Genomic DNA, 72,089 nt, shown 5'->3' on the forward strand with positions numbered 1-72,089 from the left:
TCTGTCCTCTCGCGTGCTATCTTGCATCCAGCTGTTTACGGCGAAAAACAATATGGCGCCAAACAAGGGAGTGCTCATTAAACTAAACGTCTCAGGGAGAAATCATTGTCAATTTTTTCTCTTAAATGATCAACCTTTAATATATAAATGAAAAAAGAAGACCAACTATTATCACCAAAAAAGACCAAACATTATCACAAATATTCAAAACAGGTGGTAATGAAAGAGCATTATCATCTTTCTCTTAAACTTTGTGGTGGATATATCACTGGAAACAAGTGAAATGTTAAAAACGTGTTACCTTAGCCTTGCTCTATTATGTGATCCACAAAATTGCTGCCACCCAGTCTTCGAAGATGAGATTTCTGCAAATTCCCATAAAATAATCTTATTTCATAATTAAATGTTCCTTACATTAAAATTACTTCTTTTGTATGTAAGATTTTAACCTTTAAGAGACATGAATTATCATATCCCTTCCAAACAAGTGTAAGAATGAAAGTCTGTGGGTGCAGTTTTGTTTATTGTCCCATCAAAGAATCGTTAGTGAAGTTACACTTTTTGTAAATAAATAAAAGTTCAAATAAATTATATACAATTTCATCCTTACCACAAAGACTTTCACAAGACATTTTAATGTGAAAACTTTCGTTGCATTTCCTTACGCCATTCTTCCCCCCCCAATAATATACATATGTTGACAGGGTTCAGGGCGTGCTCAATGCATCATTTACTGATAGATCTATTCAAACGACCAAATGTTCATAATAATGGGATGCAATATAAAATGTTGATTAACACTATCCGATTTTGTGTAGCTGCCCTTAGGGACCGTTCATAATGTATGGCTTTGGGGTGATGTTGATTTTTATGTACAATGTGAATTACACTCCTCCCCTAAAGTGTATGAGTATGTACAGAATAAGAGACGGCCCACCCTGCATGTCATGAACATTATCTATGACGCCCTCTTCCCTTCCCATAATTTCTAAACATAGTGCGTGTGTACAAAATGCTGACCCCTTAGCTCCCTGAACAAAATGGGTGACACCCCACCCCACCCTCCAACCCTTACAATCAACACCCCCACCCGCAGCCATATATTTAAATATGAACGGTTCCTTATATTGATGTACTTCATTGATTATTTGAAAATGTATATTTGCAAAATTCAAATCAGGTGATGGGTACGAAAGGAAATCTTATTCGATTATATAATAAAATGCCAAATATATGCATGCAAATATCTTGAAAAATAACAAAACAAGTTCATGGAAAACACGGGCTTCCACTAAATTTTGAGAAACATGTACTGTGACATACCGGTAACCTTGTGAGATAAAACATGAGCCCTAATTCGGAGTTTCTTGCTACTGCTAGATTTAAACGGCATTCCTACGTTTTCATTATACATGAAGGACATACTTACCAAATAAACACCAGCATGCCGTGAAGATGGTGAAAATAGAACGATAACGATATTGCGTTGAACTTCGCCAAAGTGAACTGACAACGATCAGCTGCGTTTGCGCGCGCGATAATTGTGCGCATGTCCGGATATGGCCAAACGAGGCGATCGAAAGGTCAACATCCGGCTTGTGTTTGAAAGCAAATTGTCGGGAATTATACAATTTTCACAGTTTTGTGGGAAAATATCAAATGTAATGCAATTTGGATAACTGATGACTTTATACCTAAAACTGCGATTTACGTAATATTTCCGTCCGTTGATCGATGCACAATCAAATAATATATAAGATTATATCTGTCACTAGCTCGATCTTGATCTTTTATGAAAATAATGTTCCGAAATGATAGTTGCTAAGTTGGATACCTATTACCAATATGAATTATGTATCAAATTTGCCAAGGAAACAATTAGTTGACATTTTGTTGGTTCCTTACGTTGAAACAACGTTGACAACTAAACGAATCTCGACTAACTTTCTTTGGTCGCATGATAAACGTTGAATCAACGTTTATGAAAGGTTGATCAACCAAACAACCAAAATTCAACGTTGATTCAACGTTGTGTGCCCGCTGGGCAATAACACGCTGATTGATTAGTTGTTTTTATCCTGCACAGCGGGTTTGTTTATTTGTTAAGGTAGTGTTTATGTATATGTAAATTTACTAGTCTATACTGAATACACCCTGTCGTAAAATCGTTTTGTAAAAAAAACGTCCTTCCTTCAAAGGATTAACCGCCAATACATTGATTGATTGCTCATTATTGGCTAACTAAATTACTTTTTAAAGATTGGCGGACATCGTGCAATTAGTTGCCAGGTGGGCTATCTTGGGTGACCAATGGGACTACACACCAATGTGAAAAACCTGAAACGATAGATCACGTTTTCGCATATTAGACTGTTAAAAGACACATGACATGGAACAGGATACTTTGTCAGCTGCAGATGAATGGCATCTCATTCCTTTATGTGGATATTGATGGATACATTCCCCGAACAAGGTAATAGCCTAATATTTTGCTATAACTTAGTCTGTTTTAATTTAATATTTGCATTTTGTTTTTATTTATTCGTTATGGCAATCAACAGGAAAAATTGTTTTGCCTAGAAGTGTAATGAGACAGACAACATACACTAGGTCGCATTCAGGGCATGTGTGTTAGCAATGTATAAAATGTCTAGATATTACAATCATGTTATACATTCACTAAGTATAAGCAGATCGTGTTTATGTTATTAAGTTTCAAAATGCATACAAATATGATAATAAACTAAATTAGGATTATAAGACAAAACATAAAGATGTACATTGACTTCGTTATTTCAGTCCTAACATTTTTACCACTGGCAGATGTTTAAACTTTACATGTTTTCATTTGTTATCAAAATAATGCCATTTAATACAACATTCAGATTTGACTAGTAGTGAACCCAAGCTCACCACTCCCCATGTACTTAGTTAACCTTACTTTTAAAACAATGCTATTATATCAGGCTTCTCGCCAAATTCAAGGTCAAACTATTTCTTAAATTAAATTCTACATCCATTTACGTTAACATTTTTATAAAGTCAACATCACTATGAAATCAAAATTTTACATCAAAACCAGCATTCATATCAAAGTGAATATTTTTTTTATATAAAACCAAATTATTCATCTGTTATGAAATGACAAGGCGTCAAATTTCATAGGTTTATTGTAAAGAAACAAATTACATTCAAACGATTGCGTCTGCTCGAACGATGATGCTCTGCGCATGCGCGTCTCAGGGAGTGCTTATTTTCCATTGTCATTTGGAAGTAATCATTGCACGATACTGTAACATCATCAAAGTCTACATAATTTTACAACAAAATCAACATAAGATTATCGATTAAAAAAAGATCTCATCTTTGTTGATCAGTCTTTACTTATACTATCAATTGCGCATAAGGGTGGCGCAGCAGAGGTAACGAACCAGTCATGAATTCTGGGATATCATCCCGGTACTCACTGGAGAAAAATAATAACTGCTTGACAACGTTATAAGAAGCTATACCGAAACGTCGCATCATACGAAATAAAGAAGTTGTTATCCATAAAGCATTATACTTTTCTTTTTCCCGTTTATATTCTACTTGATGACGTGTATGCCCAACACTGACGTGGAGCCTAACTTAAAGTCTATTGTCATCCATTAGCAGATATATTTTTAAATGCTGACTCGAACTGCACTCACTCACTTACCATGAGTGCCATCTGCCTTTTCTCGGAGGCTGTTTGTGGAGGATCCTCACCGAGCTCATGCAACATCCGCTCTGTCTCAAGGAGTTTGCGACGCACGTCCTCCTTCAGTTCCGGTAACAGTTTCTACAACATTGTTCATGAGCAGTGTTTATCGTAACACGATTTGTAACTAGTCATAGATTCAACAAATTCCATATCTTCTTGCCTGATATATCTGGTTTCAAACACACTTCTTCTACAACACAATTTCAAATCAATTTTATATCAAGGCCTCCACCTAGCCTTCTTGAAGACAAGTCCGTTTTCGAAACATAATATACATGTATATCTCTTGATACCTCATATAATATGGGTGGGGGTGGGGTGTGGGGGTGGGGTGTGTGTATGGGTGTGTGTGTTAAAACACCAAATTGATATGCATTTTAGCAGAAATTGGATGTTAGTTTGTGCTAGTATTTGCTTTAGTGCTTAAAGTGGCAGAAACAGGCTAAGAATGAAGGACACTCCAAACCTGAACCTCAATGTCCTACACTTTTCATATAGCAAAACAAGCATCTTCTTCCATCGGCATATCCAAATATGCTAAAGAACGTGTTCCGAAATCCACAGTTATGCTGGAGATCAAAATATCATTTGCATTCCATCAGAGTATAAAATCTTTGCAGACACATCATACACAGTTTCTGAGGTATCGAAGATGTCGAAAAGGAAGTAACACATGGAAAACGGGAGATCTTATACGTCAGAGTTAGTAACTGGATAAAAGAATAATGAAATGCCAAAACGCCACGACATATGGTATTCCGAAAACTGCTGATTAAAATTTCATGGTCGGCCGCAAAGGGTTACAACTGGATTAGGATTTATGAAAGCACTTTGCCACGGTACCACAGCCAGGATTATCTAATCCAAATTTCAGCTTCGCAGACTTTGCAGAAGGTTGTTCTGAGAAGATTTCGAAAATGCGAACGTGACCGACAACCAGCAGGACGAAAGACAACGTACCACGGGGAAATGGGATATGACGAGTAAAAGCGTAATAAGCGGTCTGGGCACAGTAATTGTATTGCACACACCTTGATGTGTCTTTTCAGTTCTCGTGACAGTCTCGATGATAAGTCGGGGATTCCCCACTGAGATGGTCGCAAGGAGCTTGAACATATAAAAAATGCAATAGCAATATATCTCAAATAAATTCTCACATACGTCTTGTTTCTCAAACTCATATATTTGTGTATTATATTTCATTTCTTCCCCTTCCCAGTTACGCCGAAGTCAAAATTGAAGTCACACCAAGCGTGGTACAGGTGTACTGGTCTGGCGTCTTATCCTCAGATTCGAGGACATTCCAAATGTACAAAGTTCGGTTCATAGTGATTTGTAAACTACCTGAAATGTCTGTGACTTTTGAAGAAATCTTCTTCTATATCCAATGCCTGTTTCAAGGACTGGCCTTCCGATATAGCCTCCTGACCTCGACACTTGACAATGATGTAGCCCTTGGACAGTGTGAACTCCATGTTGTTCAGGATCCTAATCACACCGGTCTCGGCTCCCTTGTCCATCAAGTCCGGCTTTGTTAAAACCCCTGTGTAGATTCATTGTACCCGTTAGATATAAACATATTATCACTGCATATACATAAAAGAATTAACAAAAACTTTGACATCAATATGATTTCAAACATTATATTTACTGATGGCATTTTTAAAATATCAACCATATTGGATGACGTACCCAGAGTTCTTCCACCTTCGCCATCAAATTCTTTTGCCATTTTGAGCGCTTCGCACGTGGCAATATCCACATTACACTGTAGAACAGCAAGAATGATGGTCTCCTGGCGTTTAATGTATTTACGGATCATATTTTTAATCTGAAAAGCAATAATAACTGGTTTAGTGTTTCTGTAATTGATTGTTGATAGTATAGTTACTTTAGCAAATATTCCTGCATTGTTTTCTATTACTATGAGGATACAGATGTTAGTCCAGATGTTAAATACCCTGGGGTCTGTGTATTGAGCAACTATTCTTTCAACGTTTGACTCGAGTTAGGTTATTAGTTACAGGTTTTACATGGCAAAACTACATGTAATTATACGTTTCGTGAAGGATCTGCATTCCTGGATTCTATTATTGCCAAATCCACATAGATTGCGTCATACACTTCCATGTTTTATGTATCCTTTAATTAATATGGAATCAATCTTATTTCGACAAGAATGTTGATCGAAATTGGTACAGTTCAAAACTATGTGTAAACCGTAATTTGTTCTGAGGGAATGACATGTTTTGAAAAGCATTGCTGTGATGATTTCTTACCCTCGCTTCGATATCAAACGGCTGACCCTCGACAGCGTTTCTTGTGATACCTGGTAGGTCTATGACGGTAAGGTCAGGGACATCTGATGACGTCACTTCAAGCGTAATGAGTTCATCACTAATTCCCTTGGCACCATCTGTCATTTCCTTTTGAGCTGCATGCATGGGACATAATTAAAAGAAGCCTCTACACACTGTGAAGATTTTCATTTAAACAGACTCAAAGCCAGAAAAACGCAGTTACATAAGTGTTATGTGAAAAATAATGACATCGTGAGTTCAGTCTTAGCTTTTGTTACTGCATTTAATAAATTTAATTTCAATATATTCAATTACTTTTCAATAAATGCTGTTAAAAACACACTCAGAACAATATATTTATCTGTTATACAACCTTTCCGCACAAGGTCTCCAACACTCTCTCTGTTCAGGATGACTTCCTCCTGACGCATATCATGCTTGTCCTTATACATTATCTTTCCCTCCCACTTGTCCTCATCCTCTGAGTGCTTCATCCGCATCTCCAACGGGCACCTTGTCACAATACCTACAAACACAAATGGTTTTTTTTGTACTTAAAGTTCTTTAATTTTCAGATGAACATAACCTAACTAGTCAATACAGGTCGCGAAATCCAAGATATTTGTAAACAACATTGTGTGATTTTTAACGTTCCTCATACTGACCGAATTATTTGCAAGTTATTCTTCCAGATGCTGGAATTTGGCCTCTTCAAACCCGTCCAGTGGGCTTTGTAGGAAATCTGGCCTGAGGTATCAGATATCTGAAGGATAGCTTATAAACTTTGGTAAACTATCCACAAATAATTCTGTTCTCTATGTCGTTATCACGTGAAACAAGGCTTAGTCTTAGTTTGTATACAAGTGCACATAGGTTCTTTCCATATACTGAGTTACCGTTTGACGTCATTGCAGGTGTGTTCTTTGTAACAAACTGACCATAAACACAATTTACCCGTTCCTCTTGGAAGTTGAACGCCAGAGATTGCTTCAAGAACAGAGCTCTTGCCGGCACTCTGGTCCCCGATGACGGCAACGGCGGGGAGGTTGATGTCTCTGTCCAGACCATACCCACGTAGTTTGTCGACCAGGTCTATCAGGGGGCGCACCTCAGCGTCGAAGGACGAGGCTAGGGCCTTTGTTCTCTCCTCTGGCGACGCTATAGTTTTTGGCTCTGTGGAACGATTGTAAATATATATAAATAGCGGAAACTGAATAAATATCAGTAAGAGATTACATTTCAGTTAACTGATTCTATTTCTGAACCTCATTCTGTTCAATGGTGGCCTAAGGGAGCTAACTCGGGTAAAAAGAAGCGTCAGTGTAAAACGATAATGCTCAAATCAGGGATAATGCGTGGCTACTTTGTGGAGTTTCGTTTCAATGCTTTTGATTTATGAACAGCTATTTGATGGGCCGACTAAATTGTGTGACAGTCCTCGGTGAATGGCAAGGTAGATAAACCACGTGAAAGAGGTATAGATTTGATCCCCACACAACAACCTGCAGATTTATATATGTTGCAGGAAATGTGTATAATCAATAAATACACTAAACGCTTAAGAAACGTTACCCTCCTTCCTTAATGACGGAGGTACCTACCTTCAACTGGAATTGCGATGCGTGGACGATTTCTTGGCCTGTCTACGGTGACCCCAGTCTGTCTGAAGCCCTGAATTAGTCTTATAACCGTGATACGGTGGCATCCGAGGGCGTTTGGCAACAACATTGTATGTCAACCCCTAAGCCTTAATCTAGTCAACCCCATCTGCACCACCCCAAAGGCTCTTTGTCTCCCCTCAGCTGTTAATCGTGGCATATTTCTCGTACTTGTGTATCAGATCATTGTACATGTGAAAAGGATGTGAATATTGCTTGAATATTGCTGCGTTTTGGCGATTGATATTGCTATGTGTAAACAGAAAATGGAAAAATGTGACTTTCCAAGCAAAAATGGTAACAAAGATATTTTTAGATGTTCCTAAACATTTTTTTCACAATATCAAAGACAGGTTTTACTTGTTGTCACAAATGCAAATCAGCAAAACATGTTTAAAAAGACTGAAATCATAGGAATGATTATTTTACAACTCTACAGTCTATAGTTGGTTCTTGTTTTAATAGTTTACAAATGGTGACTGTAAATGGTTTAAATTGGTGTATTTCGGCTTGGACGAATACAGGACAATTTAACTCTTCTGAAAAGATGCATTTCCCCTAAATATGGATGCATTTGAGAATTGTTTTCGTTATTTGCATAAAGCTGTGTTGTTAAGCTTTCTTGTAAACTAATACCTTCTAACATATCTTTGATAGTTTTTCAGTAATTCATAAAGAGAGGAGGGTAACGTGTCTTTAGGCGTCTAGTGTATGTATATTTACTGAAATTTTCAGTAATTATGTATAATGACTGATTCACTCAGGAATTGTGTATATTTACTAAAATTTTCAATAATTATACATAATTCCTATAATTTAAGAAACAAAATTACACATATTTACTGAAATCATTTGAATTGCTGAAATATTGATATTACGCTTAAAGTCAGTGAGATTTTCATAGATATGTCTTCTTATGGTAGATAAAATACAGCAGGATCAAAGATTGAGTGTAGTTCAGTAACAACATAATCATACTTATTTAACAAAAAATCATGAAAACAATGTGCTGTACCTTGTTACTAAAAATAAAGACATATCTATGAAAACCAGACTGACTTTAAGAGTATTATCACTATTTCAGTAATTCAAATGATTTCAGTAAATATGTATAACTTTGTTTCTTAAATTTCAGGAACTATATATAATATACATAATTCCTGAGTGAATAAGACGTTATACATAATTAATGAAAATTTCAGTAATTATACATATTTACTGATTATACATATTTCCTGTAACATATGCACAGGTACATGTGTGGGTGCCCGTGACGGCTGAGCCAGGCGAGAAGGACAGCTCACCGACAAATTATATTAAAAGATAGTGCAGTATCACGCGGGATGGGAAGTCAACATAATTTGCTAACCGTTAATAAGAATTCGTAGATACACTTCAGCCTACAAAATGTATTGTCACAATCAGTACTTTGGTGTTCGATTCAAGTGGATAATTCCTAGAATCATGAAGCCATATTCCTGGAAATCTATTGACGGCATGCCGCGTTTCACCGCCCTGGCAACGGTTGCTAACGGCAGGGCGTCGTGACATGAGCGGGTAACTGTTTGACGGCCAGTGCATCTGTGACTGTAATCCGACAGGGTACTATGAAATGCGTTGACATTCCATTGTCACCAATGTGCAGGTGTGGTTGGCAACAATTTTACTTGTTAGGCTTAGAGACGTTGAGAATGGTTCACATATACACATAATAAACCATATCGATTTTACCTATCCTTACCGGTAGTATCAGGCGATGGCGTGGTCGGAGAGGAATAGCCGTTCCTCTTTTTGGCTCTCCCCATTGTGTCTGTCAGAGTGTCTTTGGGCTGTGATTCCTTGCAAACTGGGTCCAAATAAAATTTACACGACGAAATTCACGAAGCTCGCGCCAGACTAGTTAGAGCGGGCGCTTCCGCTCCTATAGATTCTTGCTATTATTGCTGGAAATCCCACCACTTTCGCTTCTTGGAAAGGCCTAGTTTCGGTTACCATATAAGGAGTAATGTATTCAGGCATGAGTTGTCACCAAGCGTGTCATTACTTAAATATCAATAGACAAATTCACAGCTCTCAGACAATCGCATATTTTTCTATAGTGACAAATCATAAATTTAAAAAAAAATAACGTTAACGTTGTACTTTGCGCGAGTTAGATCAATCAATAGCGCGGTTAACCGCTGCATTGACTAAGGGTCGAAAGTTGACGTGTGTACGAGCGGGTAGTGCGTGCGTGCGTGCGTGGGTTTTTATCTTTGTACCTTGCAGTGTTATATCAATACACACACACACACACAAACTACATATGTGTGTGTGTTGCTTTACTCTTACACACACACACTAACACAAAGTACATGTGTGGACACGGGGATGGTTATTTTAATCTCTTTACACGTGTATGTATGTATGTATGTATGTATGTATGTATGTATGTATGTATGTATGTATGTATGTATGTATGTATGTATGTATGTATGTATGTATGTGTGTGTGTGTGTGTGTGTGTGTGTGTGTATGTATGCATGCATGTATGTATGCGTGTATGAACGTATGCGTGTATGTATGTGTGTATATGTATGCTTGTATGTGTGCGTGTATGTATGTGTGTATGTGCGTGTATGTATGTATGTATGTATGTATGTATGTATGTATGTATGTATGTATGTATGTATGTATGTATGAATGGATGCATGCATGCATGTATGTATGTATGTATGCGTGTATGTATGTATGGGTATGCGTGTATCTATGTATGTGTATGCATGCATGCATGTATGTATGCGTGTATGTATGTATGCGTGTATATATGTATGCGTGTATGTATGTATGCGTGTATGTGTGCGTGTATGTATGTATGCGTGTATGTATAGATGTATGTATGCGTGTATGTGTGCGTGTATGTATGCATGCGTGTATGTGTGCATGTATGTATGCGTGTATGTATGCGTGTATGTATGTATGTGTGTGTGTATGGATGGATGGATGGATGGATGGATGGATGGATGGATGGATGGATGGATGGATGTGTGTGTGTGTGTGTGTTTGTTGATGATAAACTATGATAAATGGTCGGGGCGGACCGGGATTCAAACCAATATATGTCGGATGTTATAACATGACGTTCCGCTACATGTAACATGACGTTCCGCTACACAGCGAAATGCGCCGCTTACTCGTGCCTACTCCTGCCTACATCAGTACTATGCCAGGAATATTGGAAACCTCTGTCTGCAATCTGTCTTGCTATTTACAATTTTGCCTTGGATATTTATGCCAGATACATGCATTTGTGTGCACTGGTGATTGTACAAGTATTCCTGTGATTTTATATATATTTCGACTATTTGTACTGATCGTGTGTGGTTATTAACTGATTTTATAATTTAGTTTCGTACGTACCGGTTTCGGGGTTAACACTGGCAAAGTTCAAGTCCTTCGGCTGTTTCCTATGGTTTTGTTTGGTTTTGGTTTTGGACTTCTTCTGTTTATCCAAACTTGTTCATGTGTTTGAACTCAAGCACAACACGTTATCAACAAAGGAAACATAGTAAGCTGTCCATGCAATCATGTTTGCTTCGCTCACCTGAACTGTGTAGGCGTAGTTGAACTAAAGATTCGCCGTAGTTGTTTACGTTTCAAATGAGATACAATCGGTACATGTGTTATTTTAGTGTTATGGGTAGATTGTCAAACACTGCTGACAGCTGAAGGGATGGTGTAAATCCAGCTAGGGTCCATGCAGGTAGCGAAAGTAATCTAAGTCCCCATGGTCCCTAGTATGGTGATCTACTTTCGGTTGTTGGCAATGTATAGCCTGTTTTGATATTGTATTGTATTGTCATGTATAGTTGAAATGTTTTAGATTTAATTGCTAGTTTTAAATTTCTATCTGTGATAATCTAGTTGTTTTACTGTCTTTCGTTGACAGGTTTTTATAATTTACCTTTAATTATTATTAATCTATAACTTGATTTAGTCACGATATGGCTGAAATATTGCCAAAGTGACTTGAAATTTTAAGTCACTCACTCATCGTGTTATATATTCTGGCAGAAACCTTTTCGTGACGGTGTTTGTCACTTTACTCAAAAACTACATGTGCAATCGTTTTCTAATTTGGCATGATGCATATAATTGTTCTACCATTGTGAATTATTAATTTCATGAATTATGATAATAACAAAGTTGTTTAACAACTATCAATAAAATATTGACAGGGTTCAGTATTTGTTACGACGGAGGAGTGCAGAGCGAGGAACATCCAGGTGTGCTGTTGGTTCATTACCTGTGCTGAGCCTTTCTCGCACACGTGGCTGTTTCTCTGTCTGCACTCGTAACAAATAGTGTGAGTGAGTTTAGTTTTACGCCGCACTCAGCAATACTCCAGCTATATGGCGGCGGTCTGTAAATAATCGAGTTTGGACCTGACAAAATCCAGTGATTAACAGCATGATCATTGATCTGCGCATTTGGGAACCGATGACAAGTATCAACCAAGTCAGCAAGCCTGACCACCCGATCCCGTTAGTCGCCTCTTACGACGAGCATGGGTTACTGAAGGCTCATTCTAACCCGGACCTTCACGGATCGTAACAAATAGTGAACTGTGTCAATATTTTGATGATAGTTTCTTAAACAGCTATACACCTGAACGTGGGCTCTATACTAGATACATTGTAATGTACCGTAACCTCAGAGCTACAATGCCATCGCTTTGCAAATGATTACACTAAATCTTTCATGACTGTTTTCATTATCTGCACCCCACTACTGTTGGACACCATTCTCCCTGCACATAATCAAGCACAAACTGAATAGTCTTCAGTACGCTGAGCGTATTTTATTAGCCATTGTTATTTACAGTGCACATTCTGTTGGTAAAATATATATCATACTTGGATTCCTTTAATCTACCACAAATATGTATGAGTAAGTATCTGTAGTTTGATTTTATGCCGCTTCGACCAATATTCCAGCAATATCACGGCGGGATCACTACTAATAGGCCTTTACGCATTGCACCCATTGGCCGGGCCATTGGCGTGATGGACGACCATTACGAGAATAAACACACACACACACACACACGCACGCACGCACGCACGCACGCACACACACACACGCACGCCGTATACCATTAGGGCATCATTTGCTTTATGTGTTTAAAATATATACTTGTTATACGACGAGGCAGGGAATGTTTTGTTGTTGTTTTTGTTTTGTGGGGGGTCGTTGTTTTTTATTATTTTTTCGTTTGTTTTTTGTTGTTGTTGTTTTTGGGGGGTGTTTTTGTTTTTTCTGTTTTAATAATAATAATAATAATAAGTGCATTTATATTGCGCTATTTTCCATCCGTTGCGGTTGCTCAAAGCGCAGGTATCAAGGATAGAACTTGGAGAAGAGATGGGTTTTAAGTTTGGACTTGAAGACAGCTAAAGATGGGGAGGTTTTGATATCAAAAGGAAGACAGTTCCAGAGAGAAGGAGCACAGAATGAGAATGATCTCTGGCCGAAGGATTTGAGATTGGTCCTGGGGATGGTAAATAAAAGTTGATCATTGGATCTCAGGTTTTTGCATGAAGTATATTTCTGGAGAAGTTCTTTCAGATATCCTGGTGCAACATCATGGTAACAGCTGTAGGTCAGGGATAACACTTTGAACTCGATTCTAGCTTGTACTGGGAGCCAGTGGAGATTCATCAATATTGGTGTTACATTGGATGTTTTCTTACAGCGATGAATTAGCCGAGCTGAGGCATTTTGTACTCTCTGAAGCTTCATGAGTAGATCTTGCCTTATGTTGATAAGCAAACTGTTGCCATAGTCAATCCTGGACAGAATCAGAGACCTGACTAACTGGCTAGTGGCTTCCTGAGTCAACAAATGTCTAATCTGGCCAATACTTCTCAGGTGGTAGAAGCAGATTCTACAGGTGTGTTGTATATGGTTGTCCATTGTCATATTAGAGTCTAGAAAGACACCAAGATCTTTCACTGCATCAGAAAATGGTATTAATGAATCACCAATACGAAGCGAAGATTCAGAGATAGATTTTCGTTTGGTGTCTGTACCCACAAGAAGAACCTCTGTCTTGCTGTCGTTTAACTTAAGTTTGTTAGTCACCATCCATGATTTTATCGCAGATGTGCAGTGTTCAAGGTCACTAAGTGCTGTAGACGTATCTCGTTCGGGAAATGATTTGAGTAGCTGTGTGTCATCAGCGTACGAGTGATGAGCAACGTCATGGGCATCGATGACATCACAAAGAGAAGCTGTATATAGGGTGAATAGGATCGGTCCAAGGACCGAACCCTGAGGTATGCCGCAGTTAAGGGGAACTGGATCTGATGAGGCTTTATCGATGACCACTGATTGGCATCTATGATGAAGATAGGATTCAAACCACTTCAGAGCAGTTCCTGACAATCCAATTCGTGTCTTGAGGCAGTGAAATAACTTGTCATGATCGATTGTGTCGAATGCCGCTGTCAGGTCTAATAGCACTAGCAGATTTAGGTTCCGCTTATCTGTAGAGCGCAGAAGATCGTTTGTAACCCTTAACAAACATGTTTCCGTGCTATGACAGGCTTTGTTTTTTTATTTGTGTTTTGGGGGGAGTGTGCTTTTTATCGGGGGGAGGGTAGGGGTCGGCTTTGAGTCGGCAATTCGAAGGGTCGGTCTGGCGATGAGACACACAGAAAATACAAATGCTGCCCTTATGTATATAGATAAAAAGAGTGCAATGCGTTCACAAAATCCTTCTTTCTCGCTATCCTAGAAATTCACAAAAGCAATTGAAACAGGTCTCAGTGATTATCAGTTCATGTCAAGTACACATATCTGTTACATAATATTATAATAAATATACATGTCACCTTAATAAGAGAAGACAGCATTAACATACATTTAATGTAAGGATGAAAACATTCTACTAATACATTCGCGCCATCTCCAGTGTGACGGCATCCGTGTCTACTGCGTCATCACCAGTGTATAACTCCTTGGCAAGATAGCTGATCCCAGGGTTGAAATCAACGGCAAGATTTGTTCGGCTGTTTGGCGATGTTACTTGAGTGTTGTGGTGCTCCTGTAATATATACCGTGTCAAGGTAAAGTGTCTTGTTACGGTTTTACTCAACCCCTCACTACCTGAATGAGTGAGTGAGTTTGGTTTTACGCCGCTTTTAGCAATATTCCAGCAATGTCACTGCGGGGGACACCAGAAATGGGCTTCAAACATTGTACCATGTGGGGAATCGAACACGGGTCTTTGGCGTGACGAGCGAACGCATTAACCACTAGGCGACCCCACCGCCCCTCACTACCTGAATATAAACGTCGTAAAATACATTTACAATATAAAGTATATGAAGAAGTAAATGGCTACCATATAGATTTTGAAAGTTTGGGTTGAGGTCTGGCATTACCTGGATTATGTTAGGGTATTCATTTTACTAATTGTAAAACAATTACCACGCGGAGTTTGTTATGGCGTGTCTGGTATGCATTCAAAACAAATAGTAAATACTTTTGAGAATTTAGTAAATGTGGGGTTTACTAAAACGATGATGAATGAATACGTTATGACATAATACAATGCACGGTATTGTTCTTTTAGTATATCCATACAGGGATATGCAGAGAAATGTATATAGTTATTAATGCATGTGACGTATCTTACTTTCCGTACCCTTGTCAATGACGCCCACAGGCGCTCTAGACCAAGGGAGATTACTCCAAGTCCAATTCCGACGCTGACGACAACGAAGATGCCACCGACAGTGTGAAATGTGAGACCGCCACTCTCGTCTACCTGGGAACAAGTTAAACTGCCATTCTTCCACCATTTGGTCTTCATTGTTTCCAGGATGGTCTCAGACTGCAGTTGTAGTATCCTGGAATCTCAAGACCTGATCAAATTGTTCCAATCGTCATGTTTATAAACGTGAAGAATAGCTGATAGACGTGTGACGCTCTACTTATTGAAATGATGGTATATTAGCTATACGAGATCAACAATGTGTTACTTAAACTACTTGAAATGTGTTTCTATATCTGAACCTTACAATACTGCGATGTATAGAACTATTGTGCGGACATTGCTGCACTGTCATCCATGTATAGCTAGTGTGGCATTATTTATACTTAGGCAATTTATATTTATTTGTTATTTTTATCATCATTTACAATAAATGCACATAGATTAAATGCACAGGTTGCTTACACTGACACGTAAAGTATTAACCTATCAAGGTTTGCTCTTATACGACATACAGCTAAACCTTTAAATTCAAGTACAAACTTGCATGCATACTAGTTTGGGGCTAATACCTAGTCTAAGAAATGAAAATATTTTAATGAATACATATATTAATATATCTTCATAATATATATTAAATAGGACGTGAGAGACAAGCTAGCTATAATGACAGACCTGCATGGATTGTATTGGATATGTTTGTTTCTGGGTCGGTATGACAGGAGTTGCAAGCTTTGTTCTGTGTGCAAAGTGATGACTGAGACATCACATTCCGCCACATTTGTGTAAAACAGAACATTCACATTCGTGCACATTCAGATAAGAGCGTCGAGCTTAAAGTAAAATAATCACACATATGAAAGTAAACTAGTGTAAATAAGGCTGAAGGTACTCACGTATATGAGATGACACGGGTCAGCGGCGAACCTTCAGCCAAGGCAAATGCATACGCCCTACTGCTGAACTGCTTGCCAACAGCCAGCAAATCACAGTGCTTGGAGAGTTCATACTGTATCATCGGCGACTCATGGATGAAGGCAAAATTACCCGCCAATACCTTGGCAATGCCCTCACTGGAACTATTTAGCAAACCAGTGTTCTGGATGGATCTCCAGATCGTTAGGTACTTGTCTCCAAGTGGATAGTCCCACACCGCATAGTTTGCTGGTAATGTGTCAGAGGTGTCTATGTTCTTGGTATAAAAACTCATGCTCTTCCATTCTTGGTAAAAGTCTGATTCTATTTTAGCCATCCTTTGGAAGTACTCGTGGATTACAGTTCCTTCAACTACGGAATACTTGATTATGTTTTGCTTTGCGAGGTCATCTAGCGACTCTACGAAAGAAGGAACGTATGAATTCCAGTAAAAACACGAAAGATATTGTATAGAAGCAGAAGATACATGTACCATATAACTTGTAGATCAAAAGGAATACATTGGTAATTTACTTCCGAAACTTACAGACACTCTTGCTTTGATTACATGAATTTATAGGCTGGCTGATTTGTCATAGGTTATTGAATCAAACTATCAAAGCAACAACAGTTGGTCACGAAAGGATGGTGGTATTCTGCAAAGCACACTCTAGGATGATCATCACACGTACCATGGTGTAATTAGATGTAAAATGTTCTAGTCATCTCATATGCTCCATTATATACTGAAACAAACATGAAAGTACACGTGTTTTTCTATCTATTCCCAGATTTCCATACAAAATGCATACAATGCTTACGAAGGAACCTGGAAAAGAGTAGGAACACTTGTACTCCCTGGTTCGTTTCCATCAGAATATAATGGACGTAATGTACTACAAACTGTGGAAAGACAGGACAATGTAGCACTACACTATATCAGACATGTGCACTACCTATAGGTACGTTGAGCCTGGAGGTGGTGAGGAAGGCAGCCAGGTTAGCCGTGTATGTAGCCATCATGATGCTGCAGAAGAACCAGAATCCGCCCACCAACATACGAGTCGAGAACGTCCGGGGTGTGCACTCGGGACCTGCAATACAGTTAGATAATAACCATCGCGTTTCGAGGAATTATCTCTACCAAGCCTATGTTGTTACTTTTTAGTGTCGTTCTTACTAGTGCGGCATATAATATTATAACAAACTATACCAATGTGACGTTATGTCGCTACAACTGAGCGTTATGTCGCTCAGCATTGAGAAAATGCAAAAGATAATCCCTCCGATCTGTCTCCGAGTATGTGAAACAATGGTGATTGTTTCAGAGAACCACCAAGTGATAAGGAGAATATAATTGTTGGTCTTGGTCAAGTATCAGAGACAATATCCTGACGGGCCCTTTATTGCGCATCAATTTATAATTGGCATTCCTTAAACTATAACCATAAGGCAAACACCCTGAGACAGGCGCATTCGTTAACTAATAAAAGTCGTCCCCTTCGCTTGGTATATTTCAGCTTGGTCAGAGAACAACCGTTGACTATCATTGATAATCAAAGAAGACGGGGAGCAATCTTGCCCAGAGATGGACAGAAGAAGGAGTAAAGACGGACTGATATTAAGGGTGGCTACTATTCTTGTTTTGAGTTTATATTCATAGACTGACCATAGGGTTGGGCCATTTTTTATCTGGACGTCTTGATCATGAAGTAAAGACGCTGGTTTCAACAATGAAGAAAAGTATACAACCACACTATAAGCCAAGCAAACTGGTCCAATATCCTCACTGTGTAAACAATCGGTCATTGTAGATCAGACGGGGGTAACGTGATACCTTTTAATTCTACGTGGGGCCAAAGAACGCTATCGGGAAATGTATACAACCCTGACAGGACTATATATAAGAAAATAACATAAGAAAATGTTGATCTTAACCGCAGACTTAACCAGCACTACATTTACTAAGTTCAGTTCATCCGACAAAAAACTTCACATGTAGTATATTAAATAAAGAAGTTTCCAAGTGGACTTCAGCAGCTATAGGACTAAATCCTTTTGCCTCTCTTTATTTGTTAACTATCTCACATAAATTAACACGCAAATGTCCTGCAGGCCATGAGGAAATACAGGCCTGGCACATAATCTGTCATCTACATTCCAAAGGGCTGTCACTTATTTCGAAAACTGGAAATGCGAAAGAGCTAGTTATACAAATATGGTCACCAAATCCAAGATCGAATTGACATAGTGACTCACCTGCCATGGGAAATGACGCCGTGACGAGCCACAGTCCCTCGCTCACCGTGAACCTCCTTTGATCATTTTGCTGAACGTTGTTGTAGGGGCTGAAAGGGCTCAACTTCTCGAAGACCCACACGAGAAGTCCCGTCAACAGTAGGACTGACGCCCAGCATGCCCAGACCTCCCCGGAAAACACGTTAGCAAATGCCAACAGAGAGGTCCCCGCGTTAGTGTTCTTGATGAGGATTTGAATACCCCCGAACTCGTAGTATGGAGTTGTGAAATCGGCGACCTTGTCTCTCTCGGTTGTCATCGACAGGGATGCCACAGCTATGTCGGCGTACTGGGTGGGGAAACGTTACATTCTACAGACATCTGTATTGTTGTACATTTAAAATCGTCACAAAAGTCGGAAGACACATAACACATACCGTATCATATATATCAGGAAGGATCTAACAATGTGGAAGAAAACATATTACAATTCTTACACTCTGAAAATGGCGTCGTGTCCAGATAAGTACTTGAACGCCGCTTTCAAGTATTTTTCACGCCGCTCAGTCTACATTTGAAATATTTGTATGTCAGGACAACAAACCTAAAACTAAACTGATCCATTTTTCATCGAACTGATTGATGGGTCTAGTTGTATAAATTGCTACGTTTGTTTATTTGTATTTATATTCTAAATAGGACATGAATGCTTGTGTATTCGGTGAAGCGTCAGAAAAATATACGTCGTTGCCAGAATGTCATTGAGAATGTGTTACTTCAGACAGGGAAAATGTCATTGTCTTTTCAATATTAATGTCTTTACGGTCGGAAGATATGTATATTCGGCTGAATACCAGATCCACTTAAGCCGACGCTTTTGTTTACTGACAAGCATCTTCGTTACACCATACTAAGTTGGTATACTGCATTAAAATACCTTATCATCTTATTACACTGTATAAGCTTATCAGTGTCAAAACTTGTTGAACATGTTCAGTAGCATGTGATTGTTGTATCAGTAAGGAATAATGATACGATTTTTAAGATTTACTTCAACGCTGTACTATCATTGTGTTTTGACAAGATCGACACAAATGTGATTTCCGGATGCTGGGGTTCCACGGCCGTTGCTTCCTGCATGGCCAGAAACTACAATCCAAAATGCTGGGCTTTTCAAAAAGAAAAACGTAAATACGTTTACAAGGTTCTTACATATATCTACTCGCTGGAAACCCTACTGATTTCGTGCAGATAACTTGTAGAACTACACGGCTTTAATTGTGATGGAATCGACACATGTGTAAGGTTCTCACTTAATCCGTCACGGTAAACAGACTGTAGATGAGGAGACCTCTAACCTAACGTGTTCACTCAAAACAGAGATATGTTAGTACATAGATATAATGTTGTCTAATCAATATGTTTTACCCCAGTAAGTATTTCACCCATCAATCCTGTCCACGTTCCATCCGGGTTCTGTTTTCCGTACTGTCCATCCTTGGCTTCGTAAACAGTGAAATCGAGGTCAAGACGCCTCGCAATCTCCTCAAACACATCAATGGAGTATCCGGTGTACTTCGTTCCATTCTCGGTCTCTTCGCGGATCACGAACGGGGGTTCCTGAAATTGGATGCCGAGAATATTAAGCGCCCCCAGAAGGGATACCGATTTTATATTTATACAACCCATGATAATCCGGGTTAGAATTGTTCTTGGATCGGGTGGTCAGGCTCGCTGACTTGATTGACACAGTTTCGTATATCAACGCTCATGCTGTTAATCACTGGATGGTCTGGTCCAGACTCGACTATTTACAGACCACCGTTATATAGCTGGAATAGTCTTGAGTGCGTCGTTAAACATTTATTTATGCCATTAAAAATCCAAAGAACTCATTTCTGTCATTAAATTTGATCTGTGTCGATTTAACATTCAATAATTTGTTTTGTAAACAGTGATCTGTGCTAGATATTTTTGGAAAATATATCAGGAATACTAGTTTAGGAGATGAATCTGCAGCTTCATTGTCCCTACCATATTTAAAATGTAGTAAATCTGTGCCGAAATGGGAAATTAGATATTGTGTAAACATTGTATATCGATGCCTTCCTCTCTCTCTTTGTGGATACGTAAGGCCACAGAATTCAATATAGATTTATCATTGCCAGAGTTTTAATCGTAGAATTTGTCATTTTAATTCGTGGCTAGCTTTGTCTATCATCGCCAATGGCTGAGGGGATGGTGTAAATCCAGCTAGGGTTCATGCAGGAAGCAAAGGTACTGTAAGTCCCCATGGTTCCTTGTTTGGTGATCCACCGTCAGCTGTTGGCAATCTATAGCCTGTTTCTTTTATATTGTAATGTCTTCTGTAGTTAAAATATTTTAAATTTACATACTAGTTTTATATTCATAATTGTGATAATCTAGTTGTTCTACTGTCCTTTGGTGACAGGCTTTTCATAATCTACATGTAATTATGACGAATTTAAACCAGTTTTAAATTCGCCAGTTAAAACCAGTCACGATATGGCGGAAATATTGCCGATGCGACTGTAAATCTTAATTCACCCACTCTCTCTTTGTGGGCCAGTGGGACAGTTTCTCGTCACGCTGAAGACTCGGGTTCGATTCACCACATGGGTATAATCTGTGAAGTCCTTTTCTTGTGTCCCCCGCCATGATATTGCTGGAGTATTGCTACAAGCGGCGTAAAACTACTCAGTCACCCAATCATTCACTCCACACTCACTGCAAGTGCATTCCTTAGCGTGTATGTTAATGTGCGCCAGCGTATCCTTTATAGACTGAGATTACTTGTTTTTAGCTGACGTGCTTTAACGATTTGTATAATGTTATAGGGTTTTAACACTAATGCTTCTTAATATCAGAGACCCAGATACAATGACTGTGGTAGTATCATGACGTTCCACATCAAAGGGATAATAGATTCAGTATCAATACTTACGTGTTTGGTTACAACAACCAATCTAGGCTTGCTGCGACTCTGGGTTGAAGAATTGTGTAGTTGCATGTTGGTTTGTCTTGACCATGTCCCTATCTAGAACACACACGAAGATAATTCAAGGGATTTATACGTTAAGTTATGCCGGCTTGGGATATCATACATAGGCTTTCCATTACTTCATATATCAGGCATTCCAATTAAATATGGGTGGTGGGGTAGCCTAGTGCTATTTGACGTTTATAAATGTTCAGGTGGTGAGGGCGGTGGGGTCGCCTAGTGGTTAAAGCGTTGGCTCGTCACGCAGAAGACCCGGGTTCGATTCCCACGTGGGTACAATGTGTGAAGCCCATTTCTGGTGTCCCCGCCGTGATATTGCTGGAAAATTGCTAAACGCGGCGTAAAACCATACTCACTCACTCACTCACTCACTCACTCCAGTTAAATATATCAGGTATTGCTCAATATGGATTACTGGTTTGTACCTTAAAAAGGAGTATAGTGTTATAAGTAGCAGAGCAGAGTAGCAGCGTCAATTAGATGACACAAATACGGAAAAAATATGTCAAGACTAAATCATAACTATATTAACTGGGGCGTCCTAAATAAGAGAAATTGTGCTAAGTTTTCTTCTTCAACAATTTGCTTTAGTCTGCACAGTTTATAGGTATTCAAATTAAACGACATATCAATAGATTTACTGTAATGAACCTCTATACATTCGTACTTACTGCTGTTTGGTTTGTCCTTAAATAATTATCCTTTAACAGCTCCAACACCATAGTTTCAGTCCGCGAAGGCGACAACGATATATTACCAGTGATTCCAGGATACTGAAATGTGCAAGGATTTGATAGATTTGTAGCCAAGTATTGACCCCTATACACATTGACGTACAGGTTATTACCCGATCGTGTTAGGGGATCGAACGTATCCTGTTATAGAAATAAACCTGTATTGGCCCGCTAATTACATAGTGAATAACATCGTGACACAATATATAGAATCGCGGGAGAAGGGTACGAGACGGGAAAAATCAAACGAATGTGATCACGAAGTCTAACTTAAATTTCAAATATACTGATATCGCTCGATGATGGTTGTATAAGCCAGTTCCCTTACGCTGTTGTACCAATGTGAGCAACCTACAAACGGAACCAGGGAAACTTCGCCTGTTTCCTATTTAGATTTATAGATAACTACACATAACTCAGGATCGGTGGGGTAGCCTAGTGGTTAAAGCGTCCGCTCGTCACGCCGAACACCCGGGTTCGATTCCCCACATGGGTACAATGTTTGAAGCCCATTTCTGGCATCCTGGTATGTTGCTGGAATGTTGCTAAAGGCGTCGTAAAACCATGCTCACTCACTCACTATAAAGAACTCAAGGGAAACCACTAATTATACATTTAGTTCGTTATAAACGTAGTGCTCGCATTGATATACAGCAAGTAGCCGTGAAGAAAAGAACACAGTTCGTTAAATCCGTTAGTTCGGTATAAGAGTGGTCGCTATAAACGTACTTACCGCTGCCTGAAGATCCAATAACAAAGAAAGATCACTATTGCTGCCTAGCAAGTGGCATGAATTCCACTTTAAGAAATCCATCTTTCCCTCCACGTGGAGCAGCTCAAGTGTAAATTGTCGGTGTCTACATTTCAAATATTCGATGAATACAAAAAAGCGTCATCCGAACAGTGTCGCATTTAAATACCAAAGGCCGGAATAAAGCTTTCAGATGGTTTATAGCAGATATGAGGGGGATGTTTCAACATTTGTAAGTATCAGTGACAAAAAAAAAGTCTATGCAATTCCCAAATGACATGTACCATGGTCCCGTGTTTTATTCAGATGAACAATTAACTTGCCTTTGCATGTGTTTCTGATGACACCTATGACACAAGGTATCTTCACTAATTGGTGGTGATTCATAAAGTTAATGTTTCTGAGTGCAACGGACTTTGCTTTTGGGAGCGACTTCGTAAGATCACAAAGAGGGTTTCTCGCTTTGTTTGTATACATGTGCATAAATACTTGCTTACTTACTGTGTCAGTGTGTAGCTCAGAAACGTCGCCTTCTGCTGAAATACAGGTCTCACTACATTGGTTGTTATAGTGATCGTCAATCTGGCTGCTTAAAATCGTCATGGCTGTCGCTAAACCATCAATGAGAAAACCAGTATCTATCTGCAATGAACATAATTTATAATGAGCAATGTCTGTCCAAGGATTAAAAGAAAACCTTTCTTGAAGCTATCGGAACGGTATTGACGGTTTGGAAATACACAGCTTGCCCATTGGTTATTTGTTCATATGCATTGCAAACACGATGTAAGCATATTACACCTCACGTTTAGTAGGTGAAGTGTATAGCACTCAAACGTTGCGTTCACATACAGAAAAGCACAGTGTATTTACTGCTGCTTGTATCAATCTGGGTTCGAGACGGTTTTATAATACTAGCCGACTGGAATACTATACGATGATACCCCACTCAGACAACGAGGAGAGTTATATGGATACACAACTTCATTATTAAAATGAGCTACGTTTCGATGTTATCTAGTAAGTGCAGTTTGTTCAACACACCAACTTTTAAATGCCACTCAAAGACGTTCCCCACTCAGAAACATTATGCTTACGACTGGAAGAGAAGTCGTATGATCCCTGTGTGTCGAACACCTGGAAGGATAACAACACTAGTATCTTTTAAAGTCGTTAGTATTACCAGTATATTGAACCATCGACCTTCCGCTCACCGTGCAAACACTCTACTCATTAACACGTGGGTTTGATAACATATTGTATTACCTTGTAACATAATGTTTAGACTGACAGAAATAATACAGGCTAATGTTTATTACACAATTTCTATGTGTGCACACTTACACTGCCATTGGTGTGAGCACCTGGAACGTTGTTCCACGTCAGACGGTGGCGGAACATGACCAGGTGCTTGATGGGGCAGCTTGGCATGTTGAACTGTAATGAGTCGGTAAGAACTACGACCCAGTGAAAGGTATCGGGGACACCTACTTGACAAGCCTGTGAACATTTAACACAACAATGCCATATGAATATGATCAAATATGAATTGCTTTACATTTTACATATGTCACCTATTGGGAATATATGTTGTAGACTCAACTGGCTGATCGAAAGATGATTCTTTAGAATTAATGTTTTATTCAGATGAACAAAAAAATTAACCTGCCTTTTGCATTTGTTTGTGAGGGTCGCCAACTATGGGGCAGGATTCGCTCACCATCTCGTGAACACATGGTATCTGCACTATTTCATGATGTATGAATTTCTATACATTGTACAGGTATCACCTATTTCGAATATGTTGTAGACACAACTGTTTTCTCGACTCAGTTTCGAAAATTTACGACGATGCCTTAGAATTAATTCACGACTGAAGATTGAACATATTACTAACCTCTGTATTATAGAAAGCTAGAGGGTTGATATGTTTAATGAGGATTGGGGATGAGCAAAATGTTACGAACGGCGGCATAAAACGCTCTGATGTACACAACTATATTTAACTTCAGCAAATCCTACCACTTCCAGCAGGATTTCGAGGGATGACTTTGTTCCCACTGCAACAATATAACGCAGTGTTTTCCCTAATGCCAGCTGGGTTAGCCATGACGCCAAGCTGTTGTCCGATGTCATCATCATCTTCCGAGTGAGGACGTTTGGTACCTCACGATACAGAACATCCGGGATACTGCCATTACCTGAATACAAGAGTATCAACCGGTGAAGGAATAGCTTAAGTACTTTACGAAATTAACTGCTGGATATCATTGTTGAAAATGCTCATTTTCTGATACTTGAAAATACAAATATCTAAAAGGCTAATATAATGAACTGCCGCTTTATGCAAATACCACTCAACAAAACATTATATCTGTTATATGAACAACTCATAATTTAACTCTTATGTGACAATGAGTGTTTATGTATCACACTATGTAAATAAGAATACTAACTATTATACATATTTGCAACCAAGCGTGCAAATGGAATTGCACTGAGTGCGTGTAGCCTCCCAGTGTGAAGTGAAATTAATTCACGAAGACTTAATGGTATATGGCAGTTTGTGGAAGGTTATAAATGATGTTTTGATGATGCACATCGAGTATTCATTTGACGAAGTAGTAAAAAGGTTGAGGTCTTTTAACGTCTAAAACGTATCCATAAAATAGTTTTCTGGTTCCTTTTGCGTTTAAGGATTTCATAAACCATCATTTCAAAGTCCTTATGTCATAATGTATGTAAAACATACAAAAGCATTTGTTAAATATTCCAGAAACCGTTATCGGCATTTTTGGTTAAAGACTATACATATTAATAGAGCATTTTGTATTTTCGATTTACTGAAATGGTTTGTTCGTTTGTTTGTTGCACGCAGAAATCTACACAATTGGGATACGATGACACATGTCAACCAAGTAAGCCAGCCTGATCGGTGATGGTGTTAGTCGCCTCTTACGACAAGCATGGGCTGCTAAAAACCAATTCTAACCCGGATCTTCACGAGTTATACTGTAATAGTTTCAGCCACTATGTAAACATTCGTTTAAATAATACGTGTAATTATATAAATAATTCTAAATGTTTTGAGGTGAGGTGAGGTGAAATTGGGTTTTACGTCGTGCTTGAGAATATTTCGCTGATATCACGACGTGCATGCGTGTGTATGTGTATGTGCGGCTGCTTGTACTAGCCCAGACTTAAGCTGGTTTTATAGTGCTAGCCCACTGAGATACCATGCCGCAGTGAAGCATGAATACCCCTCTCAGACACAGTATACTGACTCCGAGCCGACCAGTCCTTGTTGTACCCATTAATGCCGAGCGCCAGGCAGGGACCAACAAGTACCATATTTTAACGTCTTTTGGTATGACGCGGTCGGGGATCGAACCCGCGACCTTCCGCACCCCGGGCGGACGCTCTAACCACTACACCACGGAGGCGGTCTCTCAATGTTTTGAGGGAACTGAAGATTCATGTGGCCGTTGTCATTCAAACATTTTTCCGAAAAAGGCGACGAAGTCGGTTAAAGTTCGTGGTCATGCTAGGTTCGATTCCCCACATGGATACAACGCGTGAAGCCTCTTTCTGGTGTCCATTGTATCTAATACTGCGTAGCAACGGCGGCAGACCATATTCACACATTTATTTTCAAAACGACGTAAAATGTAGGATAACGTAGGATTTACTCACCAAAGATGTCATCATAGAGGAAGGCAGTCTTGGCTATTGTTGTTATTCCTAGGTTAGTGAAGTTTAATGCAGCCTCGCTGTAAAATGTAAGATCGGGACGTATGTCTATTACTTTATGACCGTTACACTTTCTGTTGGACACCCGTATGTAATGTCTGAACAAGGTGGCAGCAACGTTGGCAAACGTGCACGAGGGAGTCGTGTCAAGTATGACGACAACGTCACCCTTGAATTTTCCACAGACTGAAATGAAGTTGTCATAATAATAAATATATGCTTGATAAAGCGTGTTACAAAACGTATCAGTAGAATAGAAGCGGCAAACCCCTTTCCACACCCATAAGAAAGTTCTTCTAAAAGCAGATTAGATTATACAGTTGTGACTATATCATAAGTATAGACACAGTCCGTCCTTAAAGTGTCATTCTCGGATCATGAACTATTAACAATTCAATATGTCTCTGAGAAACATTTACATGCACACAAGCATCGTCTGAACTATTGGCTTTTGAGCATGTTGTTAAAAAATTCATGTTTTCTTGACATTTGAAACATGAATTATAAACAGAAAAAAATTCTTCTAAAAACATTTTGTATAAACACTTTGATTAGAAGCGACAACACCCTTGCAACATACATAAGGAATCTCAGCTAAAAGCAGAGCGTATTGTACATTTGTGGCTACATAATGAGTATGTATTTGTTTCAGCAGTATTACAGCTGTACTGTGTTGTTTGTAAACAATCGAGTCTGGACCAGACAGTCCTGTGATGGCATGGCTTGTGGACATTTACTTTTCAATGGCGTATTAACATTTCAAATTCAATGACAGCAAATGTCCAAGTAGTTTTGATACCTGCCGGTTTTTCCTTGTACCATTTGCTCAAAAGTTTAACAGCTTCGACGTTTAACAATTACAAAACAAGGTTACGCTTTCTGTCCATTAAAGAGTGGTTACTCACGCGAAGAGATATGGAAAGCGGTGTTTTTATTGTTCATCCGATAAGTCAGAATCTCTGATGAAGATACATTGTATGCAGCTGATAATAGGGATGACCAATCACGTGAGAAGAAGTCGACATACAAATCCCTGTCGATGAGGACGACTGTGACGGAAAGAAAATTGATTTGTATAAAAAAATGAAAAATATAATGTTACAGAAATCGAATACTTTGGTGACTAAGGCGTACCCCTTGTTCGAACTGTGATGCAGAAATCATGGGGTGGAATAACAGTGTCGAGTTGATTATTAGTTCAACACCATACCCCCTATGGAAGGTTCACGGATGAATGAATAACCCCTGCATAACGGCGAGATCTCCAGTGATATCTAGTTAACACGATACAAGGACTAAACACCACTTACTCACACACTCATGAAACAAATTATGAATATGATCCTATGAAACAAGTAACAGTACGAATAAATTGTAACGGGAAATTGAATATGATTATCTATTATAAGAAGTTATGTTTCATATCACTTCAGTCGCCTTTGGTTGTTTGCTTAATAAAAACAGAATAATACAAAACAAAAATGACAGCATGAAAGGGCTTTTCTAAGTGCCCAGTTCTTTTCTTTCATCAATACAATAATTCTGTTTAAATCATTAAAATCACGACAATATGTTTAAATCTAACGACAAATCGAATATGAGTATTTATTGTAAGACACCATATCTTATATTACTTCAGTGCCCTTTGATTATTCAACCAATAAATATAGAAACTTCATAATCGTTTCTTGTATTTTAATTGTATACTGACTGGTAGACATCTACATAATTACAAAAAAACATGATATCTATGTTTACTCTGCAATCATCACGCATTATTGATAAAAGATTATCATATCAATCATAACGGTTCTTGTATTGTGATGCGTACGTACGTGACTCTTATTGACGTACACGTGATGTCTACCACGATGTACATTTCCCAACGGGACATATAGACAGACATCCGAGCTAATTACAGAATGGAGATATACGATAACAAAGACACATTGCATAAGAAATCGACATGCGACATAACAAAATAATCCTATCATACCTATTTTCGTCGACAATACACTGCCTCCAGAATGTCCCAGTCCCAAGAGTACGGCAGCAAGCAGTACCGAGAACATTCGGCTCAAGTTCGTCTTGCAGGGTGTTTTTATTCCAAATGTGAAACTTTTTTCTTGCCCAAAATAAATCCGACATTTTCCTCCAAGCACCCGTGACCATTAGGGTGAGAAGGGAACACTAGCATTCAATTTACCTGTGTTTCTCCTCCACAGGTACAAACCACTCATCAGCTGGCCTCGAGGGACGACGCTAGTAGTTGGACACAGATCGAATAGGAAACGGGTAATCCTTTCACTGGGATGTTTCTTGCTCACAAGTTATTAAACGGGCTTAAGTGGCAAATTGGCAGCAAAATCACCTTTATAGGAAAATTAGAACATTCATTTCTCGTTGTTGATGCTGATGTTGATGATCCCAAATACATTCTGCTTATCGGTTACATTAGGGATCGTATGCTACCTGGCTCATCTTGCTTGCTGTCCCTGGTTTTCGCAGGACATATTGTAACAATTGCAAAGTAATATTTACTTACACCATCAACTGTCAAGGATTAGAAAATGCAGATGTCGTTTTACGTAATATGTTTGCGGTTTTCAGAGTTTAGTTCTTTCAGATTACGAGTGAGTATGAGAAATAATCTATATGTTTGCATAATATTTCTGTACGCTATACAATATTCACAGTCATTTTATAAAATATATATATCTATTATTTCAAAATTTGTATGGGACATATAACGATTCCTGTTTGCGCTAGAAACCCAAAGTATGTGAAAACAATTAAAACTTTTTATTGATTTTATGCCCTTTGTAGTCAACATTTTACACAAAACGTTTACATTTTCTACATTCATTCTGTTGTTTCCGACATTCTCCCACCGGCCCGTGTTTCAATCAAATTGCGCTTGGAAGGCCGTCCTATTGATTCTCTCGACCGTCAGTGGTTGTACGAGGCTCCGCACTCATAGTCGTCAACAGTGGGAACGTGAACACTGTCCATCTGTTCGATTGTTATTTATAACAGGCTTGGGCATCACAACCATGTTGGTAAGTATTCACACAATCTATAAAAGTACAGGTCAACTATCCTCACAAAATATACTTCAAATAAAGGAAAACTTATGCACGTTGTTGGAAACGAATCACATCTCATTATTCCCTATGCCCCTGTTATATTCATCAAATCAAGACATTTTAAAGGTTGTTATAATGTTTAACATACTTAAATATTTCATTATTTCGGCAACTACTAATAAGTATTATATTGTATTGAGGCGAGGGGGCGGTTGAGTAGCCGAGTGGTTAAAGCGTTGGCTCGTCACGCCGAAAACCCGGGTTCGAATCCCCTCATGGGTACAATGTGTGAAGCCCATTTCTGGTGTCCCCCGCCGTGATGTTGCTGGAATATTGCTAAAAGCGGCGGAAAACCAAACTCAGTCAGTCAGTCAGTATTGAGGCGATGTCTACAGTTTACAAAGTCCCTTTGTGTTGAACGCAAATTTGACACAGATGCCTGAATTATATATATATCGTTATTCTGAAACAAAATGTGTTTGGAACAAATATTTAAATACTTTGTTATCATCCATGGAGGAAAATGGTGGGAACGGTATTCCATACAGCAGAAGTAATATAGGAGCTTGAGAAAAAATAATATAATGGTAAAAACACGCCGAGACAGCTGCCAAATAAGAATAGCGACTTAAATAGTAGGAATACTACTGAAAGTCCGTGATGAGCCCAATGACCTCCCCACACTAAACTAAAACTGTGACAGCGCTGTACTGTGCGTTAATGCTTTATATGTTAACCCAGGCGTGAGCAGAGTTGTAACACGTAAACGTATTGATCATCAATTGAAGAAATAAATATGTTTGTAAAGTAATGTAGGGAAAAAAATATCAATTGAAAAGTATTATCGCTCAGATGATCAATGCTCAAAGGGATTTCATTTTAATCAATTAAATTGATCCTGTTAAATCGATCCTGTAATAAGTGCCCTTACTGTTATTATTTGCCATTTTGATGTCTTTGTAATACTTTGAGTCCATGGCATGCATGGATGTTTCGGTACCTTCATATATTTGTGGTTTTCATTTTTTCCACAAGGAAGACTGTATCCGTATATCCACGTGTTGTCTTTTTGCACTGATATGACATCATACAAAGGTGATTTCCTAAAGCGTTGGGGCAGCACGAAGTACAAAGTGCCATTATTTTTGCAATTCAAGAATATTCGTACCGTTGCGGCGTCGCTGCAGTGCGTTGATGGAGTTTGCTTATCAGAACTGGGCGGCTATGCAGATTGAAAGCCAAAGTACCAGAACAAAAATGTTCGTAATATTGATCACCGGTTTGTCTGGTCCGTGTTGAATATGAATAACGTCCATATTCATAATGTGGACATTTCATAACGAGCTCAATTCTGCACCAACAAAAGAGGAAAGCTCAAAGCGTTGGAACATTGTTGGGTTCAATTGACAATATTACAAAAACAGACTAACAATATTAAAAAAACAATCTATTATTAAGAATAAAGAAGGAGAGTATCAGTTGATCTGCAAAAATATACAAGCATGAAACATAAAAATATAGCAACCAGTATCCATTTGCAGTGCAATCTGATTTGACCATACGGTGTTCTCCCGGAAGTACACAATATCAATAAGCTCAAAGCACCCGAGGAGAAATACATCCACATCGTCCCATATGTATTTCGTTAACTCAGGCAGGCGTTGCTGAATGAAAGTAAGCCCTTGATATTCGCAATGATATATATGTACAACCATATAAAACAAACATCTAAAAAGAAGCCTGTCAGTTGAATCCACAGTGTCCAAGGGAATGGATAAAAATGAGAGTGTCTTCAATGGTCACCCTAATGTCTAAACCATCAAGATGTGTTTACTCTCATTGATTGTAAGTGTAATAATCGTTGCAATATTTACTCACAACCTAATAATTGACGTGAATGGAGTGTCCACTTACTGAACGTTCATTGATTTGAAAGGGAGGCTGTATGATCAGTTCGGAAACATTCAGTTAAAACACTCGGGTTATATTCGTAAGATTTACCGAAGTGGTTTGTCCATTTGCTTTGGGTGTTTTAACCTGACAGTAAAAACACTTACAAATTTGATTAGAAAGAAGAGAACAGAATCCAAGCTTAAAACGTTTATATCACTGCGAGTATTGCCTTAATTAGACACACCTACATGTCTGAGTTTTGAAACATGTCAGTCAGTTCACCACAATCCAAGTGGTTCTAAAATCGTGGCTGTCGTAAAGCGTTATAGATACTTGGTATGCGGAGAAATATGCAATTTGGGGAACATCGCAATGAGCATTGATTATGCACAGCCTGAATCTAAGGGTATTGTGTTTAAATTTTCTCTCAAACTGGCGATCATACAGAGCATACTGAAATGAACATGTAAAGCACATGCTTCACACATATCTAAAAAAGCTATTTGTTGCAGGTTCACATGCTGCGTAGGCGCCAAGCTTACTGGGGTATATATTTCATAATTGCAGTACATATACGTATATGCACTGCAGTTTTCTGAACTAACTGAACTAATTCAAACTACGACAGTACAAGAAATTATTTAGTTTTACTGACATGGCAAGACGTATATTTTAAGAAAATACACCATGGCAAGTTATTGGCATGTATGACGCAGGAATGTCCTGTTGCAACATCGGGGTTAACATTAACCGCTCAGTTATCAGTTGACTTGTGAGGAAGCACAGGGTCACCGGTGGCGTGAAGTATTTCTTAAGACCTGGAAGACCTGGGAAAACCAATGACCAGATGGCTGAGTCCATATTCGTCTGGTTGGACTCAATCCCATATAACCCATGCGGAAGAACTGTACCGGCAATGGAGATATTTGTTTTGGCTGCTGATTAGCGGGTTCTTCTTAACGTTCTCGTTAGGGATATCATCAGGAGATGATCCCTTGGAGCTGAACTCCTTGTGGTGGCTCTGTGATAGTCTGAGGGATTGCGTTTAGTGTAACGAAAGTGGATCTAGATCTCATTGCTGTACCCGTGACACAGAATGTTCAACGCCATCTACAAGAAGTACTGGATGCCGCCGTCGTGCCACTTTTAGAAAAACATCCGCTTGCCAGTCGTCCAATATCCATAAATAACAACGTTCGACCTCCTCACCGTTCTCGAGCCATCATCGTCCATTTGCATCACACCCGTGAAGGTCCGGGTTAGAAAATTGATCTTCAGTAACCCATGTTTGTCGAATAACGGCATCGGGTGGTCAGGCTCGCTGACTTGGTTGACACATGTCATCGGTTCCCAATTGCTGTTGATCACTGGATTGTCTGGTCCAGACTCCATTAATTACAGACCGCCGCCATATAGCTGGAATATTGCTGAGTGCGGCGTAAAACTAAACTCACTCACTCATTTGCATCACAACGCCTTCGAAACATAACAATGGCCCGCAAGAAGCCCCGATATGAACCCCATCGAGATCGTTCTGTTCAAATTCGACAGGAACAATACTGAGGAAAACCTGGACATGTTTGACGATGCGTGTTTGTTGTTGATGATACCTGTGAGAAATATGGCAATATTCTGAAAGATTGGAAACAGGAAATGTCAGGTCATTGTTGATGATACCAATATTCAGATATTGAGGAAAACCTGGAAATGTTAGGAGTCGACCGATTCACGATCTCGGATTTTGTGTGGACTCGGACATATATTTAAGATATACACTGTCAAAAAAGGAAACGCAACCCCTGTCTTCGCATATAAGACATTTTAGAAATAAAGGTATTGCTGGTAAATGCAATTTGTGTGATAGGTGAGTATATCATGCACGTCGTTCATGAACGTAAGCGTTCGAACAAACCAATTAGCATGCATAGGAATCTTTTATTGTTTGTTGTCTTCACCATGCATGAAGTATTCATGGTGACTACGCCAAAGCCAAATGCACATGCAAATTATGGAAATGACAGTTAATGTTGGGGTATATAAAAGCCCATGTGGATTCGTCTCTCACTCCACCATTCGTCGCCAAGAATAAAGGTCGAAAATGCCACGGTGAGTGCTGCAGATAGAAATATCGCCATTGGTCGTCTTGAAGCCGGAGGCGTCAGATGTGTTCTGTTCCAAGGAGGTGCCGTGCAGTGATTGCAGCTCGTGGTGCCCACACGAGGTACTAAGAAAGACGCCCCCTTGTGACAAACCAGTTTCATTGAGGGAACTCTTAAGATAATTTCCTTAAACTTGAATATCGAGACTATCAATGTGCCAACTTTTACTGTTCTGTCATCTAAATTTCAATGCGTTGTATCATCTTAAATTTCACGAATACAATCTTCAAAATACAGGGGTTATGTTTCTTTTTTGACATTATTGAGTCTATTACATGTTCCCCACAACACAGATTAAAACGTATATGTATTTCCATGTAATGCTAAGGAAACTTTAATCGTTCACTGGACTTGCTGCAGGGTCTGAATAATAACGTGGTGTGGGTTAAAAGAAAGCTGTACCGATAACGAAAATTGTAAAACTGACTTCATAATACATTTTGTTTCAAACATACACTGTCTCTTCATCCTATTCCAGTCAGACTATTATTATATGGTTGGGTTCGAAGATGGAACTTATTTCTTGGGCTAAACACCAATTCTGAGTGCATTTGACTAAGTAATTTGATTTTACATTACTATAAAAGCAGAGCACTTCGTGTTGTTCCTTTGTGAAAAGAGATTCAGCTGTTTCATGTATATCTGCACCGACAAAGGTTAAACAGTTAAGAAGTACCTAAATTCCACTCTTATTGTTTCACAATGTGTCATGAAGTCCGGAAACCATATACTAAGAATGCACATATGCTTACAATACAATAACAACAGGTAAAGAAAATAAGTCTTGTGAGTAACAAACTACTTAAAGGGTTCAAGGTTAGCATGACAATAGGCCGAGTGAAAAAGCGCTGATTGAAGTACTCATCAGTAATTACCACATATCCAATCATGCGAGTCTCATATGAGTGTTTGAGTGGGTATTATCCCACTCCATCATCAAGCAATATACATTGATCCGACAAGCCAGGTGTCATGAAATCTGCACTCATTGCTCTATGCTTCATTTGGAGCTCACTTAGTTACTCTCCATTACTCTGATGGCCGGAACCGGAGTCTACTCAAGGAGTCCCTCTGATAGAGCCTTTGATTGCGAAGTCTTTGTTTGTAATGACACAGGAGTTCAAATGCGTGCTTCTGATCAGTGGGCAATTAAGATACCCTGTAAGTAACCTTCCTGTATCTGCATCCACATAATGATTCACATAATGATCCCTAGCGTGTCATGGAATTACTGTTCATCCACATTTCATGGTATTGCAACTGGAACTAGGCTGAACATTCAAGCATGTGTACATTTTGTTTTGTATGGTTTTTTTAATTGCTTCTTGTTTAACGCCGAACTCAGCAGTATCCAAGCTATTTGGCGGAGATCTCTAACTAATCGAGTGTGGACCAGACCATCCGGCGATCAACAGCATGAGCATCAATCTACGCAATTGGGATAGGATGACATGTGTCAACCAGGTCAGCGAATCTGACCACACGATCCCGTTAGTTGCCTCTTACAACAAGCATGGGTTACTGAAGATCAATATTCTATCCCGGATCTTCACGGGCTGTTACATATATCATTAAAACTACAAGCTTGTATCTGACTCTTGAGATCCGATGCGTAATGTTGTATTTCCAAAGTTTCTGAACGTATTTTCGAATATCTCTTCATCAAACACTTCCAGGCGATTCTGCTCTGACCGATTCTTATGGCCATCATGGGTAGCTGAAGATCAATTCTAACCCGGATCTTCACGATATGCTCATATTGTCCAACTGTACGTACCGATAAGAACGCGTGTACAACGTGCTCTTGTATATGATACGCATATGCAATCAATAACGTCAATGTTTTAATTCGACGTTACGTTTGGAAGACAGATTATTGAACATGAATTTTCAAGGACTTGGAATAGCAAGCGGTGTACATGACAGTCATATTTCAAAAAAACATTCAATAATACTACTTCTTCTTAAACAACAAGCAAATGGGCCCACGCGATGTTCATTTTCTCAGACACGCATTTCATTATTATCCTCTAACTCTGTAAATAAATGTTATCACATTCCTGACAGAATATACCTGTGTAAATGTTGACAATCATGACATTGTTTTCTCTGTGCGGCTAAACAACATTCACAAAAGTGAGATGTCTTGTTTATAAAAATTTAAAATCGATACTATCAGTTTGGGTCTCGTGTTATTTGAGACTTTAATCATTATACATTGTTGATTTATTTCGGGTCTAGTGGTTAGCACATTTTTTTCTTTTTCCAGTTGCTTTGGATGGACTGTGGATAATGAGCAGATCAATTGGATAAAATGCTCAACAAATACCTTCCTCAAACGCTTTGCTAGCTATACTATTTATTTTAGGAAGAGCTTAAGATTGCTTGAGATATCAAATCTTTTAAAAATTGTTTTAATCAAACACGATTTAATATGAAGGTTGGCTGAATTTGCTTTGACTGCTGGCGTCCAACCTCATTATGTTCGGGAACAGTTATCTATTGCATGGCACTCTCTGTTTCTGCAATAAACAAAACGTGCAACCAAGAGATAAAATGTAATTGATGTATACTCGCCTTGAACGTAAGTCCTTATATTTAAGTCCACGAACATTCATTATGGCCTGATTATCACGGTGGTTTATTATGGCAGTATTGCGAAAACTAACAAAGGAGAAATGGTAATCATTTAGTAATAAAACTTGATCGATACATTTCGGTACGGATTATTGTTGAACAGCATCAGCTAACCAAAATTGAAACATATTTGAATGCAACATTAAATTAGGTATTTTTTCAGTGAGGAATCATGGTCAGATCAAATGGTTCTCACAATTGTCGGGCCCAGAGCAATATGTCTTAGGAAAATGAATTTACACTCAGCAATTTTACACGAGGTAAATCTGCAAAGATACTTGCCTAAAAAGAAAATAGTCCACGATAACATTGTTCACATATTGTTTTCGCTATCACCTTCTTGGAGTTCAGTATAATAGCCCGATATTTTATTTATTTTCTTTTTGTAACGGCCGCTAAACACGCAACTGTGCAGTGATTGCAATAGCAACAGCAATCCGATTCCTGGCACGGTAATGTGTTTAAAGGTCGGTATATCTCCACTAACCTTCGAGAATCGTCACCCTGATTTGTCCTTCAATGTCTTTGTTGATAACACAATAGCTGCGTTTTCCAGTGTCTCCAATATAGTGTCAGTAACAATATACGATCCAGGTATTGAATTATATGTGTCAATCACCATGCTCCTGGATACAGAACAAAGCATTGGGGCAAAGCGTACAATAAAACGAAAGGCATTACACATATGGCTTAACAATATGTTGTCAGCATGTTTGCGTGATTTTCAGACACAAATAGAAAGCGGCCATTGTTTTATTATTCACCTTGATATTCTGTTGGTATCTCACTTTGTGAATGAGATTCGACGTCGCTTCATTGTCACGAATGTCAGTCATACAACTGTCATTATTTGCTATGAGTGAGTTTGATTTTTATGCCGCTTTCACCTAATCTCATCGATAAAATGGTAGGCATTTGGTCCGTTGTATTAATATATATCCTGGTCTTTAATGACCCTTTACAAGTGAGTCTCGTGATTTAATGAGTTGTGACTTATTGTTGAGGGAAGGTTGTTCTTGCATGTCAACTTAGACATTTAATTGCCACTTTGTTGAACCCGAGAGCAATCCGATGATTCAAACAGTATTCATTTTAAACCATGCTTTGTCACAGACTTCAGAGGCCATATAACAACATGCAAGGAAACATCAAATTGAGATTACACAGAAACATCATATATAACTTGCACAGAAACATCAAATACGGCTTGCACGGAAACATCACATGCAGCTTACAGAAAAACACCAATAGAGCTTCCACAGACGCATCATAAATAGCTTGCAGAGAAACATCAAATACAGCTTACACAGAAACATCAAATACAACTTCCACAGAAACATCACATACAACCTACACGGAAACATCACATACAACTTCCACAGTAACATCACATACAACTTACACAGAAACATCATATACAGCTTACACAGAAAAATCAATACAGCTTACACAGAAACATCATATACAACATACACAGAAACATCACATGCAATAAACACAGAAACATCACATACAGCTTACACAGAAACATCACATGCAGCTTCCACAGAAACATCAATACAGCTTCCACAGAAACATCAAATACGGCTTACACGAAAACATCACATACGGCTTGGACAGAAACATCAAATACAGCTTACACAGAAACATGAAATACATCTTACATAGAAACATCACATACAGCTAACACAGAAACATCACATACAGCTAACACAGAAACATCAAATACAGCTAACACAGAAACATCACATACAGCTAACACAGAAACATCACATACAGCTTACACAGAAACATCACATACATCTTACACAGAAACATCACATACAGCTTATAGAGAAACATCATATACAGCTTACACAGAAACATCAAATACAGCTTACACAGAAACATCAAATACAGCTTACACAGAAACATCATATACATCTTACACAGAAACATCAAATACAGCTTACACAGAAACGTCACATACAGCTAACACAGAAACATCACATACAGCTTACACAGAAACATCAAATACAGCTTACACAGAAACATCACATACAGCTAACACAGAAACATCATATACATCTTACACAGAAACATCACATACAGTTTACACAGAAACATCAATAGAGCTTACACAGAAACATCACATACAGCTACACAGAAACATCACATACAGCTAACACAGAAACATCACATACAGCTTACACAGAAACATCACATACAGCTTACACAGAAAACTCACATACAGCTTACACAGAAACATCAATACAGCTTACACAGAAACATCACATACAGCTTACACAGAAACATCAAATACATCTTGCACAGAAACATCAAATACAGCTTACACAGAAACATCAAATAGAGCTAACACAGATACATCAAATACAGCTTACACAGTAACATCACATACAGCTTACACAGAAACATCACATACAACTTACACAGAAACATCAAATACATCTTACACAGAAACATCACATACAGCTTACACAGAAACATCAAATACAGCTTACACAGAAATATCAAATACAGCTTGCACAGAAACATCAAATAGAGCTAACACAGATACATCAAATACAGCTTACACAGAAACATCAAATACACCTTACACAGAAACATCAAATACATCTTACACAGAAACATCACATACAACTTACACAGAAACATCAAATACATCTTACACAGAAACATCACATACAGCTTGCGCAAAAAAACATCAAATAAAGCTTGCACAGAAACAACGAAGCTTGCACAGAAACATCAATAACGGCATTGATATTCAAGCTTGTAGAGGATGGTCCTTCACCAGAAGCGGTTGAAGTTTGTTTTAGGCGTCATTTGTTTCCAGTCTAGTAATTGGAAATCAAACGAGCACCAGCTGTGCGTGCCGACTTCACACGTTTGAATGTTGTATGTTCCCAAAGCCAGCGTGTTACAAACATATTGATAACTTACATAAACAAATAAAGGGATCAGGTCCGCAATGTACATTATTCACCTTATCGCCATACTGTTAATTTTAAGCGTGGATGTCAAACAACAGCTGTCAGTATTCTTTTGTAGTTTTCCAAATTCCAACATTAGCATCCGCTTTCACCCTGAAAACGTACTTTCCATTCTTGTAATATTTGACAAAAAGATACTTGAAATCAAAAGCGTAAACGGTTGTTCCTTGTTTTAAGTCTAGTATCTGTTTTTTTCTGAACTTGAAATCAGATACGTAAACAGTTGTTCTTTGTGTAAAGTCTAGTATCTGTTAATGTCTGAACTTGAAATCAGATACGTAAACAGTTGTTCTTTGTGTAAAGTCTAGTATCTGTTAATGTCTGAACTTGAAATCAGATACGTAAACGTTTGTTCTTTGTGTTTAGTATCTGTTCATTTCTGAGCTGTAAGCCAAAGGCTCGGAGTACAAATGATTAATAACGGGTGATCACATTCACATTTACGTTTTGACAGTACATTTGTTAAATGACAGAACGTATATGTACATGGGGTATAATGAATCCTTAGATCTTCATAATGCGTGCAGTCTTCAGTATTTCACTGTTTCACATTCTGCAGAAATGGTTCCCTTCAGCATGAACTCTTTTTATAGAACCCGTGAAGATCCGGGTTAGAATATTGATCTTCAGTAACCCATGTTTGTCGTAAGAGGCGACTAACGGGATCGGGTGGTCAGGCTCGCTGACTTGGTTGACACATGTCATCGGTTCCCAATTGCGCAGATCGATGCTCATGCTGTTGATCACTGGATTGTCTGGTCCAGACTCGATTATTTACAGACCGCCGCCATATGGCTGGAATATTGCTGCGTGTGGCGTAAAAGTAAACTCACTCACTCTTTTCATAGAACATGTTATCATACCCAAATCATCAAAACTGCGATAATGATATACCAATTTCATTAAATTTACAACAGCCAAATACTTTCCACATATGAAATGTGGTTTAAATCGTAAATGTTGACAATTCCTGTACATTTTTGCTGACAACAATATGTATATCTTTCTTGTAAACAAATACATCTGCAGTCACATCCCACACTTCCTGCCCAATTCCACATATCCACGACCTGATTGAAACAGTGTGGTTTTCATTAAATGTAGCCCAGGGCCCCATTTCACAAAGCTCTCTTAACTTTCCTCACAGCATTCCTACCTCCAATACTGCTAAACAGTTCAAATAAAAGAAATCGAAAACCCGTCCATGTATATTTTCCACGCATTTGTAATAGAAAGCGTATTGTTCCTTGATCGTGAATAAAGCAATGTATATGCTGTACTATAGGCCTGAGGCCTTTTGAGTACCGGAATAGAGAAAGACACTGTACTGTAACATTGACTCACGATAGTCGTAGAGCTTTGTGAAACGGGGCCCAGGTTCTTGTACATATAGAATCACATACATTTTCAACCAAATATAATAACACCTTACAGGTTATTGATTGATAGCAGTGGCGACGCAGTGACATGAGTTTTAACTAACATATGGTAGAACGTTTCAGTGGCAATATATATTGGATATCTTAGGCATGACAACGTATAAATGCATGTATTTTGTCAATGCATTTATACCTGCTTCTCATTTACCAGATTCTCATGTTCCCCCAAGTAGTTCCCCTTTAGCTTATTGTCATCCTCAGTTTATTCCTTTAGTCAAAGAACGAACACGTCTCTGAAATCTGTGATATTCAACAATGCAAAGATAAATGAGTATTTTCACTTTATCTATCGATCAGAAATCAAAGATAAGACTGAGAAACCACGTTCCGCCCCCTTTAATTATCTATGCAATTCAGAATTATTCGCCAGTCGTAATAGTCCCTATGTGTCGTACAATATAATAACAGTTCCAACATAAAACGTCAACATTTTTCAGTTTTAACATGTTTGTATTGTGTGTTGTTTAAGGCCACACTCTGTATTTTCCAGTTATGAAACGGCAGTCTGTACTCCAATGGGTCTGGACTAGGCAATCCAGTGACTGACACAATGAACATCGATCAAGGCAAATCGTGGAAACGATGCCATGCATCAGACCAGTCAATGCGCTTGACCAACCGATCCAGTAAGCAGCCTCTTTGGACAAGACTGCGTCGCTGAAAACTAATTCTAATAATCACGAGTAAAACCCACATGTACGAACAATCCACAACCAGAACAATTTGATCCAATTTCAACATGCACAACATGTAGTTTACAACATCAGAATTCTACTCGCATTTCACATGAAAGACACATTTGCTTGGCAATGAATTCGAAGCTTTTTATACAGGTTTCACTATCAGATACCTGGTTAAGTCATCCATGACGTTCAACTTGTGAAATCAGCTTGTCAGCCGAAACGTATATGAGTGGAGAGTGGTGGTGGTAGACCAATATGACACGTTATGCGAACACCTGGCATCACTGAGATTAAATGATCTAGTCACATGTTTTACATCACTAGTTTGCCTTCCCATCATCGCGTAAATTCTCATTTGTCGTTACTGTTACACTCTCGCATATGGTAGCTTTTCCAAAATAGGTCAGAAACCTGTTTAGGCATAACGAGATGACATCTTTGGAGATTATAAAGGGTCATTTTTGCAATTGCATTGAAATGAACGGAAGCATACAACCCCTAATGCATGTCCATTATGTGAGCCATTTAATTAATAAGGTGATGTTACGAACGTCCTCTATGTAACGATTCTGAAGTGTTAAAGCAACAAGCCCCTGTACATTTACATTTTTCTCATGAATCTTGATTAGTACGGAAAGCCTGTCTTTAAGCATAGACATAGATTTTCACGGTATTCTATATATAAAGCAGTTGCGATTGGGTAGCCCAGTGGTTACAGCGATCGCTCGTCACGCCGAAGGTCTTGGTTCGATTCCCAACATCTGTAAAATGTGAAGCCCATTTCTGGTGTCCCCAGTCGTACTATTTCTGGAATATTGCTAAAAGCGGCCTAAACCAAACTCATTCACGATTAATCGAATACCGGGTAGTTTGTCCACACGTATGTGATGTATTATATTCTTGCAATAACATGATGCTGTAATCGAACATCATTATGTTTCTTTAAAGCGTCTTTGAAAAGAACGTTCCAACAACGTGATATGTTGTACAAAATTGCCCTTCTAAGAAACACCCTAAACACGACTGTTTCCAAAATGGTTATTTGATCAAGATCACATATTGACAGGATATTGACAGCAAACACACAAAACCTTCTAGGTGTGAAAGCATATCACTGAAGGAGGAGACTCGAATGTGGTAGGTAATGATTTTATAAACATGTCATATAATGACATTAGTGAACATCAAGCTGTCGTGATACGTCCTAACAACTTGTAATTGTATATCAAACGCCTGGAGCTATATACCACATGAGTCCGTCAAACACAAAATGTTACAGTCGAATACATCAATGCGATCGAAACATGTCACTTGATCGAACGCCATTAGAACGTCCGTGCAGGGTTGACAGAACACGACGTGCTCATTTTGTTTGTTGATGCAGCGTTTTAAATTCTATACTTAAAATAAACATTTTGTTTAAGTATTAATGGAGGTTATTTTTTCATACAATATTTTTGCATTAAAAAGATCAGATTACCATGTGTAGAAGGTACGCCAATACGTGTATGACATGCTTAACAGAATCCATTGCTTCATGTCAGAGCACACTTAACAGCTGTTCAATGTAGTCACAATAGCGTTACGTTTTCTCTATCGGCTAGATGTATTAGAAGACGTGGGAAATACAGAGCGGTTTTACTTGGAGGTGAGGTGAAACTGGGTTTAACGTCGTGCTTGAGAATATTTCGCTCATATGACGACGTGCGTGCGTGTGTATGTATATGTGCGGCTGCTTGTACTAGCCCAGACTTAAGCTGGTTTTATAGTGCTAGCTCACTGAGATACCATGCCGCAGTGAAGGATGAATACCCCACTCAGACATATTATACTGACTTCGAGCCGACCAGTCCTTGTTGTACCCATTTATACCGAGCGCCAGGCAGGGACCAACAAGTACCATATTTTAAGGTCTTTTGGTATGACGCGGTCGGGGATCGAACCCGCGACCTTCCGCTCTCCGGGCGGACGCTCTAACCACTACACCACGGAGGAGGTCTTTTACTTGGAGGAATATCTATAGTAATTGTACTAACAGTTCAATATTCCGTACTTTCCGAAACCTGGCTTACTGGACAGTCTAGCCCGGGGCTTTTACACATATTTGAACATTTGATTCGTTGAAACGGAAATGTGATAATCCTGTCGACTTGCTTCGAAGCGAAATAGTCCGGGTGGTTTTGCTGCAGAAGTTGTATGCTGCGTCTATAATTTTAGGTTCTCCAAATTCCAAGAGGAATAGCATATAGGTCTGAGATTATTGTTATTTATTTTACTGACTTGCTTATTGGGTAATACTGTGAGACTTGAATGTATATCTGTCGAACACAATGATGGCTTTTAAAGACTGGGCCAAGCCCCGAGTGTTTGGATATGAAGTTTACAATCAAACCTAGCATCATTTGTTCAGGTAACGGTCTTCTTGTTATTGTCATTTTTGTCAAGGAGGCCGACGATAACGATTCGTGATAATGTCATCCTGTGGAAGCACACATAAACCTCTACATTCTTGTTTGTGAACCAGACCAGAAGTGTCTCGAGATCATATTGACCTGACTTCCTGTCTACATGTTTGTAACTGTTAATGAAGCACATGTATGATAGAATCATCTGGTATTCCATCATCATATTCTACATGCTTTGAGAGTCACTACAGAGGGAATAGGTACTCATACAGAACGAGAAAACGACACTTTTACATTTTGTTTAACATAATTGTATTATCGAAATTGGCGTTAGTGAATTATATTTACACTGTCAAATGCCTAAGAAAGGCACATATATTTGACTATTTATGTTGCATAAACAACAAGGGCGTACTCTACAAATAAAACAGTTGACAACGAAATCAATAATCATTAAACCGAAAATGAGCATGCAGTAGTAATACAATGCATGGCCAATATTAGTAGCATGTGTTACAGTGTGAGGACCTACGGCAGAATGCGACCCAATTACGATGTGTGAAATTACTGAAACGTGTATCTCGTAAAATACCCTAAACTCCTCAATTGATACATGTATATAAAATCGACAAAACCATTAACATGCCCACAAAAAATCTCAAACTTGTTTGTACAATTCTGAATCTGTTAAAAACCATGTTATTGTTAATATTACATTAATATCAAATAGTTAACATACCAAGGGTTCCCGAACAGTTGAGCGTACCCATCCAGCACCACCACTCAACCCTCAAAACACATATGAAGGCAAGTCATCTGTCATCTGATATATGTACAGGAACGTATAGTACAATACAAGGAAGATACCATGACGTGTTCACAAGCGAAGAGACATATTTTCGATACCACCAATGGGATCGGTACGACTCAAAATGTGGACAGGGTCAATAATGACGTAACAAACGGATGACATCATATGGACAATTATGACGTCATGATGTCAGTATCGCCGTGGAAGAAAAAAACATCACAGATGCAAATGATGAAATCGGCAAAATATTAGTTGCCATGAATATATTACATGAATACCGTTACCTCTTCTGTACAGGACTCGTATTACCATACACACCGTTATCTGTTGTGTCAAAAAATGTTGTACATTATACACACGGTCATAATTATGACAGCACAGAGATCAATCACAAGCTGATCTGTTAATAACACCCAGAATCACTTGATCCCACGCCTCATACAAGGTGACAGCCAAGAGTCAGTTGAATATAGAAGATGGCCATCTATTAGACCACAACGTCACTCATGTCCGTTACGTCCTTGGGTCACTGCGGTTCTGGGATGAGTCCTGTGTTCCTGAAGACTTATATTGCTTTAACTTTTGACACAACATGTTCAGTTTAGTTAAATGAAGCCCAAGCTCAAGGATAAGGCACAGCAAGGCCACTCCCACCACGGAAGCATATATAAGAAATGGTCCCGCCAAGCTGTCAAGACCTAATATTGTTGCCGAGCTTGTTCTGTCTGAACCGCCACACTTGTCTGAACTCGGCCACCATTTCTGCTTCCATTTATCGATCATGCCAGCTTCCTGCATCTTCATAATGCTAAAAATTGAAAAAAAGGTTTACTTTCAAGATGACATTGATACCATAAGAATGTAAAACTCCAAATTAATTATAGAACTGAGTTTCCACCCTACCTAAAATGCATGCTACGAGGACTATTTCTAGAATAAAGTATGACAGCCGCTTGTAATAAATACATCGAACATTCTTAAGATAATAACGGTAATAATAATTTCACATTCAAGTTCAATAAATATTATCTGTACATGGCTGTAATATGTATAGTTTATAGTATACATAGTTTTCGGTGGAAAATACTTTGCTTCAATCTAAAATATTCAACTACATATATCATCTCACCTTCCATTATTCCCAATACTGAATAATTCTCTGACTATTACAAAGATCATACTCGAGGTTAAAAATCTGAGATAAAATAGACAAAGCCCTTTTCACATCTATAAAAATCTCTACAAAGCAGTGTCGATTGATCATTGATGTATCATAAGCATGTATCCCCTTCAAACTTTGATGATAGCAGGTGTTATCGACCAAGTGTCACTACGTTTGATTAGACACAAACAGCATAACATTACAACTTATTCGGCTTCGGGGCAAACTGTCACAGCTTTGATCAAGTCAGATGTACCATGTGTTGCAAGTCCGTTATTTGCTTGATTGTCCTTGCTGTTTGACGTTCGAAGCATGGTGTTAGAAAAAAGTATTGAGTGTTTTATGAAATAACCTCATTGTTTAGATGATTTCCAGTGCATCTCGTTTACAAAGTATTATTTGTCACAATTACTATAGTTAAAACTAATGGTGTTACGAAGTGCAGAGCTATATAGATCAAATTACTTTTAAGTCACTTCGGAAGAGTGGACTAATTTTAACATGCAGATCACGGGATCATTAATGGATATCATGTAGTTCCTTGCGTGTAGCTTTAGAAGCAATGCTTGCGGATAGTATTAAGATAAATGGAAAACAATTAGTGTTTTATCTCAGTTTCACACAAATACATTTTGGTAGAAGTCAATAAAATAAATGGACGAAATTGGTTCTTTAGATCTAAATCAATGTTGGTAGTGATACTAACACAGTCTAGATCTACACGCAATACCTTGTTACGAATGAAGACCAAGGGAAACAAACAATGCAACTATCTAGTGTATTTGATGAGAAAGCCTTCCCTGGGGCGTTTCCGCTATTTGCACAAACGTTTAAGTTGGAAATAACACTTTGGCTTTTAATTTGACATGAATTGAGGCTTGGAGTCTTGTCGTGTATACAAATACAAATTGTGTCTAGTCATTCGCGATGTGTGGGCTGCAACACGAGACTTTATGTTCGTTACTTGGACTCTTAAAGAAAATGGGACAAGATATAAAAGAAATATTTCGGTTTTCGGGTCAAACCAGATATAAACAAACGTGAGATAAAATCTTCCCACAATCAGAAGAAATGTGTTGCAGATTGTTAATTTGACTGTGAATGTACATGGTTCACATGAATAGTCGAATATTAATTGTTTCTTTTCTTATTGATCTGTATACTGTTAGTCAGATATACTTGAAGTGGTTTCGGTAGAAACCATCTTCATTCACAAAAGTGAAATATTGATTCTATGTTATGTGTTTTATTCTTTAACGCCGCACACAGCAATATTCCAGCCATATGGCGTCGGTCTAAAAATAATCGACTCTGGACCAGACAATCCAGTGATCAACATCATCAGCATCGCTTTCGCAAATGGGATACGATGACATGTGTCAACCAAGTCAGCGAGCCTAACCACCCGATTCTGTTAGAAACATTGGTTTCTGAAGATCTTGGATCTTCACGGGTTAGACATAAAGGGTTTCAACTTAAGCGTCTTCCTGTGTTTCCCTTCTCCAACCCACCTTGAATTTTCACCTTGACTTGAAATAAGAATTTTTTTTTATCTCAGACTCTCCCCGCTGCGGAACTTTTATGCCCTAGTGTGAACCCAAAACAACCCAGCAGTGCCATGAAACACCAGATCATCTTAATCTTTCTTTATCTCTACTATACCATATAGTACTCCCTATACAATAAAAATGTTTCCCAAGGAAAGTTACTGGATCTACATCAATAATTAATAAAAGATCTATTATCAAGTGATCTAAATATCCTACCCATCAATAGTTTCGACTCACTAGTGTAAATGTAGCCACTTACTTCAGTCAACTGTTCTAAACTTGATTTAGCAAAATATTCCATACAGTTTAAAGGTACTGTTTACACAGGAGGAGATGTATTGTAAAACAAATTCGTAACGTTGAAAAGATTATTGTCATGAATTCATTAAATTTGGCGAATTCTTAACAAAACTTTACACCAAAACGCAGCTGTTCACATGAACGATATTTGCACATGATTTTCAGCAATTTTTATGCGTAATCCTCGTACAATTCACCTGCATAAAGTTTGCAGTTGGTTCCCCCAAGTTAGTGGAGAAATCCATCTTCGATGTAACCACATATATATACATAACATATAGTGCGTGCTTAAGGTGAGTCTTAACTTTTGATGGGTAGTATATTACAATTGCGTTCAGGGAAAACATCTTATATTCGTTCATTTGTTTCCCTACCCGCTCTATTGCAAAGCCCATTTGTGTTGTGCCCCGCCGTGATATTGCTGGAATATTGCTAACAGCGGCGTAAAATAATACTCACTCACACGATATTGCTGACTGAGGTTGGCGATGAGAAACTCTTTCAAAATATGGATGCCCTAACATCCCTGTGAGGCACTTAACGGGCCCTTTCACGGTGCTCTGAAATAAGCTTTATCTGATCGTTGTAAGGTTGAATGTATTTAAACATTTAAAGTGTTAATTCTAAAATAATTGCTTCTGTTAAAAAAGGCCTGTAATTAAGAATACCAATTCTAAACCGGATTTTCACGGGTGGAAGAACTGCGTGTCTCAGACGTTTACCACTATGATAAAGCCACAAGCACATTTATGGCACAGACAAACCTAGAATCAAAGAACCGGGATTCGAACCAGGATCAAAGGCTGCGTTCCAAAATAACACATCTATGCACAGTACAAGGCGACTTGGACGACTGGACCCCTTGGTGAGTCTTGGTGAACATCGACCTAGACATTCAGAGAATATCACAACCGTCTCGAAGAAGAAACACTGACCCATATATTCTCATGAGAACAAGTACCATGCTTACTTATAGTTAAATGCCTCTAAGAACGGTGCGTTCTCTGGAACAACGAATCCGAGTCCCGCCGTGTTGAAGATTTCGTCCGCCAGGGAGTACTGTTCACAGTCATGCAACAGAATGTACTCCAACTGTGACCTGTCTGTCATGTACGCCATTGTCCCCGCTCTCACATGACGCAGCGCCTCGTCATTGCTCTTTACTTCAGGGGAACCCCCCATCTTTTCCCACACATCTTGATATACTCCAGATTCAGCATCCTAAAAGAGATAGGTGAAATGAAAGGGGGTTTAATGCCGCGTTACAGATTATTGCAGGTATATAGTGACGTCTTTTTCATAAATGTATACGAATAATTGCAACAAACGTGAGTGAGTATTGAGGTTGTGTGAGTATGGTTTTACGCCACTTTTAGCAATATTCCAGCAATATCACGGCAGGGGGACACCAGAAATGGGCTTCACACATTGTACCCATGCGGGGAATCTAACCCGGGTCTTTGGCGGCGTGACGAGCGAACGCTTTAACCACTAGGCTACCCCACCGAACCGCAACGAATGCGAAGATAACGGACATTGAATAACGTATTATTGTACATCATATCATGTGGGGACCTTCATAATTGACACCGGGGCATTATTCCTGATACTGTAAAGGGACGGCCACTGCAATCCTGCTTCCACCCACAAAATATGCAAACCTTTCGCGTCCAATTACTTTCCTTGTGATTTAGAGTGATAACAATGTATTTCAACATTCTTTACACTTTAGGATGTAGGTCTGTGAAATCCATTCGGTGTAAGTCCTGTATACGTGAGTGTATGGTGTATGGATGCTGAAATTGGATTCACACACGTCACGTAGATTTTATCACAGTCTGGTCTTAAGCTAACGCAACACATGCAATACCATGGTTGTGGGTTAGAATTTGTTTTGAATAACCCATACTTATCGTAAGGGGCGACTAACGGGATCGGGTGATCAGGCTCGCTGACTTGGTTGACACATGTCATCGTATCCCAATAGCCTAGATAGATGCTCATGAGGTTGATCACTGGTTTGTCTGGTCCAGACAGGATTATTTACGGACAGCCGCCATATAGCTGGAATATTGCTGAGTGTGACCATTCAACCAGCAGGTTTTGGTAGTATGTTGCGCTGGTTGGTGCCGTATTGTTCCAGCTGAGTGACAACAGCATGCAAATAACTGATAGTTTTAGGATGGGTCCCTATGTTGGGCTACAATGCAATCAACAAAATCACTGAGTCCTGAAGTCCTACAGTGACGCCTGTTGTGCGTTTACATAAAGGCACATAATGTATTTTACCTTAAACTGACTGACTGACTGACTGAGTTTGGTTTTACGCCGCTTTTAGCAGTATTCCAGCAACATCACGGCGGGGGACACCAGAAATGGGCTTCACACATTGTACCCATGTGGGGATTTGAACCCGGGTCTTCGGCATGACTTTACCTTAAACAGTGAGTAAAGGTTACTTCCAAATTTGACCAAAGGTTGCATTTCATCCTGTGCTGCTAGTTCCGTGAGACTATTGATGGGCTTCTCTGCGATGGTGACTGTGAGGAAGGCGGCCAGATTGGCAGTGTAAGTTGACGCCATCAGAATAGTAAACAACCACCAAAACCCCAGAATACAGCGGCCCGATATGCTGTTTGGGTGAGGGTCTCCACCTGTAAAACCAGGAGCAAAGGGATGGGTAAGGAGAGATTCTGTGAAAAACACAACGGAAATACCCGATTTCTAAATGTAGAATTACAGATACTATATATTAAACAGAATCCACAAAAATAGAAATATCATCTACATAGATGTTACTATCACCGACGTAGATGTAAATATAATCTTCTTAGATGAAAGTGTCATTTACGTAAATGATAGACTTTGCCACAAACACGTTTCCATAGCGAACAAAATGCTTAGCTATATTATTCCTCTGCAATAACAACCTAAATGTGAAGATTCGTAAGGAAATATAACTTTTCTTCACAAGGGATATTTAGACCTTGGCTCTACAAGTATGACTCTCCCAAATGCAAATGTATAAATGTTTCTGATGATCGCCGTGCAACATTCCCACAACATCCTGTAAAGAATAGAGCTTGAACCAGAAACGAAACAGTTGTTAATGTAAGTACTACACCGTTTGGTATATTACTAAGCAAGCCTGCGATTCTGAACTTCTGATTCATTTAGTGACATCCTACGAGCAGCATACGCGAAGCAAAGGTTCCTCTATAAAATGTACAAATAGTTTTGCTATGAAATGGAAATGATCAGTTAACTGAGGTTCTGGAGAGGCATATAGAAGTTGGTATTCAAGTTTATGACAAAATATTATAGATGTCAACTTCTTCTTTATTGTATACACAACGTTTTTCGGCTTTTCCTTGCCCTTTCAGGAGAATGATCAGATCAGTTAACTGAAACATTACCTTGCTCCATATAGGAACCATAGATCAGCCAGAATGTTGTCTTCAGGCTCATCACTTCAGCACGGGATCCTTCCTGACTTGCATTCTGTAACACCTTATGGGCAGCATATGGACTGTATCTGTTGACAAGGTAGAGCAAGATGCTCACTACAACTATCGCCAAGACAATGCAGCCCCACACAGTAGGGGCGAACGGTGTGAACATCTTGAACATCTTCCGGGACTCTCCATCTGGTCTACGTGTAATTATTCCTGCTCCGTCTTCCATGAAGGGTTTGGTAAAGTCTATGACCGTTTCCCGTATTGAGGTTATGGTAAACGGACCTGCCCCGAAGTCTAGCTCCTGAAATATAGAAAAGAGATATATATAAAATACAGGATATAATAACGATTCTGTAATGGTAGCTTTTGGAATATGTGGCTATTGTAAAGGAAGAGAGAGATTCACCACAGAGAGCTACAAACTGAAATGTCTCTGGTCTTATTGAACATTCAATCAGAAAACAAGTTGTGATTTGTTGCCAACACACGTCTGCGAAGATCCAGCACCAAGTTGATGGAAAACACCTGGTAAATAGGTGAACACAGCCCAAGATCGGACGCTGTCACTGACTGTCAACACACAACGACGGCCATACTGCTTGCCTGTCGGCTACTCTGCATTATGCATTACGCACTCGCTCTATGCGTGTTTTTTACTTTTCTTTCTTATGTACACTCCCCAAACAGTACGGCACCATCGACAAGACTCATGACTTGTACACAGATTATTCTGAAGGAGATTAAACCGCGTCATTTCCTACAACTATATTCCCAACCACTGCTCAAACAAAAGCCAAGAGTAACAATGATCATATTAATACTACTACTTGCAGGAGACATCGAAACTAATCCAGGGACCCCAGTGCACACCAATAACATTTTCCCATGTGGTATCTGTGGCCACCCGTTCACATGGTCTCGTGCTGGAGTCGCATGTGATGACTGAAACGTATGGTACCACAAGACGTGCGTCGATATGTGTTCAAAGGATTTTGAACTACTAAACAGTTATTAACTCGAATGTTGTACCTTCTACTCACCCTTAACAGATATAACTATCGACTCGATACACTCTGAGATTGTAGTCAGCCCACTGAAGACAAGCAGTCCAAGTCACAGTCGAAACACAACGGCACAAAACAGCAAATCCAAATCAACACACACGTCATCGTGCTCATCAAGGACATCAACATCACAACAAAAGTCAATCTATGATCTACCTGAAAAGCAAAATCTCCGTATGCTCACACTGAACTGCAGGAGTGTATTAGATAAAGGTCTGAGCTGGCTGTACTCCTAGACTATGTCAAACCAGACATTGTTTGTTCGACCGAGTCATGGCTACGTGGGATACAACCCGGAAAACAACCCACACACGACCAAATCAAATCAAGCGAGATCTTCCCTAATGGGTTCAACGTGTACAGAAATGACAGAAGCTCAATTGGTGGAGGCATCTTCATGTTAGTAAAAGATAACATCACATCTGAAGAAGAACTGGACATGATTGGAAACAGTGAAGTCGAGTGGGTAAAATAAAATTGAACAGAAACAAACAACTCCACATTGGGAACTTCTATATGCCACATAGAAACATATCTGACGACAACGAACTTGACTCATCTCTACAAAAGCTGTTCAACACTCCCAATCCGAAACAGGTTATTTTGGTGGGTGACTTCAACTGCCCAAATATAGACTGGAAAACGCAAACAGTTTCAAACAACGCCCCTGAGAAGACCATACAACAGGCACTCATCGATTTAACTGCAAACAACCTCACACAGATCCACAAGTCACCTACCAGAGAAGGCAACATACTAGACCTTGTATTCACAACCAATCCAACCCTGGTAAAGTCATCTGTGTCAATCCCCGGACTTTCAGATCATGAAGCACCACCGACATTAACGACCTATGGACTCACTTCAGAGACAATCTTTCCAGGAGTATTGACAAGAACATCCCATCAAGATTATCCAGCTCAGGTCGATCCCTCCAATGGGTCAACCGTCCTATCACAAAAATGATTAGGAGGAAAAATCGGCTATACAAGCAAGCCAAGAACACAAAATGTTGGACAAACTACAGACACTATCAATGTGAGTGTAAGAGCGCAGTCAGGAAAGCCGAGTGGGACTACGTGAACAACATCATTGACGAAGGCATGAAGTCTAACAACACCAAACCCTTCTGGCGTCTCATCAAATCCAAGAAACAAGGTAACATCGGAGTCTCCCCACTAAGTGATACCAAGCTTAAAGCCAACCTCTTATTGCGCCAGTTTCTGTCTGTTTTTACTAAAGACGCAACGAGTGACACAATGCCAGACATAGCAGACAAACCCATCCGACATCCACTTGAAAACATCACCATTGACAAGAACGGGATTGCCAAACTGCTTAAAAACCTCAATGCAGCTGAAGCCCAGGACCAGACTCCATCCCAAACACCGTCTTGAAGACATGTGCCCTAAACATAGCACCTGGTCTGAGTTGTATTTACCAGCTCTCGCTCGACTCTGGAACCCTACCACCAGACTGGTTGAATGCAAATATCTCAAGTGTATATAAGAAAGGAGATAAACACCAAGCAGGGAATTACAGACCAATTTCCCTCACGTGCGTCTCCTGCAAGATCCTTGAGCATATCATATGTCGTAACCTCATGACCCACCTGGAGAACAACAATATCCTGACAGATCTTAACCACGGCTTCAGAAGCGGATATTCATGTGAATCCCAACTGATTGTCACCATCCATGACTTCTTGCAATCTTTTGACAAAAACAAACAGATCGACTGTGTTATCCTCGACTTTTCTAAAGCCTTTGATACAGTGCCCCATAGAAAACTCCTCCACAAGTTGACAACCTATGGAATACGTGGACCAATTCACCAATGGCTTCAGCACTTCCTGACACAGAGAACCATGCAAGTTGTTCTTGATGGAGAGACAACTGATCAAGTGCCAGTAGAGTCCGGTGTTCCACAAGGAACTGTCCTTGGTCCAATCTTGTTCCTCTGCCACGTTAAGGATCTTCCAGCAAGCGTAAAATCCCAGACACGACTGTTTGCAGATGACTGTTTTCTTTACCGAACCATCAACAGCCAGCAAGACCATGTCATTCTTCAACAAGACCTTGAAAATCTATCTTCATGGGCTGACTCGTGGGGAATGAAGTTCAACACCAAGAAATGCGAAGTCATCAGTATGCGTGGCAGAAGTAGTCGCTACTACACGTTGGAAAACAACATCCTCCAGAAGGTGCCACAGAACCCATACCTGGGAGTAATACTGTCAGAAGATCTCAACTGGGGCCCCCACATTGACAATGTGGCCAAGAGAGCTAACTCTACACTAGGATCTTAAGAAGGAACATCAGAACCTGCCCTCCATCCAGTAAACGTACAGCCTACATATCCATGGTAAGACCAATAATGGAGTATGGACGTGTTGTCTGGGATCCCTACCAGAAGGGACACATCAATCGGCTAGAGACAATCCAGCACCGTGCAGCAAGATTTGTGTCCGGCAACTACACATCAAGAGAAGCAGGACGTATCACTAAGATCTTGGGGGACTTTGACCTGCCACCACTCCAGAAGAGGCGACAAGACATCAGACTAGCCTACATGTACAATATTGCTGAGGGTTTAGTACCAGCTATTCCATACCTGAAGCCGAGAAGACCAGGCCGGGACATCAAAGCTACCACCTTTAAAGACCATGACGCCACCAGCATCATCAACAGATACGTGTGCAACAACAATGGAGGCTTCCAAACACCAACTTCCAGGACCGACCAATACCGAGAATCTTTCTTCATAAGAACTGTCACCGACTGGAATCAACTGCCTGACAACATTGTCAACAGTGGAAGCGTCGAGGGATTCCGACAAGCAGTCGGTTTCCGCGACTAAGATCTTTTCACGTACTCTCTCTCATTCGCTGTAATTATACCACCTTTGATTTCTTCAGCGTAACAATACAGATACAGAAGGTACAACGAAAATTGTAACGAACATGTATCAAACGCATATTTGAAACACTTTGACTGGGTTAACAGGAAGTGCAGAGCCCTGCAAAACAATAATATATGTTTATATGTTTCTTATGCCTTCTCACAAAACGTTTATCTAATTATTTATACATGTTACAGGTAACACATTTGAATACAACATAACATTCACGATCATTATAAAGTATATGCAAAGAATTGAAAATATGTAATTGTTCATTTCACACTATCGCGTTAAAGGTCCACAAACCTTACAATGCGAGTTCGAGAGCTTTTCGTGATATTTTTCCGATAAGAGTTGAAATCATGGATAAATCCAAATAAATAATATTTCCGTCATGTCCAGTGTACATTAATTAAAATATCTGTTCAAGATCACATGTGCATCAATTACTTATAGACAAAGTGTTCATTCGAAGAAAATGAAAGGTCCTTGAATCAGCAGCGGACACATCTTTTGTTTAACTTGAAAGAAAAACTCAATCAAACACACACGTGCCACGGGAATACATGGTTGCACTTAATGCTTCTAATCGTTCTTGTACAAAGGAGATGGACAATTATCGCTGATATATATAATGTCCAGTTTTCACGCAAATTTAACCTAAACGATTTTCCTGACTAACCTTTCTCACAATCATTCCAACGATCCCATTCCATTCGTCATTGTCCTCATTGATTGGAGCTCCCCATATCCTGTCTGCCGGTTCAACAATAGTGTAACTGAAATGGCCATTGTCAAGTATTTTAATGTGTGAAATCATCTCTTCCTATACAATAAAGTACATAATCGTTAATCAAGTTTCCAATGTGGGCAATAATTGATGTACCTGTCCATTGAAGAAGATATCGTTTGAATGAGCCATAATGATGACAGTTACATGTTGTAAATCACATGTCGTAAAACTCATGTAATCATGAGTTTTATTGATTTTCGTGGATACATAATCTGCCCCGACCCAATCAGCCTGTGACTACAAGGTGTCTGGGGATTAATCACGCTTTATGGGTATTACAGAAACATCTAACAGGTCATGTTCCCAGAAGATAACATGGTTTGATAAACAAAGATGTCACTGAGATTCGCAGGGGAGCAACATACCGTGGGGTAAAGGTCACCTTGAAGCAAGACATAAAAGAGTTCCACTATGAAAAGAATTACATTCCGAAAATGATTGGAGGTAATTTCGTGCAGAGTAATCGACATACTGACTCTCAAAACGATACTCAACTTCCAAACCCTTCAACCCCATTCCCTACAAATGCGTATAATAACCATTATCTGATCATCATCAATATAATTGTCATACATCACACTGGGAAATGATATTGGATCATCAAATTAATTTATTCATATGTCGCAAAACATAGATTGTTGATATGATCTGGATGTAGTCTTGGTCAAGCGATAAGGCCTTAGGATCTGGTGAGAGTTCCAAACGTCTCCATTTTGAAGTATTACATTATGAAATGCCAATTAATGTCCCCCGTGGTTCGGAGCCGTTGGTATAAAGGTAATGTTATGTGAATGCTTACTTGAAGTTGAACCTTAGCGCCAGTTCGTCTAGTATGTCGATGCAGAATCCGGTGAAAACAGTTCTATTATTAATGATGTTCTTCACAACAAATGGTAGAGCCTGTAGACACGTATGAGTAAACATATAACAGAGTTTGAATACAGAAGAAACCCGTTACTCCGACCCTAGCAGGACCGTATTCGTAACGAGATATACGGAAATTCGAGATATTTAGGCCTTGACATCCAGACACATAATATAAAATAATATAAAAATATTACATGGAAATCATCACCAGAAATACGATCGCATACACCACAAATTCAAAACCCAGAACCTGTCTGAGACGACAAACACAACTTCCTAAAATTGCCCACAGTCACCTATCTGACGTACTCAATAAGATTGACAATGCTACATAATAAGTTCATTGTTGTTTGGTGTATTGTGAATACCTTAAAATCCTACCATATACAGGTATAGGTACACATACGAGGTACAACTTCTTAACAGACTCATGCCAGAGCCTAATATTGCCATTTGAGGTAGCATAATATATTGTTCGGAATTAGATATTTCTCTCGTTGCTTTAATCATTTAACTCATTTCTGATGGTAAAGGCAACGTGAGGTTGGCACATACGAACCAGCTGATTTATAGATATAGTCTGTTCTGCAAACGTTCCAATATAAAACAAAACAATTTGATGTTGAATTATGGCGATTCTTGTCGCTATGGTACTGTTCATCACTGGGTGAGTGAGTGAGTTTAGTTTTACGCCACACGCAGCAATATTCCAGCTATATGGCGGCGTCCTGTAAATAATCGAGTGTGGACCACACAATCCACTGATAAACAGCATGAGCATCGATCTGCGCAATTGGGATACGATGACATGTGTCAACCAAGTCAGCGAGCTTGACCACCCGATCCCGTTAGTCGCCTCTTACGACAAACATGGGTTACTGAAGATCAATTCTAACCCGGATCTTCACGGGTTGTTCATCACTGAGCCACATATATCATTAAACCTACAACGTACAAGCTTGTATCTACCTCTTGAGATCCGATGCGTAATGTTGTATTTCCAAAGTTTCTGAAAGTATTTTCGAATATCTCTTCATCAAACACCTCCAGGCGATTCTGCTCTGACCAAGTACCGACGTTATAGAACCAGTTTGGACGTTTGTCAGATGTGCTGACGATGTTGTAGCTCCTCTCCATCACAAAGCCATCTTCGTCAAATTTGTAGTTTCTTGCTTTCCCGACAAAGCTTGTCTGAAACAAAATGTGAATGGTTGTGCAGTGCAAAATATCATATTGTACACTGTTCTAGAGAGATAAACCTTGCTTGCTGGGTTAGCAATATTTCCCTGAAAACATTTTGAATTATTGATATAAGTACATGCATTGTTCACACGAATGTATACATTGTGGTTTATACTGTTATAGTATAACCATGGAGATATGGGTTAGAACTGTTCTTCAGCAATCCATGTTTGTCGTAAGAGGCGACTACGGGATCAGCCGTCAGGTCCTCTGACTTGGTTGACCCGTGAATATCCGGGTTAGAATTGATCTTCAGTAACCCATGCTTGTCCCAAGAGGCGACTAATGGGATCCGGAGGTCAGGCTTGTTAACTTGGTTGACGTGGTTGACACATGTCATGGGTTCCCACTTGCGCAGATCGATGCTCATTCTGTTGATCACTGGATTGTCTGGTCCAGACTCGATTATCTACAGACCTCCGCCATATAGCTGAAATATTATATTGCTGCGGCGTAAAACTAAACTCACTGACTGACTGACTGACGTGGTTGACTCATTTCATCGTGTGCCAATTACGTAGATCGAAGCTCATGATGTTGATCACTGGATTGTCTGGTTCAGATTCGATTATTTACACATAACAGGGTGAACAACAAACAAAACAAACACAACTGGTATATCAGATATTATCAGGTTAACACTCCTATACTTGCCTCGTACTCTGATACTTTTGTCGCCTCGTATTGATAAACCTGATATACAAAATTGAGGGTCAGTTTCGAATAATCTTCCAAATTTCGTTTTAAAGAGCTGTAATTAATGTCTTAAATCTGGTCTGAGTACAGTTTGGTACTTGGCTTGAGAACGTGACAGCTATATGTTTCTGTGGAATTCTGTCAGTGATGATATGAATGATTCCATTTGATTCATGACAAACAAGGCTTCAGGTTCAGTTAGTTGCAGTTCATAAAGTATAAACAATAAAGTACTATACATACTAACATATCCTCAAACCGTGTTGTGAGAAGCAATATGCCACAATCTTGTGTGATATGTAAAAACCTCATGTGTGTACCATTACGTAATATATAAGCATGTAAACAGAAAGTGTTCGATAATGATCTTGGGTCAATAAAATCTAATGTTTAAATATTGTGACACTAAGTTGTGCCATAGTATCCTTGACGTACAAGTAGGCCGTAATTGCCTATTAACCTAGAAATTCTAATGCCAATACTTAACCAAAGACTACTAGGTATATTTATGTGTGTATTGGACCACGGGTTCTGTCTCGATTAAGACAAGGAGCATGTCATTCTTATCTGTGGACGTAGTGGCAGATAGTTATTGAGTATATTCTTTCGTGCTAAGTTTCTCGTTTGGTATAACTCATGCATGTAAACTTTAAGTTTGGGATTGGGGGATTACAATGTGTTTCATGTATGTATTGATGATATGGAACTATGTTTGACACTCAACCGGAGACTCTACTCCCTGTGATCTGTTATGCCAGCTAATTGCCGTTCTGTTTGTTTTGTGTATCTAAGTCTTCTGTCTCACTTTGATCATACATATCGATTTTGGGATGTGTCGTCGTGGTAGCAGTAACATCAGCAGTAGCAGTAGTTGTAGTAGTAGTAGTAGTAGTAGTAAAGACAGTAGCCGTAGCAGTAGAAGTAGAAGTAGTAATAGTAGTAGTAGTGGTGGTAGTTGCAGTATCAGTAGCGGCAGCAGTAGTAGTGGTAGTTACAGTAGCAGTAGAAGTAGTAACAGTAGTAGTAGAAGTAGCAATAGTAGTAGTAGTAGCAGCAGTAGAGTAGTAGCAGTGGTGGTAGTAGAAGTGGTGTTGGTACTAGTAGTAGTAGTTGTAGTAGTAGTAGTAGTAGTTACAGTAGTAGTAGTAGTGGTAGTTACAGTAGCAATAGAAGCAGTAGTAGTAGTTACAGTGTGCGATCGTCAAACCCAACAGAACTGTTTCCAACTTCGTATGATCTGTTTAATTTGTCCGCAATGAGTGGTAGGTGCTCCTGACTGGCAGGACATGTCTAACCTTTTCACGAACACCTCGTGTCATCACTGAACACCTGGTGCCATCATATTCAGTGATCCATTCATGTAATTTTTCCCAGCTACTTTTCCCTTCACACCAAATGTAATTTCTTTCTGAGGATAGTCAAGACTGTGTATTCTTTTGCGTTCTATATGTTCTATATGTCACTACATAGTGTCAAGTGTCCGAAGAGTACACACCTTTCTGATCATATTTACCAGTTCCCTCTTCGCTGATACAAGCTGGGTATTGTTCTCGGTTGTAATTACATCTGTGCACACTGAACCAAGATTGAGAAGCAGATCTGGTTGTGAGATCTGTTGCGTGGAATGCGTGATGATGTGGAATGCGTCCTGTATTTCCATCAGATAGACCTAAACACACGATAAAAACAACAACATCACCCTCGATTCAATACATCAGCAGAAGAGTGAGTGAGGAAGTGTGGTTTTACGCAGCGATTAGCAATATTCCAGCAATATTACGGCGGGAGAAACCAGAAATGGGCTTCACACAGTGTACACATGTGGGGAATCGAACACGGGTCTTCGTCGTGACGAGCGGACAAGGAGATATAGCATTAGCTACCTGTTTTAACCCACACACGCAAACAGTGAGGCAAGGGTTGAGCTTTGCAATCGTCATAATGTTTAAGTAGTTTTTCTAAGGCACATTTTAGCACATATATTATATATATATTATAACATACTATGGTGGGGTAGACAAAGATTCGGCGTTATATCAACCCCGAATCTCTGTCGTGACGAAGTAAGGTTTTCCAACCGATCTCACTGTCCTTCATTACAATCTACATAAACTTGATACATTCAGATTTCATTGTTCACATGTACGTGTATAACACACACTGAATGTCTAGCCTTGAAAGCCGTTCCTTGTTGAAACTGTTTGAGTGTGAATCTGAAATCACTCAAGTGTATCCTCAAGATCAATGTATCCCAAAACCTTAGTATTTCCTTTTCTCATATGTGATATGCGATGCCCTCTCTAGATACGAAGTCCAAAACAAACATTTAATAACATGTACTTCCTTAGTGGATTCAGTTAAATATCGTCAACCGTAAAGCACTAATAAACCAAATCAAAATTACACATTTTCAGTCTCAATATTAATTATTCTCATCAATTACATACAAATGTATTTCCTGTGTATGGTCAGTCATGGTTTAAAAAAAAAATGTATTAGTTAGGTGTGACATGACAAAGGAGTCTATTTGCCGTTAACAGCTACTTGAAAATCAATGTGGTGAAAGCAAGTGTCAATTTCACTCCATCGGGTATTCAATCAAAGCCCATTCAATCAAATGTCAAAGATAAAGATACTGTCAATTTACGAAATTCTACTGAACCGAATACAGGAAGGCAATATAAATATAGCTGACGCAAACACATAGTGTTTGATTGCCTACCTCAGGGATCAATGCCATTTCGTGACAACAAATTGCTGTTCCCGGTATTTGAGATAATGTCATAAATATATGTCGTTTTCATAGAGACTTGAACTGTTTGCCAGTTAGTGAGTGAGTGGATTGAGTTTTACGCCGGTTTTAGCAAGAATGGAATGAAACCTTATGTAAAAATGGTCCATTTTTCTTTTGAATAAAAGTTTGTAACAAAATTAACAACATCATATATAACCTTCATCCTACAGGGATGCCATAAGTATGAAGACCAATTCATAGACAGCAAAACAAAAAATCCTGAAAATTCTCTATCAATGTTTCAGTTGTTGGCGATCTATAGCCCGTGTTTTATACTGTATTGTCTGCTATAATTCAAATGTGTTAGTTTTATATCCAAATCTGTGATACTCTAGTTATTTTGCAGTCCGTCGATGACTGGTTATTTACCTACTTGTATTCATTGTGTATGTCCACCATTTCTCGTCACTATTTGGCTCAAATATTGCCGAGGTGACGTTAAATGTTAACTCACTCACTCACTCACTCACTCTATCAATGTATAAGGGCTTTTTAAAGTCTTTTCACGTTCATTCCAACTGCTCAAATGTAATTACATCATTTGGTTTGTATTTTATTTTACAGCAAATGCCTTAAAGAGTTGGTGGGGCGATTTTCGTGGAAAACGCTGTCAAAATGTGATGTCAATTGCAAGTGAGGAATTGTGAAAGGCATAATATCGAGTAATTGTTCAGTTAATTGTGTTGACGTGTATTCCTTCTGCTGGACATATATTGTGACGCATGTATACAACATGCCTGACAGTGTCAATTTGTTCTCGTACCTGCGTCCGGTTGTACAATGGGCATGACAACGGCGCGTGCTTGTTGCATTCACCCCAAGACCCTTTGTGCTCCGTCCTTATAACGACAACGTTACTACGTTCCTTCAACATGGAGGTCAAGGTTGGGAACGTCAGACTGTCCGACACAACTATCCAGAAGTACTTCTGTCCAAGCATGAGGAAGTCGTAAGCCTGCAAATGTAAGAATGTGGAAAATGCAATGTACCATCAGATTTCCATATTGTAATTGGAAAATTCCAGAACAAGGCAGTAACCCTAGGACCTTAAGTTTTCGTTTAACGTATCATTTGTTTACTTCTAAATGCTACGTGCATATTGAAACGCATGGACTTTATCTATAAATTTTTACAACTTTAAGTTATGTGTGTTATATAATCACATATGGTATATTGTAAATACCAGGGAGAAGTTACCAGAGAGCAAAGATTAATTTGTAACTTCGTCTGACACCTTTCTTAAGACGGAATCATCCTTTGTGACACGTTTCCTTACTGATTGAAGAAATATTACAATACCTGTAGTCGCCCATTACGCTGGATTGATTATATTGTTTATCAATTGTCCTAACAATGAAACTGTTGACCTGCATAACTGCATCTTTTCTCGAAAGGTGTGAGCTGAAGTGACTATCAAATTGGTCAATCGTTGGATTTGATTGACAGTTACAATAAGTTTGCAGGTGCAAGAAGTGCAATATGTAAATCTAGCTTTTAGCATATTCCCAGTTTGGATAACGTGTCTTAATTCCTAGTATTTTACATCCAGCCTGAAGTTCATTTTAAAGGTAATATTTCTTACCTGTGTTATTATTTCTTTAACCTTTTCGTCCTCAGCTATAATAACTATATTCTTATACTGGATAGCTCTAACAAGCTTTATACTGTTGGTCACTGTGGAGCTAATGGATCCTGTTTCAGGCAAGTTAATAACTGTTGTCCCCACAAAATAGTCCGACAGTCTGTTCAAAAGGTCAGCCAGTTGGGTTTTTTCTGAAACACCATAGCACCGCATATTCTTTGTACACACGACATATTCTGTAATTCGTTTAACATGCTAAGTCGATGTACTATGCATAGGTAAACACAACACTGTATCGTGAACGTGCATGTTCTGTAACCACTAGGCTACCCAACCGCGCCGTTATTCTTGGAAGTGGCTATTTAAGCTCAAAGAGTCAGAGGGACAAAAACTCTCTTCAAGACGGATGACTTTAACTTTCCATTGGCCAAATGTATGTCGAGACATATCTCCGCTCCTCCAGTCTTTGGTGTAAAGATTTGGTGACTTTCACAACACTCGAGTATGCTCTTTCCATGAAAAACTAGACGATGTCATACGAGGACTTCGTAAAGATATATTTCCGACTAAATACTATTTTATTTGGATTGTTGTAATATAGTTAATCATTCGAGCATACCAAGGTTGTGGTTTGGGTGCATTTGGGGGTTTGCTGGGGTGGAATGGTTTGGGATTGAGAGTGGTGCCAAAGAATAGAATACCATCGACATTGTGACGGGGGAACGTTTTACCGCTAGGCAACCCAACAAACCCTTATGTGTTGCAATGACTGAGATAATGGATCCCTAAAGGTGATTTCAAATATATCACGGCATTAGTGAGACAAATCTAGACGTGTACATTATGAAACTACCCGTAAGATCCGGGTTAGAATTTATCTTCAACAACTCCTGCTTGTCGTTTGTCATAAGAGACGACTTACAGGATCGGGTGGTCAGGCTCGCTGACTTGGTTGACACATGTCATCGTATCCCAATTGCGTAGAACCCTGGAAGATCCGGGTTAAAAAACCCATGCTTGTCGTAAGAGACGACTACCAGGATCGGGTGGTCAGGCTCGCTGTCTTGGTAGACACTGTCATTGTTTCCCAATTGCGTAGATCGATGCTGATTTTTGTCGATCATGGATCGTCTAGTCCGGACTCAATTATTTACAGACCGCTGCCATATAACTGGAATATTGCTGAGTGCGGCGTTAAATAACAAACAAATATTATGAAACTCACGATCACGTTCATGTTGATGACAAGAGGACCATAATCAATTTCAATCTGGAATCCAGACTCACGAATATAGGGAGCATTCTTCACCTCGATTTACATCTCCTGACACAGGGACGCTCTCATACTTCGAGTTTCTTCACATACCATAAGAATTCCTCTCACAATACATGACCTTGACCGGAAACAACGGCCATGTTTACTCGTCAAATCTTTGCGCAAGGGTGAGTGGTTTGATTCCATTACACGTTTGCCAGCAGTGTACATGTACCTCGTGTCTTATTGGAGTTCATTACCGCCCGGAAGAAACTTTGTTAGCTAGCTACCCATAACATAACCGGTTTCTGCATTGATATAGACTGCTTCCAATACGATTTCCGTAAGATCATTGGAGGAACTGGGTTTAAGCAAGCAACACATTCTTCTTCTTTCTTCCCTGCGTACATTATTGATTTCATCTCGCGATGAACAAGTGTTTATCTTGGTGAAGTAAATCATAATAAGTGTCACCTACTCATTAAATCACAGACAGAAATATGGTTTTCGACCACACTTCGGGTAGAAGCACAAGGACACGTTGTCAACTCTTGACTGAAATCCTACACCCAGTATGTAACATTTTGTAAACAGAAAACGTTTGTATCAGAGAATGATGAGTCTTCAGAAACAACTGTCCGTAAGTAGAGGCGGTGGGGTCGCCTAGTGGTTAAAGCGTCGGCTCGTCACGGCGAAGATCCGTGTTCGATTCCCACATGGGTACAATGTGTGAAGCCCATTTCTGGTTTCCTCCTGTCGTGATATTGCTGGAATATTGCTAAAAGCGGCGTAAAACCATACTCACTCACTCACTCCCGTAAGTAACTAGCAAGGATGGTTACATATATGGATCAGTGAAAATCTCTGATAAGACCAGGTATTTGCAAAACCCCGTCAACGTGAATCCAGAAGAATATACTTCTCTGGTTGGCATTTAGAAGTTATAAACAAGGGGGCAGTTCTATTGATATACTTGTAATAAAGAAGTTGTATGACTGTAGAACTACCCCTTGTTCCTTCAAGCGTAGTTTCGATACTTGTTTTAACAAGGAATCTGCCCGAACGTAAAACTATATCTGTCATCGCGAACGATACATTGAGCCAAAAGCGTTTAAGTTAAAGATGTTCAATAAATTTTACCGCACGTTAGAATCTGATGGAAATACCTACCTAAAGTAGAATCGTACATGATAACAACGTCCGACCATTGCTCTTGGACAACAATATCCGATATCAACTTATTCTGTGTGGTAAAACGAGGGATCATCTTGACTCCGTGCTTGCTCACAAAGTCACATGATCTGTTGGTGAAGATTACATGTGGTATCACATGTTCTTCAGCCCAAAAGTCAATGAAAATTGCATGAGAGCAGTCCGCAAACGTGATAAGACCAGCGCACGTCATGTTGAATACTGTACAGTCTGAAATTAAAATATAAAGGATATTCAAGACACAAAAAGCAATCATTGCCACAATCGAACCCAAAACGGCTAACTGCAAACGGCTTCGTTATCTCAATGTTACGAGGCTTTTAACGTCTGTACGCCACACAAAAGAGAGCGAAACGATTACGTAAAGCGTTATGAAGATTCACTAAACATGTAGTTATGACAACATCACAATTAGTGATGTTAACTGAATGACCCCGGTGTTTACTCATAATAACGGTCGATTGAAGGAAACAGCTTAATGTCAATATTGTCAAAGCTGTTTCGAATGGCCTGTCAGAAAACTATCGACATAATTACAAAGTGGTGTCAGAGCACGTTGGCATTACGCTTACAGACATGACGCTGGAGTTACGCAATGGAACAATGAGTGCGATATTGAAACAGCTGTTGGAATGGTTTGATTTCATATGATATCGTTCGAGTAATGGCAAATATTTGATGTTTTTCTATCCATTGTGATCGGGATTTCCATTAACTGCGAAAAGGGGCCTATAATTCTTATGTCAAATATGTGGAGTAAACAATTTCTGTAAGATAGCAATAGTGGACAAATAACGGTAAATGAAGTGACAAAGGCAAACAAAGAGTACTCCCAAATATACTCATGAAAAGAAGTATCGCAACACCTGTGGTTTTGAACTCCGACCCACACCCAACAGATATGTATATTCAAATTATAATTCATGTTTGTTTGTATCATTAATTTTACCCTTCGGGCACACCATACATCGATTTGAAATATGCACGTGCAGGATCAAAGGCGAACATACGTGTACCTGTCACTGAGCAAACATCAAGTTTCAGTAAATTATCTTACAGCACGATAACTTGGAAAGCAATTGATTTTGCTGTTGACAAGCAAATATGGGCCCTCTTCGACTGACAACAGCTTCAAGATGGCACGTTATTTGCATGCTGAATGCTGGCATGTCACTGATGGCTAGGTGTTGATTGTCAGCCATCGACTATCAGCAGATTGGCCAGGAAACATCAGCAAACTAAATACCTAAAGGACAGTCAGCGTTCTGGTCGTCGGCGATTGACAGCTCCTAAGCAGGATACAGTCCATCTCAGAATCGCAAAACTTCATCCGTTCATGTCAAGAGGCATGTTAAAAACAGAGTTGCTTCCACATTGCCGATTGTCCAACAGAACGGTCCGACATCGCCTAAAATCAGCCGGGCATAGAGCAAGACAGAGCCTATCAGACATCTGTTGTTATCCCGCAGAGCACAAATCAACATGCCTAGCTTGGTGTCAATATCAACGTCAGTGGAATTTGGCGTCATGTGGAAGGGTCCCTGGTGTAGGCGAAGGTCGATTTCCTTTGCTCATGACTTATGATTTATGTTTGGCGCCGCACCATATATGCCTAACGGAAGCCGTTTGGCAGTGGTTCATTTCTGGTGTGTGAAAGCCTCTCAAATGACGGTAAAGTTGACATTGTGACGATCAGACAAAATCTGAATGGACAACGGTACATCATTGACATCCTAGACGGGGTTGTTGTACCACATTTCGATGACCATCCTCTGAGCACAAGGCCACACCGTACATGTACCGTTGGTGATTTCGTACGTCAATAGGCGTTAGCAACTCTTCCCAGGCTCACCACGGTGCTGTTGTACAAAACACCATGAGCGCTAAGACAACCTTAAGTCTATGTTAAGGTATGGGAGTTACGGTCACCTTAGCGCTAAGATCGCTTTGTACAACATTATCGGTCGCAGAATACGCCAGATAGATCCTCCAGTACCAAATCTTGATGTATTGAAACAAGCCCTCCATCAAGAATGGATCTCAAAGTCAAATTCAATATCTGATACAGTCAGTGAGGAGGAGCGCCGGGGATGTTATTGCAGATATTGACACTGTTCTAGGTTATTTTTCTTATTCTTAGTTTCATATGCCTTGACGATTGTATGTCAGAATCTTGAAAATGACCGCACGTGTTTACGTCATGCGACCATAGTCACCAGCACTACAAAATGAGTCACTTTTGCTATCTTTGCACCGCCTGAATAAACTACAGCTTTTCGTTCTTTTGGGGGTTTAGATTTGCTATATAAATTATTCCTTGAGGGTCAGTTTATCCAGATAATAAGTGAAATTGAGGTTCGGATAAGTGCCTTTGCTATGGTTCATGGTAACATATTGACACAATGAAAAATATGGGGTGTTGCTATACTTTTTCCAATGTGTATATGACATATATGACACGTGACTGGTTTGTTTTCTGAATATAAGCATTGTGTATTCCGTCGGCCATGGGAGCCGTGCCAACTGACACTAGCCAGAAGGAACACAAGTTACTTTCGTCTGGACTACCAGTTGTCGGACTTCCATTTTGTGGAGTACCTCGGTGGCTTAGTGGGTTAGATTGCTGACTGAGGATGAGATCTATATTAACCCCAAATGCTCTAGAACTTGTACATTTCCAAGAAAGTGTGATCCCAAAAATAGCAAACAGGAAAAGTATCTTCCATACTGACGTGAGTAAAGTAATTCGTGACACATGAACAAAATGTTACTTTCACGGGGTCTTTTTTGTCATTTGTTAAGCACATATATAATGGGCAGTTACAATACTCAGAACCGTCAAACTATCACTTTGACTGGTTTGACCACAAGTGAAGATCCGGGTTAGAGTTGGTCTTCAGCAACCCATTCTTGTCGTAAGGGGTGGTCCCTAGCGGGATCGGGTGGTCAGGCACATGTCATTGTATCTCAACTGACCACTAGATTGTCTGGTCAAGACTTGATATTTTACAGACCGCCTAAATATGGCTGGAATATTGCTGAGTGAGGCGTTAAACAATACACAAACAACTTGTTTTGACTGATAGTTAGATACTAGCCACAACACACCTATATAACACAGATGTTATGTGGGTGTTATATGGGTTGATTATGGGAGGTACAACACCTCTGGGCTACACGGAAGTATGATCAGGAGGACATGGATTAACCAATCTGAACCAGGTGAGCTGTTCAACATACCTGGTACGAGGATAGATGAAAAAGTTACTGGGTTGAGCGTTGCTATAGACACGGACAAATTGACATTTGTTTCATCAGAAAATGTCATCGCAGCCAGGTGTATGGCGTCTTCGGTGACGTGATCGTATCCGGGCTGCTTCACAACACCTGCAGACAGATTGGAACGATCATGTTTATTGTGTGTTACTTCGCCGTCTATAATCAGTGGTCAGAAAGCATACAAGACATTGTAATGTAAAACGTCAACGCTGGAAATTATCAGACTTGATTATCTACCTAAGTAGATTCTATTGTCGTGAAGTGATGATGAGATTTTTTAGATAGATCACTGAAGAAGTGATGACAGTGATGACAGAAGGTATCGCGAAATGGCAATGCTGTTTGAACGGGTACAACCGTGGGGGAAAGATGCTCTTTTCATGATGCCTTGTATCATCACTGTTTGATATTGATTCATACACATGTGTTTATTATATGATTGGCGATATTGACCCACAAACACATGTTTATGATGAAACCGTATCGTACAATGGACCTCTTCTTCTGATTATTTGAAGGTTTTTGTTTCAGTTAAGGTAATTTATACGTCAAATACATGAAGCAGGTGTAAGGGTATACCTATGTTATAAAAAACCATGAGTGAAACAGTGTATTCCTATACTGCAGTGAAAACGATGAGTTAAACAGTGTATTCCTATACTGTAGTGAAAACGATGAACTAAACAGTGTATTCCCATACTGTAGTGAAAATCATAAGTGAAACAGTGTATTCCTATAGTGCAGTGAAAGCGATGAACTAAACAGTATATTCCCATACTGTAGTGAAAATCATAAGTGAAACAGTGTATTCCTATAGTGCAGTGAAAGCGATGAACTAAACAGTATATTCCTATACTGCAGTGAAAACGATGAGTTAAACAGTGTATTCCTATACTATAGTGAAAACGATGAACTAAACAGTATATTCCTATACTACAGTGAAAACGATGAGTTAAACAGTGTATTCCTATACTATAGTGAAAACGATGAACTAAACAGTGTATTCCTATACTGTAGTGAAAACGATGAACTAAACAGTGTATTCTGCAGTGAAAACGATATACTATAGTGAAAACGATGAACTAAACAGTATATTCCTATACTGTAGTGAAAACGATGAACTAAACAGTGTATTCCTATACTGTAGTGAAAACGATGAACTAAACAGTGTATTCCTATACTATAGTGAAAACGATGAACTAAACAGTGTATTCCTATACTGTAGTGAAAACGATGAACTAAACAGTATATTCCTATACTGCAGTGAAAACGATGAGTTAAACAGTGTATTCCTATACTATAGTGAAAACGATGAACTAAACAGTGTATTCCTATACTGTAGTGAAAACGATGAACTAAACAGTGTATTCCTATACTATAGTGAAAACGATGAACTAAACAGTATATTCCTATACTACAGTGAAAACGATGAGTTAAACAGTGTATTCCTATACTATAGTGAAAACGATGAACCAGTATAATCAGTTAAACAGTGTATTCCTATACTATAGTGAAAACGATGAACTAAACAGTGTATTCCTATACTGTAGTGAAAACGATGAACTTAAACAGTGTATTCCTATACTGTAGTGAAAATGATGAATTAAACAGTGTATTCCTATACTGTAGTGAAAACCATGAAAAACGATGAACAGTGTAAACAGTGTGTAAACGGTATATTCCTATGAAAACCATGTAGTGAAACAGTGTATTCCTATACTGCAGTGAAAATGATGAAGTGAAACAGTGTATTCCTATACTGCAGTGAAAACCATGAGTGAAACAGTGTATTCCTATACTGCAGTGAAAACCATAAGTGAAACAGTGTATTCCTATACTGCAGTGAAAACCATGAGTGAAACAGTGTATTCCTATACTGCAGTGAAAACCATAAGTGAAACAGTGTATTCCTATACTGCCGTGAAAACCATGAGTGAAACTGTATATTCCTATACTGTAGTGAAAACCAAGTGTGCATGCATGCCTATACTGCACTGAAACAGTATTCCATATCTGCAGGTCAATCCCAAACATTCTTTCTTGACTTGGGCTGATTCCTATTATGCTCCACAAAGACTAGGCCCAATACGATAAGTGTAAAGAAGTGACATTCCAGAATGTAAGGAAATTCGTGTATGGTATCTACACATTCTGTGATAATTATCTGCTGCTGAGTAACAAATTTGATAAAAAGATTCGTGCCATGAGGAGTCCGAGTTTCGTGAGAGGTTCAGTGTATCACAAGCAGAGCAATCAATGCCAGCAATCCCTAGTGTTCTGTATAACGACCTCTACAACACAACATATAAATACGTAAATAAAGATAATTATGCAAACTCATTATGTACGTGAATGAACCTAAGGCCCCCCTCTCCGCCGGGAGTTTGATACTGGTAGATATAGTAATCAGCTTGTCTGTCCGTTCTTCTGTCGTTCTATCCGCCCGTGTGTCTGAAGCATTTGTTTCTGGATTGTATCGCTAAAACCAACAGGTGAAGTTTTGTGAAACTCATCACTCACTCAAATCGTTCACTTTTGACATTTAGGGAGTATAAACGTTTTTTCCATTTTAATGGTAACATGTGTGACCTTAAATCAGAGATGTGTTGATCCTGGACAAAACTACATGTTTGACTTTAAATCAGAGATGTGTTGCTCCTGGACAAAACTACATGTTTGACTTTAAATCAGAGATGTGTTGCTCCTGGACAAAACTACATGTTTGACTTTAAATCAGAGATGTGTTGCTCCTGGACAAAACTACATGTTTGACTATAAATCAGAGATGTGTCGCTCCTGGACAAAACTACATGTTTGACTTTAAATCAGAGATGTATTGCTCCTGGACAAAACTACATGTTTGACTTTTAATCAGAGATGTGTTGCTCCTGGACAAAACTACATGTTTGACTATAAATCAGAGATGTGTCGCTCCTGGACAAAACTACATGTTTGA

The 72,089-nt window shown here is 39.2% G+C and overlaps 4 protein-coding genes across 6 annotated transcripts in view; all 4 read right to left on the minus strand.

Annotated features, from left to right (window-relative positions):
• Positions 1-3,592: 3,592 nt before the first annotated feature.
• Positions 3,593-9,660, minus strand: LOC124271816 (interferon-induced GTP-binding protein Mx-like). The gene is made up of 8 exons (XM_046706963.1): positions 9,445-9,660; positions 7,000-7,218; positions 6,419-6,571; positions 6,025-6,179; positions 5,438-5,576; positions 5,090-5,288; positions 4,777-4,852; positions 3,593-3,823 (listed from the first exon to the last, which is right to left on the minus strand). The coding sequence occupies exons 1-8, from the start codon at positions 9,506-9,508 to the stop codon at positions 3,689-3,691; spliced, it is 1,140 nt and encodes a 379-aa protein (XP_046562919.1). The 5' UTR covers positions 9,509-9,660; the 3' UTR covers positions 3,593-3,688.
• Positions 9,661-14,291: 4,631 nt separating this feature from the next.
• On the minus strand, positions 14,292-21,692 carry LOC124271817 (ionotropic receptor 25a-like). Of its 3 annotated transcripts, none has more exons than XM_046706965.1 (7): positions 21,581-21,692; positions 20,044-20,235; positions 18,637-18,964; positions 17,334-17,471; positions 16,359-16,797; positions 15,394-15,598; positions 14,292-14,790 (listed from the first exon to the last, which is right to left on the minus strand). In XM_046706965.1, exons 1-7 carry the CDS (start codon positions 21,644-21,646, stop codon positions 14,635-14,637), a joined length of 1,524 nt encoding a protein of 507 aa, XP_046562921.1. In that variant the 5' UTR covers positions 21,647-21,692; the 3' UTR covers positions 14,292-14,634. The 3 variants fall into 3 exon arrangements, with proteins under 3 accessions (XP_046562921.1, XP_046562920.1, XP_046562922.1); XM_046706964.1 differs by having other exon boundaries at positions 15,385-15,598; XM_046706966.1 differs by lacking the exon at positions 14,292-14,790 and having other exon boundaries at positions 15,520-15,613.
• Positions 21,693-22,290: 598 nt separating this feature from the next.
• LOC124271814 lies at positions 22,291-29,172 on the minus strand. Its single transcript, XM_046706962.1, has 7 exons — positions 28,869-29,172; positions 27,778-27,921; positions 26,816-27,058; positions 25,145-25,323; positions 24,467-24,622; positions 23,624-23,764; positions 22,291-22,410 (listed from the first exon to the last, which is right to left on the minus strand). The coding sequence occupies exons 1-7, from the start codon at positions 28,942-28,944 to the stop codon at positions 22,291-22,293; spliced, it is 1,059 nt and encodes a 352-aa protein (XP_046562918.1). The 5' UTR covers positions 28,945-29,172.
• Positions 29,173-44,462: 15,290 nt separating this feature from the next.
• Positions 44,463-72,089, minus strand: part of LOC124271818 (glutamate receptor ionotropic, delta-1-like) — a 41,763-nt gene continuing 14,136 nt past the window's right edge. The window contains exons 3-14 of the mRNA XM_046706968.1: positions 69,095-69,241; positions 65,813-66,064; positions 63,388-63,578; positions 62,569-62,760; positions 60,507-60,680; positions 58,043-58,264; positions 57,006-57,106; positions 56,096-56,192; positions 51,407-51,749; positions 50,427-50,644; positions 48,961-49,211; positions 44,463-45,786 (exon numbers count right to left, since the gene is read on the minus strand). Coding sequence (XP_046562924.1) covers positions 45,492-45,786; positions 48,961-49,211; positions 50,427-50,644; positions 51,407-51,749; positions 56,096-56,192; positions 57,006-57,106; positions 58,043-58,264; positions 60,507-60,680; positions 62,569-62,760; positions 63,388-63,578; positions 65,813-66,064; positions 69,095-69,241 — 2,483 coding nt within the window. The 3' untranslated portion in view covers positions 44,463-45,491. The remainder of the gene's footprint in view (positions 45,787-48,960; positions 49,212-50,426; positions 50,645-51,406; positions 51,750-56,095; positions 56,193-57,005; positions 57,107-58,042; positions 58,265-60,506; positions 60,681-62,568; positions 62,761-63,387; positions 63,579-65,812; positions 66,065-69,094; positions 69,242-72,089) is intronic.

Source organism: Haliotis rubra, unplaced genomic scaffold, assembly GCF_003918875.1.
Source record: "Haliotis rubra isolate DU_JTF1 unplaced genomic scaffold, ASM391887v1 Scf1637, whole genome shotgun sequence".
In the NCBI taxonomy this organism is placed as follows: domain Eukaryota; kingdom Metazoa; phylum Mollusca; class Gastropoda; order Lepetellida; family Haliotidae; genus Haliotis; species Haliotis rubra.

Bases quoted from the DNA above. Each gene is read 5' to 3' on its own strand.
- LOC124271814 (XM_046706962.1), bottom strand. From the start codon at position 28,944: ATGTTCTCGGTACTGCTTGCTGCCGTACTCTTGGGACTGGGACATTCT. The intron at 27,059-27,777 runs GTGAGTAACCAC...ACTTCATTTCAG, and splicing joins CGCTTTCCATATCTCTTCGC to TCTGTGGAAAATTCAAGGGT. The intron at 22,411-23,623 runs GTAAGTAAGCAA...TGCACATTTCAG, and splicing joins CTGAGCTACACACTGACACA to TATCCTGGAATCACTGGTAA.
- LOC124271817 (XM_046706964.1), bottom strand. From the start codon at position 21,646: ATGCAACTACACAATTCTTCAACCCAGAGTCGCAGCAAGCCTAGATTG. The intron at 17,472-18,636 runs GTGAGTCACTAT...ACTGTATTGCAG, and splicing joins GGCGTCATTTCCCATGGCAG to GTCCCGAGTGCACACCCCGG. The intron at 15,599-16,358 runs GTGAGTACCTTC...TTGAGATTCCAG, and splicing joins ACCCGTGTCATCTCATATAC to GATACTACAACTGCAGTCTG.
- LOC124271816 (XM_046706963.1), bottom strand. From the start codon at position 9,508: ATGGGGAGAGCCAAAAAGAGGAACGGCTATTCCTCTCCGACCACGCCA. The intron at 4,853-5,089 runs GTAGTTTACAAA...TATATGTTCAAG, and splicing joins AAAAGTCACAGACATTTCAG to CTCCTTGCGACCATCTCAGT. The intron at 3,824-4,776 runs GTGTGTGCAATA...ACAATGTTGTAG, and splicing joins AACTGAAAAGACACATCAAG to AAACTGTTACCGGAACTGAA.